The sequence below is a fragment of the Nicotiana tomentosiformis genome, chromosome 1 (assembly GCF_000390325.3).
Source record: "Nicotiana tomentosiformis chromosome 1, ASM39032v3, whole genome shotgun sequence".
NCBI lineage: Eukaryota > Viridiplantae > Streptophyta > Magnoliopsida > Solanales > Solanaceae > Nicotiana > Nicotiana tomentosiformis.
Genome location: NC_090812.1, coordinates 69,473,988 through 69,546,076, shown reverse-complemented (window position 1 = coordinate 69,546,076; position 72,089 = coordinate 69,473,988). Strand labels below are relative to the sequence as shown.

Genomic DNA, 72,089 nt, shown 5'->3' with positions numbered 1-72,089 from the left:
CAGAGAATCAGAGTCTAGTAAGAACTTGTTTAAGTACTTTTATGTTTGTTTTGATGCCTTGGAGAAAGGTTGGCTAGAATGTTGCAGGAAGATCATTAGCTTTGATGGGTGATTTCTAAAAGGACATTGCAAGGGTGAATTATTAGTTGCTGTAGGAAGAAATGGGAACCAATAGATGTTTTCTATTGCATGGGTTGTTGTACACCATGAGACCAAATATTCACGGAGCTGGTTCATTGGACACTTAATGGAAGATCTGCAGCTGGGATATGGTCAAGCTTTAACAGTTATGTCAGACATGCAGAAAGTAAATATTTTGCTATTCTTGCTTATTAAAAGTAATACCTTTCTTTGTTTTAATTCCTAATGTTTTATTCTGCCTATATTTTTATGTAGGGATTTTTGGCAGCTGTGAAGGACTTGCTTCCTGATGCAGAAGTCAGGATGTGTTCAAGGCACATATGATCCAATTGGTTAAAGAAATAGAGGGGTGAAGAAAGAAGAAAGCAATTCTGGAAGGTTTCAAAGGCAAGCTATGTGTTTAAATACAACAAAGAAGTTGAGAACATGAGGAGACTCGGCTCACAGAATATATGTGAAGACATGATGAAGTATCCAAGGGAGGAATGGTGCAGTGCTTTCTTCCAAGAACATTCCAGGCGTGACATAGTATATGAGACTTTTAATTCATGGATATTGGTTGTTAGGCAGAAGAGTATTATTACCATGCTAGAAGAAATTAGGCATAAGATCATGGCTAGAAATGTTGATATGATTAAGTTTGCTGAGACATGGATTTAAGATATATCACTTATGGCTAGGCTAATATTAGAAGAGAGCAAGGAGTTAACTAGACAATGCATAGTTATATGGAATGGTCAGGATGGATTTGAAATCAAACAGAAAGAGTTAAGGTTTGTAGTAAATACTACATTCAAGACTTGCACTTGTAGGTTGTGGAAATTAAGGGGCATCCGATGTGAACATGCATTGTATGCATATTATTACTTACAGCAAGATCCAGATGAACATGTGGAGCACTGGTACAAAAATGATAAATTTCTACATGCTTATGGGCACTTCATTCAGCCAATTCCTAACTTAGAAATGTGGCCATTGAGCAACAATCCTCCAATTGAACCACCAGCACCAAAGCCAATGCCAGGCAGACCCCAAAAGAATAGAAGAAAGGCCAAGAATGAACCAGCAAAAAAAGGGACAAGCTGTCCAAAAAAAGGAGTTAAAATGACTTGTTCACAATGTCATCAACTTGGCCACAACAAAAAAAGATGTTCAATAAGGGTATGAACTTCACTGCATTTTCTTGAAATTTCATTGCATGTTAACTTCACTGCATTTTCTTTAACTTCACTGTATTTTCTGTAACTTCACTACATATTCACTGAATTTTTTTTTTATTTTAGAGTGGCCCTAGAGAGTCTTCAGCTACTGATGGAAGGGGCAGAGGAATGGGCAATGCTATACTAACTGGTGCAACTGCTAGGGAAAGTGAAAATGGTGCCCAAACAAGTGTAGTGACCAGAGGAAGTGGAAATGGTACCCAAACAAGTGAAGTGACTGGAGGAAGTGGCAATGGTACCCAAACAAGTGCAACTACTGTAGGAAGTGGCAATGGTACCCAAACAAGTGCAACTACTTGTCACGACCCAAAATCTCAACCTGTCGTGATGGCGCCTATCTCGATACTAGGCAAACCGATAATCTCAATAAACCAAAACTTCTCTTTAAGGTTGAAAATATAATATTTAAATACAATACAAAATTTCACAAATACTAATACGAACACTCCCCAAACCTAGTGTCACTGAGTACATGAACATCTAATATGATTACAAGTCTGGAAAATATGGTCCACAACAGTCTGAGACCAAATACTGTAAATAAGAAGATAGGGAAGGAGAGACAAGGTCTGCGAAACACGGCAGCTACCTCAAAATCTCCTGAAAATCAATTGCGCAAAATGATCAACACCCGCTATGTCCGGGAACACCTGGATCTACACACGAAGTGCAGGGAATAGTATGAGTACAACCAACTCAGCAAGTAATAATAATAACTAAGGAACTGAAGATAATGACGAGCCACACAGTTATATTTCACTTTCAGTAATTCCAGCAAAGAATAGACATGCTTCCAAATCCGGCAGTTTAAGTCAAGTCAATTTTATACAGTTCAAGTTCATGTAATCCGGATATAAAATCTATCAGAGATTTCACAACAATAACAGATAGCAACTAAGTGCATCAACAAATGAAAAGCAAACTCTCAGGATCACTCACTGGGCTCCCAGCCCTCAACACTCACTGGGCTCCCAGCCCTCAACACTCACACTTAATGGGTACCCGCGCTCACTGGGGGTGTACAGACTCCGGAGGGGCTTCTACAGCCCAAGCGCTATAATCTGCACGGACAAATCATGTGTTGCACAAATAACTCACGTGCCATAATATAAATATCTGGATCCGCACGGCCAACTCACGTGCTGCACGGCCAACTCATGTGCTATAGTATTATACAAGGATCCGCACGGTCAACTCATGTGTTGCATGACCAACTCACGTGCTATAGTATAATATCTCACAATCAGGCCCTCGGCCTCACTCAGTCATAAAGCTCTCCAGTCTCTCGGGCTTAAAAAAATCATAAAAATCAGTCCAAACAACAATGGTATGATACGTCAATAAAGAACAATAGAGACTGAGATAAAATAATCAAGTAAGCTGTGACTGAGTACAAAACAATAATTTAAACAGATAATTCAACATGTACACGACCTATGTGGGTCCCAACAATACCAATATATAGCCTAAACATGGTTTCTATCAAGACTTATAGTCAGGTTTCCATAACACATAGAGATCACATAACTATCAACGAGTTGTTCAGCTTTACAGTTTTCACGGGTCGGACCAAGTCACAATCCCCTCGGTGCACGCCCACACGCCCGTCATCTAGTATGTGCGTCACCTCCAAAGTAATCTCATGATAACAATTTCCGAGGTTTCATACCCTCACGACCAGATTTAAAATTATTACTTACCTCAGAGTATAAAATTCTTTACTCCACTATGCCCTTGCCTCGCAAATCGGCCTTTGAATGCCTCGAATCTAGTCACAATTAATTCGTTTCGGTCAATAAAATTTATTGGAATTAATTCCACAAGAAAATACTAATTTTTCATAAAAATCCGAAATTTAGCTCAAAAATCACCCGTGGGGTCCACGCCTCGGAACCCGACAAAAGTTATAAAATCTGACAACCCATTCAATTATGAGTTCAACCATACTAATTTCACTCAAATCCGACTCTGAATCGGTGTTCAACTCCCAAAAATTTGTTTTATGAAATTTCTACAATTTTCCCAAATTTCCATCTCAAAATACTGATTACATGATGAAAACAATGATATATTCATGTATGTTAACCAAATCTGAGTTAGAATCACTTACCCTGATGGATTTCTTGAAAAACACACGAAATATCGTCTCAAACCGAGCTCCCAAGGTCCAAAAATAAAATAATAATCTAAGCCTCGGTTATATAGCCCATTCTCTGAACTCACCATGTGCGGTCCACGAAATTCCAAGCGCGGCCGCGCCTCTCAGGTCCTGCGGTCGCGAAAAAATGGTGCAGCCGCATTTTTTGGTGGTTGTACTGCCAGACTTTAGTATTTTGGCCATACCTTTCTCTACATATGTCCAAATGATGACTTCTTTACATTTATGGAAACTAGACACGAAGGACTACAACTTTCATTTTTGAATCATCTCAAAATTCCTTGTAGATCAAAAGATATAAGCTCCCAAAGTCGGACCGACGAATCTGCAAAACTTCCTGGAGCGTGGCCACGGACAGAATTGTGCGGTCCGCGGAATTCCAAGCGCGACCATGAAATTCTGCTACGGTCCGTACTCTTATGTGCGGTCCGCGCCCCTCCTTCGCCTCAACATACAAAAATATGCGGTCCGCACCCCCAAATGTGCCAGAACAATATTAGAGTGCCGAAATGCCCGGACTCGCTCAAAACTCACCCCAAAACTCATCCGGAACCTCTTGGACACAAACCATATATGAATTTCACACATAAAACATGCTACGGACCTGCTCGCGCACTCAAAACACTGAAAGAGGTCGTCTTGATCCGATATTTACCATAGCCAAACACCCAAGTTTCTTAACTTTATAAATCTCTCAACCAATGATCCAAAATATACGCAAGCACCTCAGGACCTCAACCAAATATACCAACACGTTCCATAACATAACACGAACCTACTCGAGCCCTCAAATCACATCAAATAATGTTAAAACCACGAATCACACCTCAATTCAAGCCTAATGAACTTTGAACTTTCAAATTCTATCTCTTGTGCCGAAATACATCAAATCAATCCGGAATGACTTTAAAATTTTCACACAAGTCATAAATAACATAACGAAGCTATTCAAATTTCCAGAATCGAATTCCAACCTCAATATCAAAAAGTCAACCCCCGGTCAAACTTTCCAAAATTTAACTTTTGACATTTCAAGCCTAATTCCACTACGGACCTCCAAATAATTTTCCGTACACGCTCCTAAGTTCAAAATTACCATACAGAGTTATTGCAATCATCAGAATTAAATTCTGAGATCGTTAACACATAAGTCAATATCCGATCAACTATTTTAACTTAAGCTTCCAACATGAAAATTCATTCTTCCAAGCTAACTCTGAAATACCTTAAAATCAAAACCAACAATTCACACAAGTCATAATACCTCATAGGAAGTTATTCAAGACTTCAAATAGTTGGAAGAAACGTAAATGCTCAAAATGACCGGTTGGGTCGTTACACTACTGGAGGAAAGGGCAAGGGAATAGGCAGAGGAAAGGCAAGTAGTACGTCAATTAGACGTACCAGGGATGTATTCCGAGATGCTATTCCTCAAACTACTCCCAGAGGAATGGGTATAATACCAAGAGGAAGAGGAACTTCGACTGGTGTGAAAAGGGGTTCTTAAACTGGATCTTCACTTGCTACTGGAGAAAAAAGGCCAAGACATGTTGGATTTGGATGCTACACTAACCCGTAGACTGGAAGAACAGTCCTCAATGTAAGTACAATTTATAAATTTAGTTCTGTTACTCTTTGACTTTTCCCTATCTAATATTACAGACTTTACACATTTTTAGCCGGGTACTACTAGTGAAAGGATTATCAACCATGGGAGTAGGTTGAGTAGTACCACAAATGTGTAGCCAAGTGATGGAATTAGGCTACCAGGACTAAGATGGAATGGAGGAGATGCAATTACTACTTCCCAACTTCAGCAAATGAGTGCAAGTCGAAGAAATAAAGTTGGACAACCCACAAATCAACAACCACCACAAAAAAGTTGCAACATAAGTGATCATGGATAACTTTGCCAAGAAATAGTTTCAGTGACTTGAATTTTATAGTTGACAGTCTTTAGTTTACAACAATTTGTACTGTAATAGAAATATGGATTCTATAGTGACTTGGATTGCAGCAAGTAGTTTTTAGTGACTTGCCGAGAACCTACTGTATTTTGTTGAACCTCATTTTGCCATTATGGTTTGACTACTTGTAATGTGCTGCAGTTTTTCACATTTATAGAACTTATTTGGATTATGTGATTTTATTCCCTTTTATTATTATGTTTGAAGTTATTATCTATGGTTACAAAATGTGTCTTGCAAGTTATTTACAACTTGTACAACACGCTATGAGTAGGTTATATCTTGAATTTTCTATTAAAATTTTGTGATGTTTGGATTACACAATCCCAGTTTGTTACCAATTTCTTACCATTTGGTTGCATTACTAGAATCAATAGGCACAAAACATGCATGGTGTTACCAGCTTCTACAATAGGCACCAAATGAAAATTCCAACAACTATTTCTTAGAACCAATTCGACCAAAATATGATTCAAACATTGTAAATTACATCAACAACTAAATATACTGTAAACATCCTATAACAACTTGTTACACAAATTACACAAACACATCCAAACAACAAAAGACAGAAACCACCAAAAAACTCTCAAACACTAAGAACACTAACAACAATCCTCATTTTTGCACTAACAACCACCTTCAGCCACTTTCGAATTATGTTGGCATCAACAATTGCAAGAACAACAGTACAACCAAATAGTTAGAGCAATTAGTAGTACAATAAACAACAACTTTTTCCTACATTGTCTAGCTCGTTCCCTTTCTTGATCAAAGGCCTTGACTCTCTTCAACAAACCCCAAATAACTTTATTTTCTTGGTCAGGAAATACCTCCTAAAATCATCTAAAGTAGTTACATCCTCCTTTGTCCTTTAAAACATATCCAACTAAATTAATTTTAAAAACTGCAGATTCGTACCAATATTAAGATCAAAGAAATTGAAAAGATTATCGAAATATATACTTACTACGTCATTTTTGCATACACAATACCTTCTGCCTGGGTTTACCAAACTCCATGAGATTTTTAACACAAATGCCTGACCACATCGGCACGAATCAGTCCTCTCTGAATTTTTAGTCATTGGCAAGCAACAGACTGAGAGAGAGAAGATGTGAAGAAAGCTTCAACTGAAATCGAAGAAGGATGACGGTGGTCTTTCAAATTGGAGAAAAAACTTTCAATTTTACTAGAGAAATTCGGATTGAAGAAAAGGAATTAGGGCTTGGAGAAGAAGAAGAAATGAGAAAAGGGGGTAATATAACGCGGGGTTTAGGATTTTTACCGTTGAAATAGTCCAGTCAGACTATATTTTTACATTCATGCGCTCATTATATGTGATTCACACGCGAAGTTCCTTGAGGGATTTTAGTATTTAAGTGGCACATTAAAGGGTTGGTTAAAGTATTTAAATGGAACAGACTAAAGAAGTAGTAGAGTGGAAAGTGGTCTCAACTTTAGGGGGTTGTCGATGTATTTGATCTTCTTTTTCTATTCTATACTCTATGATTATTATTTCGGGACATAAATATTAGTAAACTAGATTATATTAAATATTCAGTTTAGATTGAGATATTGGGATATGTTTGTACCTTTAAAAATATGATACTTAATAGGTAGAATATTAAGATTTAGTTCTAAGTTTGAAAGTTAGGGATATTGAAATTTGACCCCGACTAGTATTGTTGACATCGATAATTAATATTTTTCATAGACTGAGGTCATTGGAGCCCGTTTGGTTGGTGTTATGGGCATAACAATATTGAGAGACTTGTCGTAGCGAGGTAAGAGAGACTTTAAGTTTTGATTCTTGCTTTTTCAAAATCCGTTTTGAAAGTATGTTTTGTCTGCCTGGTCCATGTGTTCGGACGAGCGTGCGCTTGACAGAATCGGTGGTCTTTGACCATCCGCAAATAAATATTATTTTGTAAAAAGCTAAAATTACTTAATAAGTGATTTGTGGTGTGGTGTGATATGGCATAGCCTCGTGCTATGGCGTTGGGGTGTTAGAAATTATTTCCTCACTGTCATAATATATTTGGGGCATTGTGTATGATGCCGTGGTAGATTTGGGGCATTTTGTGTATGTTGTCGTGGACTCGTTAGGGTGTTTGGTTAATTTACTGCACTGTCGTTTATGACAAGTCCTTAGTGTATATTGTGCTGAGATATATAGTGTTGTTGTTGAATAATTATTTGGACGATTTAGAGTAAAGTATATGGTGAAAGAATTTCGGTGCATATTATTTTTGTGCTTATTGTGTGTTTGTATTTTCTAACACTCGTTCCAGAGGTATTCATATTGGCGGGTCGAGGATCTTACTAGATTATATTTATGTATAACTCACACCTTACATGCATGTCTATGAATGTACTATTGGTGAAGACAGAGCTAGTAGCTGACGAGTTCGCTAGAGTTGATTCAGTTATTGAGGCAGGCCGCCGCATTGTTGGTAGAGGCAACCAAAAGAGTCTTTATCCTTTATTTATATGATGTCTTTTATAATTCTCTTAGATGCTCCATGGTCTAGTATGAGATTTGGGCTAGAGTTTTAATTTAATATTTTGAGATATTAATTGTCCTTAATTAGTTATCAGATTATTTGGATACTCATATAATTAATCAAATGCTCAAATTAATGGCTAAGGTATGAAAGTATGGTTCGTCTGGTAGGTGGTGTTAGTTGGGTTCCAATCACGTCGGCGGGGTAGTTTGGAACGTGACAATTATATTATTTTATCTTCTCATTTCAAGATCAGGTCTTAAAGCTCATCGCACCTGAGTTCAAGACGGTTTTGGGGTTGTGGAATCAAGTCATCAAATTAAGACTTGTTATAAAAAACTATTTAAACAAATAGAGGGGGCTCGACGGTGTTGGTGGTCTAAAGCCAAAAATATTAAGAGGCCGGCCTCTTAAACTTATTTAATAAATTTCATACAATAATGAGATAGAAAAGAACCTGTCTTTTAATCTATGGATCAATCAAACATGACAAAATAAAATAGATAATATGAAAAAACTGAGTCAAAATTAGAAAGTCAAGCGTCAGAAAACATAAAAAAAATGAATATACATAGATGAAAAATAAGAATTGAAGATCTAACTGAGTATACATAAATATACCCAGCTAATGAGAGAAAATGTGATATATCATTATTGACTCACCGTCTATACAACTCCAACCAAATTAAACTTTAATAATTATTATTAAATTATATGTTATATATAGTAATAGAGCACGCTAAGTAGTAGTGGTGGCATGGTAGTAGTTGCAGGCTTGTAGCAGTAATAGAAAAGAAGATACGCAGAGAATGCTAAGTAGCAGCAGTTTTGATGGTAGTGATACTAACTCTACTAAAGAAGATATTCAATAATACTAATAACAGTGATGATATTGACAAAAAAATACACTAATGATGATGATCTAACTGGTACTCCGTAGTTAATACTAGTTCATATTTATCGTCCTCCGAATATAATGCAATAAATCACAGAAGAGTGATACAATGAAGAATTGAAGTCTGCTTAGGGAGTTGTACGTAGAGCTTGCGGGATTGTAATTAACGGTTAAGTTGGTTAGAAGTCTGTATAGGTAAAGTTTGAAAGCAATACACTTAAGTCCTCGAAGTATTTTTTTATATTTCCTTTAGTCGTACAGAATTAGGTATGCTATTTTGGCAGTTAGTGTGTAGTGGAGGCATATATATCCGTGTACTTGCCCACTACTGATTATGATTGAAAATCCCTTTTCTATTTTTGCTTAACTTTATCTTTTAGTTGTAATTTTTATTCTTCTTTCGCTGGAACCTTAGCTGCCGCAACAGTGGTATCGGAGCAATTCCTCGGCTTTGCGAATAATGGATACTGAAATGAGTGAGGTCATGAATATGCTACACAAGATAGCAATGGAGGCGACTCAATTTACAGAGAAGCAGAACCATCTTGAAGCAAGTCACGAGCAGTCTTGCCAACATCACGAGTAAGCTATGAGCGAGATGAGAGAAGTACTCAATATGGTAATTCACGCAAGGAAGAGATCTGAACGAGATAAAGAATTAAGCTACAGTGGTGAAGAACAATATTCCCCTAACGACAAGCCTTTCGACCTTGGCGAGTTAGCTACACCTATCACTGTCAGGTTTAATATTTCGATTGCAACTGGAATGGGTAGTGAAAATTTAGGTAATGTTTCACCTCATGTTAGTGGACAAACTCAGATTTCTTTGCCTTTTGCTTCTAGTGTTCCAACTCCAGCTAGTGTACAGACCCAATATTCACCTAATGTATAAATTGGCCCTATATTCCAGCTTTTGTGATGCAGGTTTCCCATATGCTGCATAACACTAACCCACCATTCCAAAGCCACCATTCACGGGTGTCCACAACACAATCAATCCAATCTCATAACTAACACTTCCCACAACCCAGACCTATAGGGTCCCAACCACAACCTTTCTATGTCCAAACTGAGCCTCACAAAAAAAATCAGTTCCAGAACCTAGGAGCCCCTAGCAATGTGCCAACACCTTATAATTCCTACAACCAGAATGCCCTATTCCCATTTGCTTACAACACCACTACAACACATATTCCACCCTCATTGTACCACCAATTTCCCTATTCCATAACACCAACTTCCTATCAGAGCACATTCACAAATAACTACCCTCAGAACAACCCTCAAATACCACACAATAACCATAATGTCCCATTGTACAGGATACCCTTTACCAAATATACTAAGGTGGAATTCTCTAAATTCAATGAGGATGACTTGAGAACCTGGTTGTATAAGGTGGATCAATTTTTTGCTGAAGAGGAATATTACCATACAACAGAGGATGAAACTAGTTTTCCTATATTTTGAAGGAGATGTCTTACGATGGCATTTGGGCTACATATGGAGTAGAGGACAGATGGGTCTTCCTACTTGGGAAGAGTACATATGGGTATTATGTGATAACTTTGGAGCTGAATACTCTGATCCTATGACAGAGATTATGAATATCAAGCATACATAAACAGTGAAGGATTACCAGAAGGCATTTGTTGGGGTGATGACTAGGCTGGATAGTTCAGTTGGGCATGCTATCAGCATCCTCCTGAACAACCTCAAGACAGAGCTTAGTCAGGCAGTGAAGGTTCGCAATCCCTGCACCTTGCCACAAGCCTACTACTTAGCAAGGCTACATGAGGCAAGTTTTGCTGCTCAAAGCAAAGCCATTAAGGGTTCCTCCACAGGTAACTCTGGTAATTGGTAGAAGAATCATACCAACACCTTTAAGAAACCTATCACTTCTAAGTTTGAAAACAACAGAAGAAAAATGCTAAGTCCAACAGAAATGGAGGAGAAGAGGTCTAAAGGACTATGTTTCTTTTGTGATAAGAAATATGTAGTTGGCCACAAGTGCCAAGCTAAAAGGCAATTGTTCTTAATGGAATTGGAGACATAGAGGAAGAAGAAGAAATTGAGATGGAAATAGAGTTGGTAGAAGAAGAACATCAGGGAATAATAGAACTTCTTAAAATTTGTGCTATTTCACTGCATGCCTTAAATAAAACTATGGGTTAGCAGACTTTAAGAATGAAGGGATTCATAGAGAAGAAATCATTAGAGATCTTTATTGATTGTGGTTCCACTCACAACTTCATACATGAAGATGCTGCTAGAAGGTTAGGTTGCAAAATCAATAAGACCAAGCCCCAGTTAGTGCAAGTAGCAGATGGTAGGGAGGTACCAACAGATAGAGTATGTACATGGTTTTAATAGTTGATGCAAGGTGCAGTGTTCCAGGATGACTTCTTAGTGTTTCCCATTGGTAAGAGTGATGTAGTACTGGGAGTATAATGGCTCTAGCCCTTGGAGGACATCAAATTCAATTTCAGAAAGCTTATGATTGAATTTGAATACAAGGGAAAACTACTTACTCTGCAGGGAATACAACCCACCTTTAAAATTGTAAATGCTAAATCTTTGGAGAAAATATCAATAGGAGGTTCAAAAAATTTTATGATCAAAATAAGGACAAAAGAGAAGGAGGCAGAGGTGACAGAAGTCCTTGGGGAAGCTCATCTTGGGGAAGAACCTGTAGAGATCCAAGAAGTCCTTGATAAATATGTTAATGTATTTGGTGAGCCAACTCAACTACCCCCATCTAGAGGGGTATTTGACCATCATATTCCATTAGTAGAGGGTGATTTTTCAGTTATTTCCAGGCCGTACAGATACTCACCACTTCAAAATGATGTTATTGAATCCGTGGTGAGAGAAATGATGAATCAGGGAATCATCCAGTACAGCTTAAGTCACTATGCATCACTTGTGGTGCTAGTAGGAAAAAAGATAGATCTTGGAGATTATGTGTAGATTATAGAGCCTTGAACAATGCAATTGTCAAGGACAAGTTCCCAATTCCTATTATTGAGGAACTATTGGATGAACTTGAGGGGGGGGGAGGAATCTCAATTCTATTCAAAGATAGATTTAAGGGCACGATATTATTTGATAAGAGTGGCCCCAACAGATGTCCCAAAATTGCCTTTAAGACACAGTCAGGGCACTATGAATACTTATATAGTCATGCCATTTGGCTTGACCAATGCACCTTCCAGCTTTCATGGATTAATGAACCGCATCTTTCAAGAACACCTCAAGAAATTCATCCTAGTGTTCTGTGATGACATCCTAATCTACAAAAAAAAGTTTGAAAGAACATCTACATCATCTTGAGTTGGCATTTGAACTGCTGGTGCAACATCAACTCTTATCTAAGAAGAGCAAATATGTATTTTCTGCTAAAAGAGTAGAGTATTTATGACATTACATTTCTGCCGAGGGTGTGTCCACTGATCCTAAGAAAGTGGAAGCAGTAAGGTCATGGCCTGAACCACAATCTGTAACACAATTGAAGAGTTTTCTTGGATTAGCAAGGTATTATAGAAGATTTATCAGAGGGTATGAAATCATTAGTAAACCCCTCACTGATATGTTGAAGAATGATATTTTTTGTTAGAATGAGAATGCTAGTAAAGCTTTCCAGCAATTGAAGGAAGAACTCACCACAACACATGTCTTGATTCTGCCAGACTTCTCGTTGATGTTTGTAGTTGAGACCGATGCTTGTAATATAAGCATTGGAGCTGTTGTAATTCAGAAGGGACAACTAAATGCATTTATCAGTAAGGGATTATCAAAGCAGCATCAGTCTCTATCAGTATATGAAAAAGAACTCTTGGCTCTAGTCTTAATTGTGAGTAAGTTGTCTCAATATTTAACAACCAGACCATTTGCTGTTAAAACAAACCAAAAGGCTCTCAAGTTTCTATTAGAGCGGAAATTACACACAGAGACTCAGTTGAAATGGATTACCAAACTAATGCAGTATGACTTTGAAATTGAGTATAAGAAAGGAAAGGAGAACAAGACAGCAGATGCTCTATCTAGACTACCACTGGTGAAGGTTACTGCCATAATACTCTCCATTATGAAGACTGATCTGTAGGAACTGATTATGAAAAACTAGGATTTGGATGATGAATTGCAGGCACTAATCCAATCCCTAAAGGAGAAAAAAGATGTGGCAAAATAGTACACTTTCATTCATGAGCAACTAAGGAAGAATGAGAGGTTGGTAGTAGGACCTGATGATCAACTGAGAAAAGACATCTTGCAAGTCTGGCACAATACACTAGTATGAGGGCACTCAGGCATAGAAAACACTTACAGAAGGGTGTCTTCCCTCTTTTACTGGAAAGGCGTGAGAGAAGAGGTACATGACTATGTCAAAGCTTGTGAAGTCTCTCAGAGAAACAAGTATGATAATGCTCCATATCCTGGACTTTTGCAACCCCTGAAGATACAAGTAGCTACTTGGAGTAGCATTAATATGAATTTTATAGAGGGACTGCCCAAGTCAAAAAGAAAAATAATTATTTGGGTAGTGGTAGACAGGCTTACCAAATATGCTCACTTCATCAGACTTTCCCACACATACTCTGCCAATGATGTTGCCAAGCTTATTATGGACAATATCTTCAAACTTCATGGAATACTAGAGGATATAATCAGTGACAGAGATCCAATTTTTACCAGTAAAATGTTGCAAGAACTGTTCTCCATGATGGGAGTAACTCTCAACACTTCAACATCCTATCATTCTCTAACAGATGGGCAGACAGAGGTAGTGAACAAGTGCCAAGAGACCTACCTGAGATGTTTCTGCTCAGATTCCCAATCGAATTGGTTCCAATTCTTAGATACAGCAGAATGGTGGTACAATACCACCTTTCATACTTCTATACATAGCACTCCCTATGAAGCACTATATGGTCAACCCCTACCTCTGCATCTTCCCTATGTGGCTGGTGGCTCTGGGGTAGAAGAAGTGGATAGAAGCTTGTCAACTAGAGAATTCAAGGTGCAATTGTTAAAGTATCACTTGAATAGAGATCAACAAAGGATGTTAGCACAAGCTAACAAACACATGTCGGATAGACAATTTAAGGAATAGGATTTGGTTTATCTAAAAATCCAACCTTATGGGCAGATTTCTGTGTCTGGGAAGCACTTTTCCAAACTATCTGCTAAGTATTATGGCTCTTATCAGATCCTACAGAAAATTGGCACTGTGGCTTATAAGTTATCTCTTTCTTCCCATCTTCTCTTACACCCCACCTTTTATGTATCTTAACTCAAACCATGATATGAGCTTCCAACAACCATTACTCACCCTCTTGTCATAGAGTTATCTGGTCCTTACTGTCCTCAATGTACTTGTCCATTACTGATTATGAATGAAAATTCCATTTCTCTTTTTGCTTAACTTTATCTTTTAACTGTAATTTTTATTCTTCTTTCGCTGAAACCTAGTTGCCGCAACAAAGAGATTCATTACGGAAGCGGCTTAAATATTCACACTTACTTCTTTTTTTTTTCCAATGATGACCTTTTCTGGTAAAACTGAAAGATCAGTTGATTGTTTCTTTAATTAATATATATCCACCCAGACAAGGGTTATCTAAAAGGGGAAAAAAGAAAAACTCGAACAGTATTGGATTAATAGGAAACTAGAAGCTGGTAAGTGTCTGACGTGAGAGTCAGAATTTTTAACTTTTGGGTCCGCAATTCTAATCTTTTTAAGTTATTGAGTTCTAAATTAATAATTTGTGCAAATTCAATAATTATTTTAATACAAATATGAATTTTGAATCAAAATTACTGAGTTCGGCCGAACCTTTTCCCAGTAGTCTAGCTCTGCCCCTGTAAGTATCGCCATTTGGTTTTGACGTATTTTCAGATAAATGCACACTTTGAATACTCGAAGTTCAGACTTTGAATTATAGGCCAGAGAAAAGCTCGAAGTTGCATGACAAGGCCTGGTACGAAGGCAACACTGTGAATATCTACTTCCGAACTAAAGAAAATATTACTGTACCATTTTTTACCAAAAAAGGATGCAAATAAGATAGTTTAACCATTGATAGACTACTAAGGCTCAGAGTTTAGTGGTATGAGTGAAAGTCTTTTACACGATAGGTGCAGTTTCAATTCCCATTGCCCCCTTCCCCTTCCCCTTCCCCTCCCCTTATGTAAAAATGTGAAGGAAAAAAAAAACACCTTAATAAAAAAACAGACAGAACATGTCCAACATAGTACGATTGCACAGTATGCTAAATATACGCTGATCCTGATCATAAGAAGCTATTTGCAAGTGAGCTGCGTAATAGATTACTATTATTTATTACGTACTACTTACATTATCATGGAAAAAGCATCGGACGGTTGACCTTACAAAAGCAGTTGGAACTCTTCATTATTATGCTGTCTTTGTATTGTGTTAAGATCATCTAAGTGTTGTCTTTGTATTTGTTATGATCTAATGATGTCTTTGTATTGTGTTATGATCTTAGTGTTGTCTTTGTATTTTGTTTTCCTTGGAAACTATGTCTGGACCCTTGACTGAAGAAAAAGAATATGAATAAAGTGTGTTATTGGTTTGTGGCTAATTAATTATCTTCAATGATGCTTAATAAATGTATGGATAAAGCAAATATATTTCCATAAGCGTTATTTTTAATTAAATCAATTAATTTACAAAAAGCGCTAAAATGTTTGTCACACAAGACATGTGAAGATAAGTATTCAAAGTATGAAAAGAGAACCAAAAATATACTTTGTAAGGTTTAACATTTTGCAGTAAAATAGACTTTAGAATATTTTTATTGGATATGAGTAACGACACAATATATGACTGGAAATAACTTGTCATTAATTAACCCCTTAACAACACATGGGTCCTCCTCCGATGTAGTGGAATTGGTAACTAATCAGTCACACGAGTGAGATAACTTGTACTGATTAACCCCGTGTGATTATATTATTATTGTTATTATAATTCTTCAACAAGATCATGACACATATAGCCTTTTGTTAGTACAAAGGCATCAGATGATGTTTCTTATTTTATGAGCGAAATTTAGCTTTGTAATCACTCCAAAGTTGATCAACCGTATTCCCAATCAAGTCAACAAAGAACTGATTACTATAGCCATTTCTCATCTTTTGGTTAAGTTGTGCCACGAATCCATTTCTTAAGCTGTTGCAGTAATCAAGAAATCGAACAGTCACGTCGTATCCATGGTCCCATCGGTCGCCCCGGCTGGATTCACCCAATGGCTATGTGCGAGACCGGCTTTGAGCCTCACATAATCAGCAATTCCTTCAATTAATCCTCCGGGTGCCCCACCATTCCCATTCCACTGCCAAACGCGGGTGCTATCGTGGAACAATACTCCAGTAATCTCTCTTGACGTCACCGGAGTAGCAAAGATGGATTTAAGATTTAAATATTATAGAGCAAAACTTAATACTCTCCTGTTTTATATGCTTTATATTTTTTTAGTCCATTTAAAAAAGAAATATCACATTTTTTCTGTGACCATAAGATTCAAATGGTTTATTCTTTTATATTAGTTTTCTCATATGTTGGTCAATTGACCAAATCTATTAAATTACTATGCCTAGTTTAGTATATGTTTCTTTTATCATCTCATTTATCATTCAAGGTTTGTATTGATAGCTTCCGCATGACGCCTTGTTATTTTTGATCGCAACAAATGGTATCAGAGTCAGTGGTTCAGAGCTAGATCGAAGACAGGTTCAAGGCGGGTTCGAATCAAGCTATAGCCAATCTAATGATAATGAAGATTTTTATCAAAAGAAAAAAGTCAAGAGTACCACATGTGGAGGCAAATTTCAATCATACTTTCAAAACTCATGTTGCTACATATTTAAAAGGAAAATATTTTTAACCCATAAAAAAAATGTTATACACAACTGTGATGTCCTAAAAATGTCATATTTAATTTAAACATTCATTTCTGTATTTTATGAAGATGTTGGGAGCTTACCTACTATGAGTTACGTATCACCGGAATAGTTGATGTTAATGTCGTTCATTTTCTAGAAATATATTGCTTATGAGGCCACTATTAGTATTGTTTTCATGTTATGTTACATTGATTGGATTATGTATGTATTGTTAGGATTGGTTTCTGGGATTCTCTGCCAGGTGGATAGGCTCAGTTAGAAAGGAAGCTCTGGCGAAATTTTTTGAAATTTTGGGAGTTAGTAAAATTCGGAAAATTGAAATGTGCGAAAGAAGAGATAAGTTATGTTATTTATTTGAGGGCGGACTCTACTTCTCATTCGAGGACTATTAATATGATGGACACCTATTGGATATGATAATAAGTGTACGAGGCATATTATAAGTGATATAAGGTCTAAGGAAAGCCCTAAGTCTAAGCCAAGTTAGAAACTTTCATAATAGACTAAAGTTCCAAATGAGTACGCATAAGATAACACTTTGGACGAGCATATCTACATATATATAAGGAGTTATATGATGGATAGCCTATCAAATGAAAGATCTTCGAGTCTAGTTTCTAACTCTTCAAACCGTTTGTCATTTGAATATATATACAGAAAGTTATGGCCATTTTACTGGACCTGTGTCATATGCACATCCACACATATTTGAGACTTTCTGCCTCATGTGCGCGGCCACTTGCCCAGGTGTGCGGCTGCACACGTAGGAGCTCATTTAATACCCTCAAGGCCGGGTAGGGAGAGGGGTTAAGTCATTTTTGAGCCAAAACCTAATATTTTTAGAGAGAAGTGAGAGTGTTCTAGAGAGAGGAAGAAGCTCAAGTGTCTTGTTCATCAAATCTTGCTCAAGCCTTGAAATCCAACAAGAAATTTCTCAAGTTCTTCATCTAAGAGGTAAGGTTTCATATCCTAGTGTTTCAGTTTCGGATTTGGAGAGAAGATGATTGATTAGGAGTATAATTCTTGGGCGTAAGAATATTATTTATATATGCTTATACCAATAAGGTTTGTGGAAAGATTTTTGAGTTTAAATGGGTAAAGATTGGGTTGAAAATGGTAGAAATCTTCAAAGACTTTAATTTAAGATTTGAAGGTTCATTCGACATCGGAATTTGATAATTTTTATATGGTTGGACTTGTCTCGGAATGGGTGTTCGAATTTCGTAAGTTTTTTTGAGATTCGATACGTGGGCCCTACTAATGATTTTAAAAATAAATTTCGGATTTTAATCTGAAAAATTAGTAAATTCATATGGAATTAATTCCTACGAATTGTATTGAGTATATTGAATTTTTTATGACTAGATTTGAGGATTTCGGACACTAATTTGCGAGGCAAAGGTTTATTGGATTCATGAATTTGGTTGCAGGGCGAGGTAAGTGTCGTGGTTAACCTTGACTTGAGGGAATAGAACCCTTGAATTATTTGCTATGTGAATTTCATGTGTAACGATGTATAGGCAAGGTGACGAGTGCCTATACTTTGTCAAATTAATTATTTGCTTAATTATTTTAACATCTTAAATTATTTAGGACACAAATTAATTGTTATAATAATTATTTCTCTCATATTCCTTGTCAAATATCAATTCTTGAATTCCTGCAATAATTGCTACATGTTTATTTGATTTATTTGACTTAATTTCTACTTGACATTTAGTATATTAAATATTATACTGTCTATTTTCTCCTTGATTTCCACAATTAATTGATATTTGTCATTGTTTGTTTCATAAATGAATTATAATTATTGTATGCCTTGATGCTTAATAGTTTTTCATTGAACATGGTATTTATTGGAGTATTTTTATTACATTTAAGAGTTGTTAAAAAATATGGGGGGATCGGATTGCACGCCGCAACGGAAATGAAAATAAATATATTGGGGGATCGAGTTGCACGCCGTAACAGAGTTGTTTAAAGTTTATATTGGGGGATCGGGTTGCACGCCACAATAGATTTATTTAAAGTTTATATTGTTGGAGCGGGTTGCACGCAGCAACGAAAATTTATTGAGAATTATATTATTGGGGCGGGTTACACGCTGCAACAGAATTGATTGAAATGAATATATTGGAGGAACGAGTTGCACACCGCAACAGAATTAATTGAAATGAATATATTGGAGGATCGGATTGCATGCCGCAACAGAATTGAATATGAATATATTGTGGGATCGGGTTACATGCCGCAACGGAAACTGATTGAAATAATAATTGGTTATGACTGCCGAGTTGGCTTCAATTATTGAAAAGAGATACATATTTTATTTCTATTATTGTTATTATTATTATTATTGCGTACATGTTAATGTATGTGACCTGCCTTAGCCTCGTCACTACTTCGTCGAAGTTAGGCCCGGCAGTTACCAGTACATGGGGTCAGTTGTACTGATACTACACTCTGCACTTCTTGTGCAGATTTTAGAGTAAGTCCCAACCGTATACTGTAGATTTTCCCGGATACAGCTATTAGTGGAGAATTGAGGTATAACTGCACAACGTTCGCAGTTCTGAAGTCCCCTTCTATATTATCTTAGCTGTGTATTATATTTCAAACAGCTTGAATTTTATTCAGACCTTTATTTGTATTATTCTAGAAGCTCGTGCACTTGTGACTCATGTTCTAGGATGGTATTTAGATATCGCGATTATTATGGAATATTCACTTTATTTCAGACTTTATTTCCGCATTTATTTTTTTGTAATTAATTAATATAATTATTTTGTTAAAATGGCTAATTATATTCTAACGTTGGCTTGCATAGCAAGTGAAATGTTAGGCGCCATCCCGGTCCCAAATGTGAGAATTTTGGGTCGTGACAGTTGGTATCAGAGCACTAGGTTACATAGGTCTCACGAGTCACGAGAAAGCTTAGTAGAGTCTGAAGGATCGGTACAGAGACGTTTGTACTTATCTCTAAGAGGCTATGACGTTTAAGAACAATATCACTTCTTTCATTCCTTATCGTGCGGCATTGATTTAGCTTGAAACATATATCTCGTATTCCTTTGTATCCACTCGTGTATGACATTATGCACTCGGTATCAATTGTGCGTCGACGGTTCGTGATGCCGCAGATGGACTACGAGGGAGCCAGAAATGCTCAAACATTACCTCAACATGTGTGTCTGACTAAAGATGCGGACGCATTGAGAGACAACCCAGTGAATCATGTGGGGGGTGCAACGGACCTTGACATCTGGTTGATTTATACAAGCTGTGAAGGTTAGTATTGTGGATCATCGGATGTGGTGAACTATGACTTTGCGCCGAGTGGGGGAAGTCCACTATCAATGGATGGATTGAGGGGTCATGTGTTATATCAGTTTTGGCTTGAAATATATATATGTGATACTGAATGGTTCCCCAAAAATTTACACATGTTTAAGGCCTGAGCTTTTTGTAGAGGACAAGAGTGGGTTGCTCTAGTGGTGAGCACCCTCCACTTCCAACTAAGAGGTTGTGAGTTCAAGTCACCCCAAGAGCAAGGTGGGGAGTTCTTGGAGGGAGGGAGCTGAGGGTCTATCGGAAACAACCTCTCTACCCCTGGGTAGGGGTAAGGTCTGCGTACAAACTACCCTCCCCAGACCCTACTAGTGGGATTATACTGTGTTGTTGTTGTTGTTGATAAGGTTGGGACTTGCGGTATGTCCTCCTACTTAATAATCCTATACTTCAATACCAAAGGAGTTAGAAAAACAACTTTAAATTTACAGAAGGTCTACTTAGCGTGGACGTCATGGTTGCGGATTTGGGGGTGTTTCGGAGAAAGTATGGTAGTTGACGAGATTCTAAACTATGTGGTTCGTGCCAAGATTTGTCTGTATGGAGCTCTACTTTTGTGATTGTTGTGTATAAATAGGGGTAAGGGTTACCCCAAAGAAGATTCGAAGAGTATGCTAAGAAATGGGTCAGCTCAACAGTGTTGAGTCAGCATAACAAAAGAAGAAATTGGCATTGGGAGAGATTATTCTCCGCAGGTGTCTGTGGCAAGCCTATGAAGAGGGCAGACCAGCCAATGCAACACCGCCCACTTGGCTCAGTTCTCAGAAATGCTTTTGAAAGAGTTTATTTCCCGGACTCTCCGTAATGCGTGGCGCATAGGGTTTGAACGGTTGCGTTAGGTCACCATGACAGTGTCATAATATGCCATCAGGTTTAATAAGTTAGCCCGTCATATTTATATTTTGCTTCCTACAGACAGAGAGCGAGCCCACAGACTCTTTAAAGGACTCAATTATGATCGTAAAATTTTGTACGACTCGGGAGCTACATGATGATACTTCATTTCCGCTAGTGATAGAAATTGACAAGATATTAGAACGTGTTCGGGGTGAGGAAAAAGGAAACTAAGGAGACCAAGACATCTCGAGGTCCTGGGGGATTCAATGGATTCTACTCTGCGAGTATAAATCATTATAGCGAGGAGCTCGGGCAGTCGGCCAGCCCAGTCCGTACATCGGATTAATCGGGGTGCTCCAGTAAGTTCTTTTAGTGCACCACTGACATGAGTTTCCTACAATGGTTGTTCAAGTTATCTGGCACAGATTCGGTATGAGCAGCCAAACCCGCAAATGGGTTGTTATGAATGCGGTGATACTAGGCACATCATGAGAAAATTGTCCCAGACTTGGGAGAGACATATTTCATCAAAGCACTCAGGCTACGTGCCGCATTGCAGTTACTACACCACCCACACGACCAGTTAGGGGTGGAGGACAGACAGGTAGAAGGCATCCTAGAGGTGGAGGCCCAGCCGTTGATATATTTGTTTTATGGTATGGCGGAGGTCGCTACATTAGATGGTGTCATTACAGGTACAACCTCGATTTAATATAAAAGAATAATTTCCTTAACTTGATTTGGTTCTGAGTATTGAGACAAGTCCTCCTATTGTGCTCCACTTATGAGTGAGCTTCGTAATTCTATAATCTACTAATGTGTTTACTCCTGTTGGGAGGTTCTATGGAGATAACTACGCCTATCATTCCATGTTGGTCACTAATAAGAGCTGTGAGGCTAAAGGTGGCTTTCTGTCACTCATTTCGGTAAGTTTTGATGTAATTTCCGGATAAATAATTATAAATTGTGAATTATATGCCCTATCGGTGTGGGGTTCATTATGTGTTGTGATTTTGTTTAACATAAATTATTTAAAAGGAGAAAATGGAAATTTTCGATTGGCACAATGTGCATATTACTTGTGATTCAGAACTGAGGACAAGATCCTCGCATTTTAATATAAATTGATATGTTTAAACCGGGATACGAGCTGCGGTGGAAGTTATACAAGGACGAGATCCTTGTGATGAAAATTCTTGTGTTTAAATTCTCCCTTGTGAAATTAAATTTGTACTATAGTACTAATAGGGAGTCATGCCTATTAGGCTTAATTGAAAATTCTTGTATGAAATTCTCTGTGCATACTTGCCAAATTCGTGTTGTAATTATTGAGTTTTAACCTATGAGGTAGGTGCCCGCCCAGGTGGCGTTAAATGTGACTCGTTAATTTGGGTAAATAATTATGAGGTCTTCATGCCTCACATCTCGTTATCAGTATTGTGAAGGTTTGCAACGAGATTTTTGTTAACATAAAGTTAATTGACGATTTTGTAATTAATTATGAACAACTATTAAGACCAGATTGACCCAGAAGAGTGACCCATTTACATGGTCAGACGAGTGTAAGTTGAGCTTTCAGAAGCTTAAGACCGCTTTGACTACAGCGCCAGTGTTGGTATTACCCACAGGTTCAGGATCTTATACGGTGTATTATGATGTATCTCGCATTGGGCTTGGTGCAGTATTGATGCAAGATAGCAAGGTGATTGCATATGCGTCACGGCAGTTGAAAGTTCATGGGAAGAATTATCCCGTTCATGACTTAGAATTTGCAGCCATTGTTCATGCGCTGAATATTTGGAGGCATTACCTTTATGGTGTCTCGTGTGAGGTATTTACTGATCATCGTAGCCTACAGTATCTGTTCAAACAAAAAGATCTTAATTTGAGGCAGAGAAGATGGTTGGAACCTTTGAAAAACTATGATATCACCATTTTATATCATCCCAGAAAGGCCAATGTGGTAGTCGATGCTTTGAGTAGAAAGGCTGTGAGTATGGGCAGCCTTGTGTATATTCCGGTTGGTGATAGGCCGTTAACTTCAGATGTTCAGACTTTGGCCAATCAATTCGAGAGGTTAGATGTTTCAGAACCCAATCGGGTTCTAGCCTGCTCAATCACTCGGTTTTCTTTATATGAGCGCACCAAAGAGCGACAATATGATGATCCTCATCTGCTTGTACTTAAGGACACGGTGCGACACGGTGGTGCCAAGCAGGTTGATGTGGGAGATGATGGAGTTTTGCGGATGCATGGTCGTATTTGTGTTCCTAATGTGGATGGGCTTCATGAATTAATTCTTGAGGAGGCCCCCAATTCCCGGTATTCTATTCATCCGGGTACTGCCAAAATGTATCAAGTTTTGCGGCAACATTATTGGTGGAGGAGAATGAAAAGGGATATAGTTACATATGTAGCTTGGTGTCTGAATTGTCAACAAGTTAAGTACGAGAATCAGAGACTTGGTGGTTTGCTTCAGAAGTTAGAAATTCCTGAGTGGAAGTGGGAGTGTATCACTATGAATTTTGTTGTTGGGCTCCCACGGACTCAGAGAAAGTTCGACGCAGTATGGGTCATTGTGGACAGGTTGACCAAGTCGACACATTTTATTCCAGTAGCAGTTACCTATTCTTCAGAGCGGTTAGCGGAGATTTACATCCGCGAGATTTTTTGCCTTCATGGTGTGCCTGTGTCTATCACTTCTGATCGAGGTACACAGTTCACCTCGCACTTCTGGAGGGCTGTACAGCATGAGTTAGGCACGCGGGTTGAGTTGAGTACAATATTTCATCCACAGACAAACGGACAATCAGAACGCACTATTCAGATATTGGAATATATGCTTCGCGCTTGTGTTATAGACTTTGGAGGTTCTTGGAATTAGTTCTTGCCACTTGCAGAGTTTGCCTATAATAATAGCTAACAGTCGAGCATTCGAATGGCTCCATATGAAGCATTATACGGGAGGCGATGTCGTTCGCCAGTTGGCTGGTTTGAACCAGGAGAGGCTCGGTTGTTGGGTACCGATTTGGTACAGGATGCCTTGGATAAGGTCAAGATTATTCAGGATAGACTTCGCACAGCTCAGTCTAGGCAAAAGAGTTATGCCGACCATAAGGTTCGTGACTTTGCATTCATGGCAGGAGAAAAAGTATTGCTCCGAGTTTCACTTATGAAAGGTGTAATGAGATTCAGAAAGAAGGGCAAGTTGAGCCCTAGGTATATCGGACCCTTTGAAATTCTTGAAAGAGTGGGTGAAGTAGCCTACATGCTTGCGCTACCACCTAGTTTATCAGCAGTTCATATGGTGTTTCATGTATCCATGCTTCAGAAATATCATGATGATCCGTCTCATGTATTAGACTTCAGCTCAGTTCAATTGGACAAAGATTTGACTTATGAGGAGGAGCCGATAGCTATTCTAGCTTGGCAGGTCCGTCAGTTGAGGTGTAAGAGTTATCCTTCAGTTCGGGTACAATGGAGAGGTCAGCCGATTGAGGCAGCTACCTGGGAGTCCGAGTTGGACATATGGAGCAAATATCCACATCTTTTCACCAGCTCAGGTACTTCTCTAATTCCATTCGAGAACGAACGTTTGTTTTAGAGGTGGAGAATGTGATGACCCAAAAATTTCATCTTTAATTTAAACACTCATTTATGTGTTTTATGAAGATGTTGGGAGCTTACCTGCTATTAGATACGTATCACCGGAATAGTTGATGTTAATGTCGTTCATTTTCTAGAAATATATTGCTTATGAGGCCACTGTTAGTATTGTTTTCATGTTATGTTACGTTGATTGGATTATTTATATGTTGTTAGGATTGGTTTCTGGGATTCTCTGGCAGGTGGATAGGCCTAGTTACAAAGGAAACTCTGCCGAAACTTTTGGAAATTTTAGGAGTTAGTAAATTTCGGGAAATTGCAATGTGCGAAAGAAGAGATAAGTTATGTTATGTGTTTGGGGGCGGACTCTACTTCTCATTCGAGGACTATTAACATGATGGACACCTATTGGATATGATAATAAGTGTACGGGGCATATTATAAGTGATATGGGTTCTAAGAAAAGTCCTAAGTCTAAACCAAGTTGGAAAATTTCATAATAGACTAAAGTTCCAAATGAGTACGCACAAGACACAACTTTGGATGAGAATATCTACACACACACACACACACACACACACACACATATATATATATATATATATATATATATATATATATATATATATATAAGGAGTTATGTGATGGATAGCCTATAAAATGAAAGATCTTCGAGTCTAATTTATAACGCTTCAAATCATTTGTCATTTGGATATGTATACAGAAAGTTATGGCCATTTTACTGGACCTGTATCATATGCGCGACCGCACATATTTGAGACTTATTATAACAATTGCGCGACCGGATGCGCGGCCACTTGCCCAGGTGCGCGGCCGCGCACGTAGGAGCTCATTTAATACCCCCAAGGCCGGGTAGGGAGAGGTGTTAAGTCATTTTAGAGCTAAAACCTGATATTTTTAGAGAGAAGTGAGAGTGTTCTAGAGAGATGAAGAAGCTCAAGTGTCTTGTTCATCAAATCTTGCTCAAACCTTGAAATCCAACAAGAAATTTTTTAAGTTCTTCATCTAAGAGGTAAGGTTTCATACCCTAGTTTTTCAATTTCGGATTTGGAGAGAAGATGGTTGATTAGGAGTATGATTCTTGGGTGTAAGAATATTATTTATATATGCATATACCAATAAGGTTTGTGGGAGGATGTTTGAGTTCAAATGGGTAAAGATTGGGTTGAAAATGGTAGAAATCTTCAAAGACTTTAATTTACGATTTGAAGGTTCATTTTTACATCGGAATTTGATAATTTTTGTATGGTTGGACTCGTCTTGGAATGTATGTTCGGATTTCGTATGTTTTTTCGAGATTCGAGACGTGGGCCCCACTTATGATTTTTAAAATGAATTTCGAATTTTAATCCGAAAAATAGTAAATTCATATGGAATTAATTCCTACGAATTGTATTGAGTATGTTAAATTGTTTATGACTAGATTTGAGGATTTCAGACACTAATTCGCGAGGCAAAGGTTTATTGGATTCATGAATTTGGTTGCAGAGCGAGGTAAGTGTCGTGGTTAACCTTGATTTGAGGAAATAGAACCCTTGAATTATTTTCTATATGAATTTCATGTGTAACGATGTATAGGCAAGGTGACGAGTGCCTATACTTTGTCAAATTAATTATTTGCTTAATTATTTTAACATCTTAAATTATTTAGGACACAAATTAATTGTTATAATAATTGTTTTTCTCATATTCCTTGTCAAATATCAATTCTTGAATTCCTGTAATAATTGCTACATGCTTATTTGATTTATGTGACTTAATTGCTATTTGACATTTAGCATATTAAATATTATACTGCCTATTTTCTCCTTGATTTTCACAATTAATTGCTACTTGTTATTGTTTGTTTCATAAATGAATTATAATTATTGTATGTCTTGATTCTTAATAGTTTCTCATTGAACGTGGTATTTATTGAAGTATTTTTATTACATTTAAGAGTTGTTAAAAAATATGGGGGGATAAGGTTGCACGCCGCAACGAAAATAAAAATAAATATATTGGGGGATCGGGTTGTACGCCGTAACAGAGTTGTATAAAGTTTATATTGGGGGATCGGGTTACACGCCACAACAGATTTATTTAAAGTTTATATTATTGGAGCGGGTTGCACGCTGCAACGGAAATTTATTGAGGAACTATATTGTTGGGGTGGGTTGCACGCGGCAACATAATTGATTGAAATGAATATATTGGAGGAACGGGTTGCACGCCATTACAGAATTAATTGAAATGAATATATTGGAGGATCGGATTGCATGCCGCAACAGAATTGAATGTGAATATATTGTGGGATCGGGTTGCTCGCTGCAATGGAAACTGATTGAAATAATAATTGGTTATGACTCTCGAGTTGGCTTCAATTATTGAAAAGAGATACCTGTTTTATTTCTATTATTGTTATTATTATTATTATTGCGTACAGGTTAATGTATGTGACCTGCCTTAGCCTCGTCACTACTTCGTCGAGGTTAGGCTTGACACTTACTAGTACATGTGATCGGTTGTACTGATACTATACTCTACACTTTTTATCCAGATTTCGGAGTAGGTCCCGACGGCATACTGTAGATTTACCCGGATACAACTACCAGTGAAGATTTGAGATATAACTGTACAACGTTCGCACTTCCGAAGTCCCCTTCTATATTGTCTCAGCTGTGTATTATATTTCAAACAGCTTGAATTTTATTCAGACCTTTATTTATATTATTCTAGAAGCTCGTGCACTTGTGACTTCAGTTCTGGGATGGTATTTAGATATCACGATTATTATGGATTATTTACTTTATTTCAGACTTTATTTCCGCATTTGTTTTCTTGTTATTAATTAATTTAAATTTTTTGTTAAAATGGCTAATTATATTCTAACGTTGGCTTGCCTAACAAGTGGAATATTTGACGTCATCACGGTCCCGTAGGTGAGAATTTCGGATCGTGACAACAACTTTATCTAAAATTATAATATTCAAAAATATTTTTTATCTTTTAAATGTCGTATTTGGTCAAATTATAATATATAAAATGAGACAGAGCGAGATATGCATATGTTAGTACTACTACTACTATTTAATCTCTCTCTATATAATAATCTCTCTATATATATACAATTCAATTTTTGAATTTAAAATAGCAGTCATTGCTTAACTATATATTGAGTTCATGTATGTGTACCTGGCATTAACATGGATCTCATCGTTTCTAGTGTAAGCTTAGGTTTGATAAATGGGCGGGTTGGGCTGAATTTGGACGGATCAAGATGGGTTAGGTCAATAAATGGGTCATTGCCCAACTCAGCTCAAAGTTTACTTGGGCTAAGATGGGCTAAACAATAGGTCATAGCACAACCCGCCCAACTTGACCCATATTTTAGAACTATGCTCATTTTGTATAAACAAAGCATTTTACCTTTTATTCTCCTATGTATAAAAGGTAAATAAATACTATTAGCATTTTGAGAATTAAAATATATTCTCTTAAATAACAAATTAGTATTTAAAATGTGTAAGTTGAAAACTATTTTGCGGGGTGGGTGGTGCAGGAAAACCAAAAAACAGAAAATTGAAAATACAAAAAAGTAAAAAAAAAAAATGCGGCCTAGTGGGGGGTTTGGGGTGGGTGGGTGGTGCAGGAAAACGAAAGAAAACAGAAAATTGAAAATACAAAAAAAAAAAAAATTGCGGGGTGGGGGTGGGTGGTAACTAAGTAAATTTCTAGATAAGTTGGGTTGGGATCCCTTTGTTTTGGGGTGAGTTTCATGGGTTGTATTTGGGCTACTTCATGGGTTAGAATGAGTTACAAAAAATAATGGGTTAACATGGGCTCAGCCCAAATTGACCTATGAGCTAAAATGTTGTAGCCCAACCCATTAATCTTTGGGTGAGTTGGTCGGCTTGGATGTGTTTGGGCTCAAATTGCCACATCTGTGTGCAAGCTACTAATCTGTCGATGTCGTCGACGTACATGCTTACCTTTTGCACGTTTTTGCGGTCAGTCGGAGAATTCTGTTGGAAGGTATCCCATATGAACGAAGTAGCAGCTGCCAGTATTTGCTGACTATATTGAGCACCGATATCTCGGTTGAAACAGGCACCGCCGGCGGTATTTGCGACCGTGTTGGTCACAGAGTACTCCACTGCATGGATTTTTTGGGTGAATATTGCCGGGACAAATAGAGAAGAATTGAAGAAAATCTTGTGAGCCATGGCTAATTTGCTAAGCGAGTGATATGGTCTCTAAGAAGATGATCATTTATATAGTACTTCAATATACTTAATAAATAGTGAAGCTTGACTAAGTCAGTTGACTCTGATGTGATTAAAAGCCGCCGAGGTAGAGAAATGAATTGGCCAATCAATGCTTTTGTTGAGAAAAAAAAAAGTTTAAGTCATATATAGTGTAAAGAAATTTTACACTATATATCAAGTCATTTTTATCATTATAGTATCTTATTTTCAAGATTATAAATATTACATTTAAAAAAAAATTAAGTACTTATATATATCCATGACCTGATATTATAAAAAATTATTTACACTAACCTTGCACTACGTAAACTCAAGGAAAAAATGTTTTTTTTTTACGAAAATGTAACTAATACTACTCTATTAAACACCTTCCTAGCAAATGCAAGTTATTCAACTACTTATCATAGCTTTTCATTTCATTTCACCTCGAATTCAACAGTCCTCTCACCAGAAAAAAGAAAGGGGGGAGGAGACGGGGAGTAACGGTCCATCGTCGGCTTATTAGAAATGAATAATCTGGTTTTCCAAAGCAATTATGTCAGTCCATAAGCAAATTAGTGTAAAAATTGATTAATTCATAAAATATTATTAATATTAGTCAAATGCTATCAATATTAATTAATTAGCTATTTGTATCCAAAAAAATGTTAATTTTTTGCTTTCTTTTGAGTGAGTGTTATTAGAATAAATTGGGTATATCTTAAGGAGCTTGAATCACACAGTTTTGGGATGATTCGGTGAGTTTTGAGGTAGTTTGAATTGAAAATTCGAAGTAGAAGACGGACATGAAAAAAGATGATATGTGTATCACACTGCGTATCACATATATATTATATATGTTGTGAGCACCTAATTTTTTGACACACTCGAGTTTTTTACCATTTTTTAGTATTTGATATTTTTTATGCTTAATCTTGATGTTTTATCATTTATGTTATTTTTTAGTAGGATTTATTAAAAAATACATAATAATTTTAACACAATCTACTATATATATAGAGAGAGAGCAAAATTACCTCCTACCTTACTCATTATTTTCTTGTCCCATCACTCCACTCGCTAAACTATTTTCTTGTCCTATCACCTCACTCCCTACACTATTCCCTTGTCCCATCACCACACTCCCTACCCTCTTCCTCTCTTCTTGTTGAAATTGTTGTCCGCTTTGGATCAATGTTCTCTACTGTTTTTAATCTACAATCTAGGTAACCTTTTAATTTCGTTAATATAATTTTAGTTCTACGAATGAAAGACGTGAGTGCTTTGAGCTGATTCCATCTTTCTTTTTACCTGCTATGATTTGATTTACCTATAAAAATGACTGTTTTAAGCCATAAACTGATTTGGATTCATTTTCTGCTATACATGAATGTTTAAGATATTTTACATTGTAGTATTTACCATGACTGAAAAATTGGGGCTGTGATGAATAATATTTAATAGGGAAAAGGTCCAAAAATGATCTTTTGGTATTCGAAATGGATCAATTATAACCCCCGTTTAAATTTGAATCCAAAAATGATCCTGCCGTTATAAAATGGGTCTAATAATGCTCTTGTGTTATTCAAAATTGATCAATAATGCCCTGGAATTTTTTATTTTTTTAAATGCTTTTAAAAATTAAAAAATATATATTATGTAAAAACTAGAAAAAGAAAGGAATTTGCAAAATATATATTTTTAAGCCTTTTCAGTTTTTTTAAAGTATTTGTTTTGTAAAAACTGATTTTTTTAAAAAAAAACTGAAAAAGTTCTCCTAAAGCAGTGGACTACATATGCATTAGTTTTAAAAAAATAAAAATATTTTGCAAAATATTTTTTTTTTCAATTCGACGGTTCAATATTTTTTCGGTTTATTTTTATAAAATAAAAAATCTACCATAATTATCGGTACAGTTATAAATTTATATAAAAACATACGGTTTTATTAAAAAAAACCTAAAAATCGGTTCGGCATGGTACGATTATGTCGGTTTAGTTGGTTTTTAAATATTTATTTACAGTTATATGTCGGATGTTTTTTAATAAATTTCCAGTTTTTAAATTTTTTTTCCAATAAATTTCCAGTTTTTTAATTTTTTTTTTCTTCAGTTTTTACAAAACAAATACTTTAAAAAAACTGAAAAGACTTAAAAATATATATTTTGTAAATTCCTTTCTTTTTCTAGTTTTTACAAAATATATATTTTTCAGTTTTTAAAAGTATTGTTTTTAAAAAAAAATTTCAGGGTATTATTGATCCATTTTGAATAACACAAGGGCATTATTAGACACATTTTATAACGGCAGGGTCATTTTTGAATTCAAATTTAAACGAGGGTTATAATTGATCCATTTCGAATAGCACAAGATCATTTTTGGATCTTTTCCCTATTTAATATAATGGTTCTATCTTCATGTGAGACTCTCAAGAGTACAGTAATTGCTCTTAAGGGATGTTCCGGTAGTATTTTTCTATTCAGCAATATGCATGTTTAAAGTTGATGTTTGAAGTCAAAAGTAACCAAAAGCTAATGTAATAGTAGTAATTTATTAAGAAACCTTTGTGTTCTTTTATAGTTTAGTCATTGACTGTAAATTAAATAATATTCTAGAAAGCACAAATTTCTATTAATATTCTGTCTTATTAAAAGTTTATTGTTAGCACATATTCCATGTTTACATCCAGGTTACATGCATCAATTTTAAAGGGGAAAAATATTTACACCATCAGACTAATTTTACCATTATAGTATTTGTTTTTCAAGATTACATATGTCACATTTATAAAAACTTAAGTACTTATATATATTCTTTAGGTGACCTAATAATAAAAAAATTATTTACACTAACCTTGGACTAATTAATGTCAAGGAAAAAATGTTTTTTTTACGAAAGTGTAACTAATACTATTCTATTAAACACCTTCCTAGCAAATGCAAGTTATTCAACTAATTATCACTTATCATCGCTATTCATTTCATTTCACCTCGAATTCAACACCCATTTACAATTAGGGATCAATTCCACAGCGCGTCGAAAATACAGATTAGACATTATTTAAACAAAATGAAAGTATGACATGAGGAACAGTCCTCAGGCCATCTCCAACGTTGCTGCATTTTGCCATAATGCAGTTCAGTTTTTGGAGAAATTTGGCTCCAATGCTCCCCCAGTATTGGCTGCAAAATGGGGTGAATATTGTGACTCCAAATTTAGAGTGACTTCCCTATTACTTTATTATTATTTTTATTATTTAACTCTTTATATATACTTAATTATGTTTATGTAATATTTTTATAATATTAATTTTACATCTTAACTTTGGCGTATAATTTTGATAAATTAATTTTCGTGCATATATTATTTTTATATAAAATTATAAGTTAATTTTATTATAAGTTATAATTGTACAAAAAATATATAATCATCTCAAAAGATGAATGGTGCAAATATAAAATATTAGATGTTGCTAAAATTGAATGGTGCAAATATAAAACATTAGGTGTTTCGAAAAGATGTTGAACTTGTATTCGGGTTTTGCAAGCTCGTTTTGCAATTGTTGCAGGACCATCATGTTTTTGGAGAAAAGAAGTGCTACATGATATAATAACTACATGTATTATACTGCACAACATGATAATCGAGGATGAACGTGATATTAATGCACCAATTCAAGATGATTGGGTATGTCCACCTCTAACAGTAGAAATGGTAATAGATGAAAATCACCGATTTGAATAATTTTTAGCTCGACATAAAAGAATTAAGGACGAAGGTGCTCATTTTGTACTTCGTAATACATTAATAGATCATTTATGCGAGCATACTAGAGGTGGAAGTTGAATATTTATGTAGTATTTAATCTGACTTTTACCATAATATAATATGTATTTAATTATCGTGTATCTCAACGATTTCACTTTTATTTGAATTATCCGTTAATACATATAATCTATAATATTTGCTTACAAATTATATTTGTAACGACCCGGCCGGTCGCTTCGAGTATTACAGCTCTGTTTTCCCAATTACTGCACAATTTGTGCTTTACAATTGTTATATGATTTGCCGGGGTAATTAGTTCGGGTCCGGTTAGGTCATGGAATGAATTGGAACACTTAGTTCTAAAGTTTAAAACTTAAGTTGAAAAAGGTTGGCTGGATGTCGACCTATGTGTAAACGACCTTGGAATAGAATTTTGATGATTCCAATAGCTCTGTATGGTGATTTTAAATGTAGGAGTGTGTCCGAAAAATTAATTGGAAGTCCGTAGTTAAATTAGGCTTGAAATGACTAAAATAGAAATTTGAGTTTGAAAGTTTGATCGGGGAGTTGACTTTTTGATATCGGGATCGGAATCCGATTCTGAAAATTTGAATAGGTCTCTTATGTCATTTATGACTTGTGTGCAAAATTTGAGGTCAATCGGACTTGATTTGATAGGTTTCGGTATCGAATGTAGAAGTTGAAAATTCTTAAGTTCATTAAACTTGAAATGGGGTATGATACGTGGTTTTAGCATTTTGTTTGATGTGATTTGAGGTTTCGACTAAGTTCGTATGATGTTTTAGGACTTGTTGGTATATTTGGTTGAGGTCCCGGGGGCCTCGGGTGAGTTTCAGGTGGTTAACGGATCAAATTCAGACTTAGAAGAAAAAGCTGAAGTTTCTGCCTTCTGGTGCAATCGCACCTGTGGAATTTGGCTTGCAGGTGCGAGCACGCAGAAGCACAATGAGCATCGCAAGTGCGCAAAGTCCGCAGAAGTGGAGGAAAACTTGCAGAAGCGAGTCCGCAGAAGCGACTCAAAAGTGGTAGAAGCAGAGGTGAGGGGAGATGGGCAAGGTCCGCAGAAGCGTGTCCGCAGATGCGGACAAAGCTCCTTAGAAGCGGCAGCTTGGTCGCAGAAGCGGCTTAATGAGCCGCAGGTGCGAAAGCACTGGGCATTGTACAAAACAGAAGGGTCCGAGGAATTTTGTCATTTTTGACATTTCCAAAAGCGGGTGAGGCGATTTTTGAGCGAGAAATCACGGAAAATCTTCAGGTAAGTCACATGTGATCATTTTTACCCCATAATATTGAATTATTATCGAATAACATGACTAGATGACATGTGTTTTGAGGTGTAAATCGGGAATTTGAACCCAGGGATTTGAAAATAAGATTTGAGGATTTGGAGGTCGAGTTGGGGTCGGATTTTGGTAAAATTAGTATGGTTAGACTCGTGGTTGAATGGACTTTCGGATTTTGTAACTTTTGTCGGGTTCCGAGACGTGGGCCCCACAGACAATTTTTGAGTTAAAATTCGGATTTTAGTTTAAAAATATGTATTTTCATATAAAATTAATTTCTATAATTTGTATTGACTGAATCGAATTAATTATGACTAGATTCGAGCCGATCGGAGTCGGAAAATCGAGGGAAAGGCATACTATTTAACTGATTGAGCGAAATTCGAGGTAAGTGGCTTGTCTAACTCTGTGTGGGGAAAATCCCCATAGGTTTTGGTACTGTTGTAACAGTTTGTGATATGTGAGCGGCGTGTACGCAAGGTGATGAGTGCGTACATGGGCTAATTATGGAAAACTCGAGTTCTTGCTTGTCACGACCCAAAATCCAACTAGTTGTGATGGCATCTAACCCAACCCACTAGGTAAGCCAGTTAACCATTAACCAATTCCAATAACAATCAATAAAATAATTAAGTAAAGAAATTCTCTGAATCTGATACATTCCCCAAGAACTGGTAGTACAAATCATGAGGTTCTAAGAATAGAGTTTACAAAGCGAAAATGAAATAAATACACCGTCTGTTTGTAAAGTACATAAACGGAGTTTTATAGATCTAAGGCTACCATGAACAAGAGGCATCTACAATCGGGACGCAGGTACATCTTCAAATCCAGCTCCCATCGAACACAGCAACATCAGCAGCCAACATCTACACGCAAGGTGCAGAAGTGTAGTATGAGTACAACTGACCCCATGTACTCAATAAGTAACAAACCTAACCTTAGGTTGAAAGAAGTGACGAGCTAACAGCAAGGTCGGGTCCAACACCAATATTCCACAATTGTTCATAACAACATAGTACACGTAACAAAAGAGTATCTCAGAAATAAAAGGCTCAGTCCGTTCACAGTTCCAGAAAAATAGGCATTTCTTTTCAAGTATCTCAGTGAAAATTCAAATCTTTTACCGAAAAAGCCAAAATACGAGTAAGTTTGAAAACTGTGATTTTTCCCAAAACTCCTTTCAACAAATAGTAAGATGTTTCATTTCCAGATAGCATGAGGAAAGTACTTCTCTATGCCTACATGTCAAGATACAGGTAAAATCACAAATGTCCCCAAACTGGGTAGCAGAAGGAAATGCACCTATATGCATGTATTTCAAGTACGCATGTCAAATGCAATGCATATCGATGATGAGCTCATGTACTCACACTCTCAGAGTACTCAATCTCACTGTCTCGCATTCTCTCTCACTATGCTCAGCACACTCAATCACTCAGTGCTGTACCATACCCGCTGCGGCGTGCAGCTCGATCCATATTTATAGTCGGTTGCGCTCACTGGGGGTGTGCAAACTACAGAAGGGGTCCTTTTAGCCCAAGCGCTATAATCCGCACGGACAACTCATGTGCTATTATATCAACATCTGGAATCGCACGGACAACTCACATGCTGCATGGACAACTCACGTACTGTAATATCAACATCTGGAATCGCACGAAAAACTCACGTGCTGCACGGACAACTCACGTGGTATAGTGACAACATCCTCACAAACAGGCCCCCGGCCTCACTCAATCATCAATATCTCCAGTCTCACAATATCATGAGACTAGCCCGACAACACTGATATGATGTATCAATAAATAACTGAGACTGAGATATGATATGAATGCATGAATATGACTGAGTATGAAATATCAATGAAATCAGTGAGATGACAGTAAGAAACGACCACTATGGGTCCAAACAATATCGGCATAATGCCTAAACATGATATCTAGCATGATTGACAGCTTAACTACTTTATCACATGGTGAAAACACGGATATCAACAAAGTAAGATCACTATACAATGCCATGGAAGCAACAGAGTCCCAATTCACATGGTGCATGCCCATACGCCCGTCACCTAGCATGTGTGTCACCTCAATACCAATCACATTACACGTATTTTGGGGTTCATACCCTCAACATTAAGATTATAAGAGTTACTTACCTCGAACAAGCTAATACCAATGCCGAGAAAGCCAAGCGGTGCTCCAAAGATGCCATCCCGCGCGTTCCGACCTCCAAACGGCTCGAAACTAACCAAAACAACTCAAGTACATCAAACAATGCTAAAGGAACCAATCCCGATCGAAAAAGATCAAATCTTGAATCAAAAGCCCAAAATCGGCCAAAAGCCCAACCCAGGACCGCACCTCGAAACCCGACCAAATTCACAAAATCCAACAACCCATTCAATTATGAGTCTAACCATACTAGTTTCACTCAAATTCGACTCGAATTCGATGTTCAAAATTCAAAAATTCATATTATGAAACTTTAGGCCAAAACCCCCAATTTCCTCTTTAAAATTCACAATCCAATTACCAAAAACGAAGGTAGATTCGTGATATAAGATAAAAAATGAGTAGAAAACGCTTACCCCAAGTTGTGTGAAAAATTTCCTCTCTAAAGTCGCCCAATCCGAGCTCCAAAATCCAAAAATGAAGAAAGAAACCAAAGACCTCAAATTATAGGTTCTGCCCAGCGATTTCCGCATTTGCGGACAATCGTCGCATCTGCGACCACCGCTTCTACGGTAAAAGCTTCGCTTCTGTGAAAATAGCCTTGCCCAGCAACCCCCGCACCTGCGGATATCAAATTCTACTTCTGCGAAGATTTTCGCGCATGCGCTTCCAATCTCCCATCTGCGCGCATGTAGGTGCGCTATTAAAATACGCTTCTGCAGTCTTCATCACCTAACCTCTTCTCGCTTCTGCGACATCACCAATGCTTCTGCGACCATTGCACCTGCGCAAACCAGCCACAAGTGCGGTCACACCAGAACCAGGAATAGCAACATTGAAGAAAATGATTCGAAATCAATCCGAAAAATGCCCGAGCCCCTCTGGACCCCGTCCAAACATACCAATAAGTCCCATAACATAATATGGACCTACTCGAGGCCTCAAATCACACATAACAATATCGAAATGATGAATCGCACCTCAAATCGAAATCTATGAACTTTGAAACTTCAAACTTCCACAACTGATGCCGAAACCTATCAAATCACGTCCGATAGACCTCAAATTTTGCGCACAAGTCCCAAATAGCATAACGAAGCTATTCCAATTTCCGAAATCTCAATCCGATATCAAAATAATCCACTCCCGGTCAAAATTTCCAAAAATCCAACTTCCGCCATTTCAAGCCAAATTCCACTATGGGCCTCCAAATCACAATCCAGACACGCTCCTAAGTCCAAAATTATGCAACGGAGCTAACAAAACCATCAAGACTCTGTTCCGGGTTCAAATGCACAAAAAGTTAAACTTGGTCAACTCTTTCAAATTTAAAGCTTCTAGATGAGAATCATTCTTTCAAATCAATTTCAAATAACCTGAAAACCAAAATCGATAATTCACATAAATCATAATACATCATACGGAGATACTCATGCCCGTAAACTACCAAGAGAAGTGCAAATGCTCAAAACGACCGGTCGGGTCGTTACATTACTGATTTGTCATCTTTTAAAATACACTAACTGATTTGCCTCAACAAATGTAGTGATCATGTTTAGCCTAGTATCACATGTCTACGTGCCTTAACTCTTACTTGCAATATGTGCAACATGCTTAGCTGAATTACCTTCTTTCTTGATTTGATTTAAATCATTAACTGTAAGATTTCTTGCTAAAAAATTATTGTTCCTCCGATTATCTGTTGCATATTTATTTTGGGACTACGAGGCGGTTCCTCGGGAGATCCCCCTGTACTGCATATTTACTTTGGGACTATGAGGCGATTCCTCGGGAGATTCCCCTGTACTGCATATTTACTTTGGGACTATGAGGCGGTACCTCGGGACATCCCCATGTATTGCATATTTACTTTTGGGACTACGAGACGGTATCTCGGGAGCGCCCCTATTATTTACCTCTATTTGCTATGTTTTTCACTCTTCAGTCATTTTATTATATTATTATATCATCTGTCATATTTTTCTATTATTTTCAATAGGGCCTGACCTGACCTGACCTTGTCACTACTCTACCGAGGTTAGGCTTGACACTTACTGGGTACCGTTGTGGTGTACTCATACTACGCTTCTGCATATCTTGTTGTGCAGATCCATGTACTTCTTATCAGACTAGATATCAATGAATTAGCTCTACAAGGAGACTTCAAGGTACATCTGCCAGCATCCGCAGACCTCGGAATCCCCCTCTATCCTTATCATGGTGTTTCTTTATTTTAGTAGACTTTGATGTATAAAGACAAGTAGTATTTCTCTTAAAAGCTTGCGACTTGTTTCTATCGGGTTTTGGGAGATTGTAGTTCCTTGACTTGCAGTTTTCATTTATTACAACTATTGAGGTTTGAGTTTCAGACTCTTATTATGTTATTCCGCAATTTGTTAGGCTTACCTAGTCTTAGAGACTAGGTGCCATCACGACATCCTACGGAGGGTGAATTGGGGTCATGACAAGTTGGTATCAGAGCTCTAGATTCATAGGTGTTATGAGTCACAAGCAGGTTTAGTAGAGTCTCGCGGATCGGTACGGAGACTTCTGTACTTATATTCAAGAGGCTATGGAACTGTTAGAAAAATGTTCATTTCTTTGATTCCTTATCGTGCGTATTTGTCGACTTCGAAGCTCTAAACTTTTGTATTTCTATTCTCTCACAGATGGTGAGGACATGCACAACTGGATCCGATGATTAGACACCCACGCCCCCCGTTAGATCCGCAAGAGGTCAAGTCGGTCTAGAGGCCGAAGAAGACCACGTGGTGCAGCCAGCACACCTGTACGAGCTGCTACAGCAGAGCCACCAGTAACTCTAGTTAGAGAACAGGCACCTGAGACGCCTGTTACTACCCCTAAACTTCAGGAGACTCGTGCCCAGTTTTGAGCATGTTTGGCACTCTAACTCAGGCAGGGTTGATTCCACTTGCTCTTGCCACATCTCAGGCCAAGGGAGGATCACAGACTCCCGCCACCAGTACCACATAGCCATGAGCCCAAGTTGAGCATGCCCTAGAGGTTATACCAGTGCAACTAGTAGTCACAGTTCGACCCGAAGTTAGGTTAGTAGTTTCAGAGGGGGAGCAGCTCAGGCTCGAGAGGTACAAGAAGTACCACCCTCCCACTTTCAGCAGTTTAGCTTTAGAGGATAATCATGGCTTTCTTGAGGAATGTCACCGTATCCTCCGAACTATGGGTGTTGTGGATTCCAGTGGGGTTTCTTTCACGACATTCCATCTTAGAGGGGCGGCCTACCAGTGGTGGCGGGCATACGAGTTGGATAGTCTGGCTGAGGTAACTTCACTCAATTGGACTCAGTTTTCAGATATGTTCTTGAGGGAGTATGTTCCTCAGAGTCTTATAGATGCATGGCACGCAGATTTTGAGCAACTGCGTCAGGGTTCTATGACCGTGCCAGAGTATGCGGTCCGATTCATTGATTTGGCTAGGCATGCACCAGCCTTGGTTGCTACTATTCGAGAGCGGGTTCGCCGATTTATTGAGGGGCTCCACCCTAGTATCAGATTCAGTATGGCCTGAGAGTTGGAGATGGACATCGCATACCAGCAAATGGTGTCTATTGCTAGGAGATTGGAGGGTATGCAGATCTGGGAGAGAGAAGAGAGGGAAGCTAAGAGACCCCGAGATTTTGGCACGTATAACAGTTCTCGTGCCCCATCTACAGCTCATCAGGGTAGGGGTTATAGGAGTCGACCTGTTCATTCAGTACTTCTAACCGCCAGCAGTACTCCAGGCCATTCCTAGGACCCAGGATCGCTATTATGCACCGCCAGTGTCTATTGTACCTCCTGTACGGGGTGCTTCTAACGGTCAGTCCAATCGATCAGGCCCGAGCCAGTCACAACAGCCATATCCTCCGAGAGCTTGTTTTGAGTGTGGTGACACTCATCATATTGTTAGGGATTGCCCCAGATTCAGGAGGAATGCACCTCCACAAATTTCGCAGGCCCTACCTATTCCACAGGGCCCTCAGGCTTCTCAGACCATGATTACTGCACCAGTTGCCACTCCACCTGCACAACCAGCTAGATATGGAGGTCGGACAGGTAGAGGTCGCCCTAGAGGGGAGGCCAGGCCAGATATTATGCCCTTCCTGCGAGGACGAAGGCAGTTGTATCCAATTTTGTTATCACAGGTATTGTTCCTGTCTGTCATAAAGATGCATCGGTCTTATTTGATCTAGGCTCCACTTATTCTTATGTGTCATGTTATTTTGCCCTGTATTCGGGCGTATCCTGTGATTCTTTGAGTTTTTCTATTTATGTATCTACACATGTGGGTGATTCTATTATTGTTGACCGCGTGTGTCGGTCGTGTTTGATTGTTATCAGTGGTTTTGAGACCAAAGCTGATTTATTATTTCTCAGTATGGTGGATTTCGATATTATTTTGGGCATGGACTGGTTGTCGCCCTATCACGCTATCCTTGATTGTTACGCCAAGACGGTGACGTTGGCTATGCCAGGTCTACCGCGGCTAGAGTGGAGAGGTACCATGGATCATGTTCCTAGTAGGGTTGTTTCATTTCTTAAGGCTCAACGAATGGTTGAGACGGGGTGCGATATGTATCTGGCCTATGTGAGAGATGTTAGTGTTGATACTCCTACCGTGGAGTCGGTTCCTACCGTGAGCACCTAATTTTTGCCCTAATACAAAATTACTCCTAAAAAATTCAAAAAATAGCTTTAAATTATTTTTTTATATTTTTACTTAGTTTGCTTTGTACATATTCATGTTTGATGCATTTTTAAGTTGCATTTTAAATCCTAAATAAAATACAAAAATATTTTAATTTTTACATTTTTTAGATTTTAATTGCATAATCAATTGCATTTGTAAAACACTAAAATACCCACAAAAAAAAAACAAATACATTAGTAACTCTACATGCATTGGTTAGCTAAATGAATTAGTTAATTATAGAAAAATAGGTCATTAGATTAATTTTATAAATTAGTTGGAATTAGGAGTGTTAAATAAATTGATTAGTCTTGCAAAATACAAAGAAAGAAAAGAGAAGGCTATAGGGTCTCATTACAGCTTTGGGCCAGGTGCTTCTAGTGGCCTATTTTCCTACTATTCGCCCAAGCCCGCAACCCGCCGGCCCAATATCCCCCTTTATCCCTAAAATAGACCCTAATTTCCCTCTCTCTCGCGAACCACAACAGAGAATGGGCGCACTCCCCTCACTGCCTTCATTCCCATGAAGAAGAGATCAGATTTTCCCCTTACACATAAAAAACCCTAGCCGCCAACTTCTTCTTATCTATTCCCTCCGAGCAGCTATCCCCTCTCCCACCTCAGTCTCAGCAAAGGGACCGAAAACACACACACATACACAAACAAAAGCTTCGAACAAGAGGAGTGAAAGGGATCTGGATAGCCGCTTCAATTTTTGCTAGTTTTGCACTACATGTTTTCGAAAGTTTTAAGGCTTAATCGGGCTGGAATCATATTATTTATGCTGTTGTTTTACTCGAATCCGCTGCTGAACTCCTACCCTACTGCTTCCTTCAACTTTTATTTAGCTGCGTTAGCTTTGTTTTCTACTGATCCAGGTACTAATTTCATTCTCAGATTATGTATTGCCATGCGGATGTTTTAGCATTATAAAATTTGCCTCAGTTTGTTCATCTATATGTTCGCTGAATACTCCTTCACTGTTTAACTTTAAATTCGAATTGGACCGAGTACACTGAGAAATAAGGATATGAGGTGAATTCATAAATAACTGTATGTGTTATTTGGACATTGTTCGAATTCCTTGGATTTTGAATTTTGGAAATCTGTTTTTTTTTTGTGCAGAATTAGTATGAAATGAACCTGTAATGACTATATTTTTGGGTTATAGTGATTAGCAAAATTAGTATGTGAGTGACTGTTATTTGTATATATTTCTTAAGAGTCAACTAGCTCATTTATCTAGCATATAACAGAAACATGAAATTAGTTTTAGATTGGGGAATCTTATAGTTCATAAATGCCAATTGCTGAATCTCCGTAATTTTGAGTTGAACAGAGTTCTTAGACCATGAATTGTGTTTGTCTTGGTGACCATGGCTAGCACTCCATACTGGTGGGCTTGTTACAGAAGCCCAAACTCTTTGAAACATTGTAAAGTTTCTTTGAAATCACTGTAGGCGCATATGAGCTTATATAATAAATGACTTCCAAAGCAATTCTAGTAATTCTAATGCTTTTCTCCAAAATAACTTTGTTAATAATTTAAAAGAATGAACTACTCTCCACATATGAAGATCCATGAATTCTAGACTTCACACTTAATCCTGATCATAAAAGAAATACTAATGAATATCGTAGCTTACTTTAGGCGCGATTAATAAATCATCATGATTATGGGTACGGTTCCCGTGGCATGGTCACGATACGTAAATCTCAATTCGAGTGTGCGTTCCACGTGACTCGACCAGAACTTCAAACAATAATAAAAATAAGCATGTCGTAAATCGTGGGTGCATTTCATGTGGCGCGGTTTGCGACGTGTGCCAAAACGATAAGTGTACGACATCGTGACTTGTTCCAGAAATAATTCCATAAATAATTAAAAGCGGTTAAAAAGTAAAAATACACAATAGGCTTTAAATATGTAATAAATCAGATAATTAGGCCAAGTATTAATTGTTAAGCGATCGTGCTAAAACCACGGAACTCGGGAGTGCCTCACACCTTCTCCCGGGTTAACAGAATTCTTTACCCGGTTTTTTATATTCGCGGACCATAAAATAGAGTCAATTTCCTCGATTTGGGATTTAAAATAAACCGGTGACTTGGGACACCATAACAACTATTCCAAGTGGCGACTCTGATAAATAATTAATCCCATTTCGATTAACATCATTTTAATTGGAAAAACTCCATATCCTCTTCGGGAAAAAGGAGGTGTGACAACTCTGGCGACTCTGCTGGGGACAAGAACCCAGAACTTCTAGTTCAGGGTTTAGAATTCGAGCTTAGAATAGCTGTTATGATTGGATTTAATGATTGTCTGATTTTTACGTGTTTGAGTCTAATGTGCTAAATGCCGTTTTTTTTTACCGCTTTGATATTGTGTGAATTGTATATAAACTGCTACGAAACCTTTCTTCTCTCTGAGTCTTCTAAATCTTCTGGGAAGCGTGCGCTTCGCGTGGCTTCTTTTCTGTTAGAGTCATATCCTAATTTTAGAACGAGGTTCGGACAAGTTGCAAAGCCGGTGAAGCATTTGAAAAATTCAAGATGTGGGTTGCATTTGAAAAATTCAAGATGTGGGTTGCCTACCTTTCATCTTCAAAAGTGTCTCTTTCTCAGTTATCCAATTCAAGAGAATAGAGACATGAAACATTTGGAAAATAAGCGTGAGCCAAGTTTACATGGAACAAAAGCAGTCATGCTCATAATAGTTAAGGATCTCTACCTTTTGAATCATTGAGAAGATCGGGCTTAAGGATAATCGGACGGGTTGAAATTTATTTAGCACTAAGAGATAGAAAGTGTTTTTCAAAAGAAGGTGTATCCCAGTCAACTTGAAATGGATTAGTTTATTGGCAAAATGCATCTTCTACATCAAGACAAAATCGAAAAAAATCACCCAAATTGACAAAGGTCATTAACTGCGAGGAAAATATTGCTCATACAGCTTTACACTGAAAAAGACCCAAAAAGCAACATGTTCATCAATGAGGCGATCACGAAAGGATGCTATGTTTGGCGTTCTCGAGGCTGGGAGGCCCTTTTTCTGATACCTAAACACTTTATACCCTTTTCTACCCCTTTTGATCCTGTGTTATTTTCTTTGACCACCCTATTTTGGAATCAAGTTTAGAGTTAAAAGTCCAAAAAATAAAGAAAATAAAATGAAAAAAATGAATGAAAAGAAAAGTTCATGTCCTAAGAGTACAAACTGGGGCAACTTTTAGAAAGTTCAAATAATAAATAAAAAAAAGAAGAAAGAACAGTCAAAAGCTCATGCTCCCAGAAAATAAAAGTTGGGGCAACTTGTTTTGAAAAAAAAAAAAGAAAAAAAAATGGAAAAAAGATAGAGATAAAAAAAAATTATGTTAGAGGTTTGACTACGTTAGACCTGATTCCTTTTAAAAAAAAAAGGATACGTAGGTAGCCTTACACGGTTCGGTCCAACCAAATAAGAATTCAGAAAAGAAAAAAGGAAAAAAAGAAAGAGAAGAAAAAAAATACAAAAATCCCTAGTATCAGAAACTGGGGCAAAAATGTTATTTCACTTTTGAAAGAGTCGATTCCAAGAGTTGTAAAGTGTACAAGCCATCATATTGAGTATACTTAGAGCCTCCACGCCGACCCTTCTTTCCAACCCTATCCAAAAACCTTTCAAATAAAGACCTCCCGATATGCCTTCAAGAATGCAAAGAGACGCATGCAATGAGCAACAGTTGTCACACGCATAGAACACTGTCAATTTGCTCACACTAGAAAGCAAAAGAAAAAGAAAAATAAAGAAGAAGAAATGAGAGAGTCTTACTAGTGAAAACCCTCACGGGCACTGTAAGACGACGGTTAGCAGAGATGAATAAATGAGAGAGAGTTGTTGGTGAAAACCCCTCGGGGCACCATTAGTCGATAGTGAATCGTGAAGCTGATGCAAAGGATTGGCACGAACAAGCCCGACTTCAAAATCATAAGAATGGTAAAAGGAAAGATTTGGTCAGTTTGATAGATCAGACCGTCATGTCCAAAATGCATGTCATGATCATTACGACTAGCTATTGAAAAAAAAAACTCTTCCTTTTGTCCTTTCCGACAGGGGCACTTCTTGTTAATACTGTTTCTTTGCACCAATGTGTCCCTTCACTCTGAGTTAGTCCTTGTCAAAATAAGTAAGAAAAGATTTCAAAATCTGCTACCAGCTTTTTAGTTGCACAAAGTAAATTTGTCCATCACACTCAGTTGTTACTGTCAACATGCCTTGAGGATTCACGCAAAGGCTTTCCCCCAAAAGATGTCAGCATATTCGGGTAAAGAAAGCAAAGATAACCTCAAGGTTAAGCAGAGATTCTCTGTAGTACTGAACAATTACTATAAAGTGTGCACATCGTGCAAAATGCTCTTACCAGTTGTGATTCTCTCTGACAGACAAATTGCTCCAAAAGCAAAGCCATTCAAAATATCAGAAAAGGTTATCCAAGAAAAGAAATATCTTTTTTAAGATAAGATTGATTGAGCCACAAATACAAATGGTACTGAGTGTGAAACAATCAGGGTTGATGCAGAGCAAAAAGTCTCTTGAAACTGACTCAAGCTGATTGAGCAAAAGCCAAGCTGCCCAAGACTCAAGGCCACAAACTGACCACCATTTGTGTTGTTTACCTCTATTTTCTCTATTTTCTGTGTTGTTCACTCTTCAGTCATTTCATTATATTATTATATCCTCTGTCATATTTTTCTATTATTTCCAGTAGGGCCTGACCTGACCTTGTCACTACTCTAACGAGGTTAGGCTTGGCACTTACTGGGTACCGCTGTGGTGCACTCATACTACGCTTCTGTATATTTTTTTGTGCAGATTCAGGTACTTCTTATCAGACCAGGTATCGGTGAATTAGCTGTACACGGAGACTTCAAGGTACATCTGCCAGTGTCTGCAGACCTCGGAGTCCCCCTCTATCCTTATCATGGTGTTTCTTTATTTTAGTAGACTTTGATGTATAGAGACAAGTAGTATTTCTCTTAGAAACTTGTGACTTGTTTCTACCGGGTTTTGGGAGATTGTAGTTCCTTGACTTGCAACTTTCATTTATTACAACTATTGAGGATTGAGTTTAGACTCTTAATATGTTATTCCGCAATTTGTTAGGCTTACCTAGTCTTAGAGACTAGGCGCCATCACGACATCCTACGGAGGGTGAATTGGGGTCGTGACAATATTATTAAAAATTTATGGTTTAAAATAATTTTATTTTAAATAGTTATATAAGAAAGGAATATAAATTATATGTGATGAATATGTAAAAAAGGAAAAAAAGATAGAATTTCTTTAATAGAAATAAGAAAATAAAATTTAAATAAAAGATAGTAATATAATATTGATGAGAGAGAAGAATATAAAATGAAATATTCTTTTTTGGAGTAAAAAATGGAGTAATGGTTGGAGTAACTTTCCATTTTGAAGGAGAAAATGGAGGCAAGGGTTGGAGATGACCTCACCAGAAAAAAGAGGGGGGGGGGGGAGGGGGAGGAGGAGTAACGGTCCATCGTGGGTTTATAATTACAAAAAATATTCTAGTTTTCCAAAGCAATATGAAAAATTACCAGTTATGTCAGCCCATAAGCAAATTAATATAAAAATTAGCTAATGCATCAAATATTTCGTACTAGAGCCAAATGCTACCAATATTAGCCAATTAGCTATTTGCATAAAAAAGGTTAAGTTTTTGCTTTCTTTTGAGTGGGTGTTATTAGAATATATTGAGTATATCTTAAAGAGTTTGAATATCCGTTTTGGGATGATTTGGTGGAGTTTTGAGGTGGTTTGAATTGAAAATACGAAGGAGAAGATGAACATGAAAAAAGATAATGATATGTGTATCACACTGTGTATCATATGTATATCACATATATACTATATGTGTTGTGAGCACCTAAATGTTTTGCCACACTCAGTTTTCTACCTTTTTTGGTATTTGATATTTTTTATGCTTAATCTTGATTATTTAACTTTTTTGTTATTGTTTTAGTAGGATTTATTAGAAAATACATAATAATTTTAACACAATCAACTAAAGTACATAGAAGTCGGAATAATCAATTTTAAATATCGACAAATCTAATAAAATTACTTCTTATCTTCCCACACTATTTACTTGTCTCATCACCCTACTCACTACACTATTTTCTTGTCTCATCACCTTACTTACTACACTATTCCCTTGTCCTATCATCCGTTCTTTACACTTTTCCTCTCTTCTTTTGTGATAGACACAAGCTCACACACCCTACACACAACTTTAGAGAGCAAAAGTCATACGTTGAATACATTAGAGTAGGCTGAAATTAAGAACAAAAACCTTCCAAAAAATACAAAAAAGTTTGCAGTTAGTTTGTAGTTTCTTTCTTCTTTAAAAGTTGTTGAGTTTCAAGGTGTATTCTAGATTGTTTCATTGGTTTTTTTCTGTCACGACCCGAAATTTCTCATCGACGGGACCGTGATGGCGCCTAACTTTTCACTTGCTAGGCAAGCCAATATTAGATAAATATAACTAAGATGAAATATAATAAGTGCTGAATATCATAAAACTGTATTAATTAATATCAAACAGAATGATCACCGGAGCAGTCAATATTCCATGAATCAACAGGAATGGTGAATACAGTAAAGAAAAAATGCACGGCATCACCCTTCATGCTTTTACTCTCAATCTCACCATAAAATTAATAGAAACGGCATGGTATTACCCTTCGTGCTTTTACACTCACAATATGGCACGACATCACCCTTCGTGCATTAACACTCATAATATGGCACGACATCACCCTTCGTGTATTAACACTCACAATATGGCACGACATCACCCTTCGTGCATTAACACTCTCCCTTACCATAATGCAATGCATAAATAACAACAGGAAGATAGAATAACAAGTACAAACCTTACTTCAACATTTGGTTCCACAATATAAATCTCAACTTTTAAATGAATACTCGATTACCAACAGAAAATCCGTAACCATGATAATGACGATCAATTTAACAACACTAGTATAAACATGTAGCAATTAGGCATAGGAAAGAGACAATATAAGAAAACAAAAAAATATGGAATACAGGTAAATTGGCGGCGCATAAGTACTCGTCATCTCACATATACGCCGCTCACATGAATTTCACTTAGCAAATAATCTAAGGTTCCTAATTCCCTCAAGTCAGGGTTAGACACGACACTTACCTCGCTCCGAAGGCCACTTAATTCTCAATGACAGCTTTTTCTTTGAAATTCACCTCCAAACCACTCGTATCTATTCAAAAATGACTCAATAATATCAAATATTGCTAAAGGAATCAATTTTATTGCATAAATTAAGTTTCTGAAATTTTCCTCCAAAAGGTCGAAAAATCGACTCCGGGCCCGCTTGGTCAAAACCCGAGATTCGGACCAAAATCCATTTACCCATTTGCCCCCGAGCCCGAATATATAATTGGTTTTGGAATTTGACCTCAAATTGAGGTCTAAATCCCCAAATTTTCGAAATTCCTAGTTTCTACCCTAACCCCTAATTCTACCATGAAAACTCTAGATTTTAGGTCGATAATTCATAAAATGTAATGGGTAATTGAAAGAAAATGGTTTAGAAGCACTTACCAATACTTTGGGGAAGAAAATGACTCTTAAAAATCGCTTCTACCCGTTTGGTTCTGGAAAAATGTTGAACAAATGGTTTAAACCGGTATTTGATTATGTTTTATGCACTGGGCGACAGTGTTCATCGTGATCGCGTGAACACTGCCGCGTTCGCGAAGAGCAGCCTCCTAAGGACTTACGCGATCGCGGGAGGCTTTACGCGTTCGCGAAGGCATAGCTCGCCTTACCTTCGCGTTCGCGTAAAATGGATCGCATTCGCGTAGAGATTCCCCAGGTCCCTTGCCCAGCATAGCTAGAGCTACGCGTTCGCGTTCGACCTGTCGCGTTCACGTAGAGCAGCTCCCCCCAATGCTCCGCGTTCGCGACCATGGTCTCGCGTTCGCGTAGAGTAAATCCTCCCCCAGCCCAGTTTCCCCTTCGCGATCGCGAAGCACAGTATTGCAGACATTAGATACAGCAAAAATACTAGATTTTTCTAAGTTCAAAACATCCTGTGGCCTGTCCGAAACTCACCCGAGCCCTCGGGGCTCTAAATCAAATATGCACACAAGTCTAAAAACATCATACGAACTTGATCGCGCGATCAAATCGCCAAAATAACACCTAGAACTACGAATTTAGCACCAAATCAAATAAAATTCTCAAGAACACTTTAAAATTCATATCTTCTCAACTGGACGTCCGAATCACGTCAAATCAACTCCGTTTCTCACCAAATTTCACAGACAAGTCTTAAATATCATAATGAACCTTTACCGGACTCCGGAACCAAAATACGGATCTGGTACACACAATGCCAAACATCAATCAATTCTTAGAAACAATTAATTTTCAGACTTCTAACTATCTTAAAAAATTCATAACTCGAGTTAGGTATCTCCGAATTCGATTCCGGGCATACGCCCAGGTCCCATAATTCTATACGGACCCACCGGGACCATCAAAATATAGATTCGGGCCCGTTTACCAGAAATGTTGACCGAAATCAACTAAAATCAATAAGGCATAAATTCTTGTTTTCATCAATTTTCAACATAAAACTTTCCAGAAACATGCCGAGACTGTGCACGCAAATCGAGTAGGGTAAAAATGAAATTTTTAAGGTTTAAGAGCGCAAATTCAAGGTGTAAAATATAAGATGACCTTTTAGGTCATCACATTTTAGGTCATCACATTTTCACTGCTACTGCTGTTGCTGGTGGTCGTGATGTTGAATTGCGTCTATTCTTGTTGAATTGCTGTCCGGTAATATTTCTTCTATTCAGCAACATGCATGTTTAAAGTTGATGTTTGAAGTCAAAAGTTACCAAAAGTTAATGTAATAGTAATTTATTAAGAAACCTTTATTTTTCTTTATAGTTTAGTCATTGACTTCCTGAAAGCACAAACTTCTTTTAATATTCTGTCTTATTAGAAGTTTATTGTTAGCACGTATTCCATATTTACATCCAGGTTACATGCATCAATTTTAAAGGGGAAAAGAACAGTGAATAAAGTCCAGTGTGTTTGGTTTAAATTGCAGCAAGTTTAATAGGTTGCTTTAGAGTTTAAGTTAGAGATATATTTAACAAGGCATTTGCTCTCGTTTTGATTCTGTCACTTAACGCCATGCCCGGGATTTAGTATCCATCTAAGTCTATAACGTTTTGACTTTTGAATAGGGACTTTTTCGTATATATACTAAATTTTAAATTTATTTATCCGATATATCTAGATTTTTTAATTACAGAAATTAACTAAAGTTTTTTTACAAAATATATACAAATTCGGTCAAAATCTATAATTTATCTATAACTTGAATATACTTTTTTGTAGGGAGTCCGATCAAACATTATAAATTACATACAATTTATATACAACCTATATTAAATTATGTTAGTTGCATATATTTTGAATATCATTTGTACACTCGAAATACAAAATATACACAATTAGTTTATGTCTTCTTCTTCGAGTTTCAATCTGAAATTCAAATTAAAACCACCTCGAATCTTCACCAAATTCTCTTAAAATCGGGGTATAAACTCTAAAAGATATTCCCAATCATTTGCAACAACACCCAATCCAAGCAAATAATAAATTCGCAAAATTCAATTTTTGAATTCAAAGTTTCAAAAATGGTTGTCAATGGAGTTTTTAATCTAGTTGAAATTGTTATAAACACGTGAAATGAAATAATTTCTCATCAGAATTCTTACACTTAGTGACTCGGTTTGTGATGGAATTATGAATAATTATGCAAATGAATGAGCTCTGGTCATTCAATTCATATGTGTTTCACGGGTTTTGGATATCTGAACAATATTGTAAGTTGCATATTGGATTCGCCATTAATGTAGTTATGAAGGGTTGTCCTGCTTTGTGGGAAAAACATTGACTAAATATTATTTTATATACAATTGATTAATTGTATATCAACTTGCAATTACATTAAAACTTAAATATTGAGAGTATATAAATTTAAAAAGTAGTATATATATGTAAAAATCTCTTCTGAATATTCTTTACATATTGATTATCTAATACCGGGGTTAAGGGAGGTTATAATGATTGAGTTGATTAATATTTGGCCCGAAGTAGCGGGTGGGCTGGCCCATTAAGTCAAATAATTATAATAATTTGATGACTTAGATCACTTTCAAATAATTTAAACGCTAGGCAACTATAAGGCGCGCTTTATAATCTTTCAATTACAGATTTGTTTGCGTAGCATGATTTTTAACATTCAATAATTAACTTCATAAATAATCTCATATCCTTTTCCAATAACTTTAATTGCTTCTTAATTTTAATTAGTGCATTACCATAACCAGGACTCGCTTGTGTAGCATGGTTATGATATTTGATAAATTTTTAACTTAAATTCACATCAATCGCAATTATAGTAATTTTTTCAAAAGTAAAAACACTAATAATTCGTTTTGATCACGAATTCGTTTACGTGGCGAGGTCATGACATTAAGTAAAAGAGGCAAAGCACAACTTCAACAAACATAGCTTGTTCAAAATTAATTTAAGCCAAATGTAATTAATAAAGCGAGCGTGGTAGAACCACGGAATTTGGGGAGTGCCTCATACCTTCTCCTCGGTAAACCGAATTCCTTACGCAGTCTCATGTTTTCGCACACTAGTAATAAAGAGAATAAATTTCAATTTGATTAGGGATTCAATAGGGTGACTTGGAACACCAAAACTCAATTTCAAGTGGCGACTCTATAAATAAAATAATTATCACGACCATAAATCTCACCTGTCGTGATGGCGCCTATCTTAATACTAGGCAAGCCGACAACCTCAATAAACCACAATTTCTTTTAAGTTTAAAAAAATAATATATAAATTTAAGAGTAAAATCCCACAACTTTTGATACAAAATACTGTCTTTACACAATGCACTCCCAAAACTCGGTGTCACTGAGTACATGAGCATCTAAATGATAATATAGTCTAACTGATAAAAACACTGTATAGAAATATAGAACAGTACAAATAACTGAAAAGGAAAGAGAGTCAAGGTCTGCGGACGCCAAGCAGCTACCTTGATAGTCTCCAACAGATAAAACTCTAAAATCTAGCAACCGCCGTATCCGAAAGTACCTGAATCTGCACACGAAATGCAGAGTGTAGTATGAGTACAACCGACCCCATGTACTCAATAAGTAATAAGACTAACCTTTGGGCTGAAAGTAGTAACGAGCTCAACAGGTACAGTCTGTATCATGTAGATACAGAAATGTAGGCATGCTTTCAAATTCACAGTTAAACTTAGTACAAGAAAAATAGATCAATTATGAATGATACGAGAGATATGACATCTCTATATCTACATGACAATGTACGTGCTGTATGTGATGCACCTCAGTGGAAACTTCTTGTACTCACAATCTCAAAATACTCAATCACTCAGTATTGTATATGGCCAATCCAGCCCAGGGAAGATTCATCCCATATATATATACATCAATTGACGGTCAGTCACTCAGTACTATATAAGGCCAATCCAGCCCAGAAATATAAATGCTTCGGGCAAGATCCATGCCCAGGGAAGATCCATCTCTAAGATAAATAAATAAATAAGGCAACTCCATGCCCTGGAAAGTCCATCCCAAATATAAACATCAATTGCGCTCATTGTGGAGGTGCATACTCTGGAGGGGTTCCTTTAGCCCAAGCGCTATATAAAGCCAATATGGCCTACTGCGGCATGCAGTCCGATCCGATAATAATAAAGCTTATAAGGCCTGCTGCGGCGTGTAACCCCGATCCATATAATAATAAATATAAAGCCAATATGGCCTGCTGCGACGTGCAGCTCGATCCCATAAATTTCTCGCAAATGAATGAACATGCATGAGTATGAAATTTATATATTTAAAATAATTAATTCAACAGCAACACGATCATGTGGTCCCAAAAATATCGACACGTAGCCTAAACATGATCTTTAATACGAGTCTCAGCTCAATTTCTCTAACACGTGGGGAACATGTGAATAATGACATGATTCTTTGATTATGCAACTCTACGGAATTTATTTAAGTCACCATTTCTATGGTGCACGCCCACACGCCTGTCACTTAGCATGTGCGTCACCTCCAAACAATTCATATAATATGTAATTTAGGGATTCATACCCTCAGAACCAACTTTAGAAGTGTTACTTACCTCAAATCATGTAATTCTTTATTCCAATATGCCCTTGCCTCGCGAATCGGCCTCCGAACTCCTCGAATCTAGTCACAATTAATTTGATACAATCAACACAAATTATAGGAATTAATTCCATACGAAAATATTAATTTTCGAACAAAAATCCGAAATTCACCTCAAAATCGTCACTGAAGCCCACGTCTCGGAAACCGACAAAAGTTATAAAATATGAACGCCCATTCAACTACGAGTACAACCATAGCAAATTTACCAAATTCCGACATCAACTCGATCTCCAAATCTTCAAATTTTATTTTCAAATCCTTAGGCCTAATTTCTCAAATTACACCTCAAAAACACGTAATCTAGTTGGAATACTTAATGATAATTCAATATTATTGAATAACAATGATTACAAGTGACTTACCTCAAGTTTTCCCATGAATTCTCGCTCAAATATCACCTCACCCTGTGTTGGAAATGACCAAAAATGGCAAAAGCTCGGAACTCTCTTTTTGTACCTTGTCCAGAGGTTCCGCACCAGCGGACTTTTTAACCGCTTATGTGCAACCGCTTTTGCGGTCATTAAGCCGCTTTTGCGCCTCCTTCGCTTCTGCGGACTCGCTTCTACGAAAAAGTTGTCCACATCTGCGATTTTGCCCAGCTTCTCCCGCCTTCGCTTCTGCGACCTTGGTATCGCTTCTGCGGACTCGCTTCTGCAAGGTTCCGTCCGCTTCTGTGGACCTCATGCTTCTGCGATGCCAAGCTCGCACCTGTGAACAAATTTTCGCAGGTGCGATTGCACCAGAAGACTGAAGTTTCAGATTTCCTCTAAGCTCAAATTTGATTCGTTAACCATCCAAAACTCAACCGAGACCCCCGGGACCTCAACCAATTATACCAACAAGTACTAAAATATCATACGAATTTAGTCGAGACTTCAAATCACATCAAACAACGCTAAAAACAAGAATCATACCATAATTCAAGCTTAATAAAACTAAGGAATTGCAACTTCTACATGCGATGCCAAAATCTATCAAATCAAGTCCGATTGACCTTAAATTTTGCACATAAGTCATAAATGACATAACAGATATATGAAAAATTTCAGAATTGTATTCCGACCCCGATATCAAAAAGTCAACTCCCAGGTCAAACTTTCAAACTTAAAGTTCCCATTTTCACCATTCCAAGCCTAATTTAACTACGAGCTTCCAATTAATTTTTCGGACACACTCATAAGTCCAAAATTACCATACGGAGCTATTGGAATGATCAAAACTCTATACCGGGGTCGTTTACACATAAGTCAATATCCGGTCAACTATTTCAACTTGAGCTTTAAATCCGGTCAACTATTCCAATTCATTCTGAAACCTCCCCGACAAGTCACATAATCATAATTGAACACAGGATAAGCAGTAAATGAGGGAACGGAGTTGTAATACTCAAAATGACCGGTCGAGTCGTTACAATAATCCCTATCTAAAATCGTCGATTTAATTGAAAATACCCTTTAATCCACAACACAATCCATAACATATATTTAGCGAGGTAAAACAAATGGTGTGACATGTGTATCACATGTATATCCATGTTTATTTGTGTGTGAGATGCATGCCTCATACTTGTTTGATACATGTGTCGTAGAAGAATTTTTGAAACTATTTTAACTACGAATTGTGATACAAAACTAGTTCAAATAACCTCCAATCTCGCTCAGATATATTGCCTCTTCTATATGTTTTCAACGAATTTCAACCATGCCCATTGAAAAAAATTCTTTTTTTGCCTAACTGTTTTTAATATTATATATTATTGTTAATGAATTCTAACTCCAAACTAGTCTAACTCATCTTCGAACTTCGTCAAATTTTATATATTGCCTCACCTATGTATTTTCAATGAATCGCAACAATACCCTATGTAAAAAAATCTTTTTTTGCCTATGTTTTCTTAATGTTATATATTATTAGTAATTGTTTTGGCTATTTTTAGTAGCATGATTAAAATGGCTAGTTGTTGGTAAATAGTAATTTTCCTGGGTATGTTCCCGTAAGATTCCCCGCAATAAATCACTTCCGGGACAAAACAAAACCCGTAGAAATTCTTTTGAAGAGATTGTAACAAAGTAATAACTCAATCGAACAGTATGATGAGCTTACCGCTTAAGAAATTAAATCCCGCTAAGCTAATTAATAAGAAATTAATTAGACTAGACTAATGAGAAATTAATTAATTAGACAAATAAGAAAGAGTTTTAAACTAAACTAGATTAACACAAATTAATAATTGAAGAATTTAAAGACAGCTTACTGCTTCTGCACTAAACCAAAATTTTCAGTGTAATTACAAATAAATAATTTCAACATACATCTTGTAAGCACGTAATTTTTGATCCGGCACGTTTTTGAGCTATTTTAGTGTTTAAAATATTTATTTAACTTAGCTTTGATATTTATGGAGTTTTAATCAATTTTTACTTCAAATTACAATTTAAAAACTCAAAAATACTTTCATTTTTAGTTTAAGGTCAGTTAGTATATTTATGTTTATAGTATTCTAACTTTACCATGACTTTAGCCTATTTTCTCTATTTTTACTTTATTATAACATTTAAAAATATAAAAATATAGTTTTCCTTTTAATATTTAATTTTATTTTAGTAGTTTATTAGGAGTGATTTTTATAAATACAGTACATTATTTTAGTCTTCTTAGCCCAAAATTAAAACCCAACAAGACATGGACCCAACCCAATTTCCTAAATCCAAGCCCAAACCTTTTTCTTACCCATCAAACCCCTCCCTTAATCATAGTCATTGATCTCCTTTCATCCAAAGGCCAATACTCACTCCCCACTACTATATAAAAACCAAATTAACACCCAAAAACCCTAAGCTAATTCACAAGAACCTAGCCGCTTTGCCCACACCTCATCTTACCGCATAATTGATTTTTTTTACCAAATGACACTCACTACACGCATACACACAAAAGCTACTTCCATAATCATCACTTTTTCGATTTTAAAGTCTTGGAAACGAAAGCTTTACAAAAGAAAACAGAAGGATTAGAAGGTTTTACTTTAATAATACTTCCAGCTAATTCTTTCTCGTCTCAAAAGTTGATCGAGTATTCCGGTCTAAGCGGAGAGGGTCGATTTATCGCCGGCGCGAGGTTTTGTTGGAGGTTCCGTCGCGTTCGTGTCCCCGTTAGCATCTTTGGTCGCTGCTCAATTTTTCGGCCAGATTCTCGTTTGCTTTTCGACTAAACAGAAATGTAAATTCAGAGTTGCATTAATTAGAGATAAATCCGCTCACTAAGGTCCGTTTTTTTAAAACTCTTAGATTTGAATCTTCATTTTGCTTCATCTTGTACTAGTTCATGCCAAACTTGAATAAAACGTGGCCACATTAATATGGTCTTGTATGTTCTGATTTACTCTCTGATTTAAAATGTTGCCATCTTTTCATTTTATGTTTTGGATATTCTGCATATTTGTTAGAAAATGCTTTAATTGTTCATGATTTGGTTTCTTCTTTTTTATTTGTTAGTTGAAAAATGCAAAAATAATTAGTGGTGGCAGAAGTTTAAATATATAGTTTGTTGATAGTATAAGAGATGGGATTAATTTATTGAAATTATATCATAATAGAGGAGCCGGAGCTTGTTACAAAAATATTGGGACATGGTATTGTTTGAGTTTAATAATAGTAAGATAAGTTCGGCCAGAAGCCCAAATAATTTATAGTGATCAAATTGTATACTTCATCTACAAAGTGATATCTATAACTTGTATGCCCCACAATGCATCTCAAATATTTGAGTAAACTAACAATCGTAGCTTGCTTTAGGCGCGATAAATAAAGCATCGTAACTATGGGTACGGTTCCCGTGGCATAGTCGCGATACGTAAATTCCAATTCGGGTGTGCATTTTATGTGACCCGACTATAACTTCAAACAACAATAAAATTAACATGTTGTGAATCGCGGGTGCGTTTCACGTGGCGCGATTCGTAAAATGTACTAAAACCATAAATCTAAATTCGGATGTGCATTTCATGTGACCTAACCATAACTTCAAACACTAATAAAATAAGCATGTCGTAAATCGCGGGTGCATTTCATGTGGTGCGGTTTGCGACGTGTGCCAAAATGACAAGTGTACGACATCGCGACTTGTTCAAACAAACTCCATAAATAATTAAAAGCGGTCAGAAAGCGGTCAAAAGCACAATAGACTTTAAATATGTAATAAATCAGATAATTAGGCCAAGTATTAATTGTTAAGCGACCGTGCTAAAACCACGGAACTCGGGAGTGCCTCACACCTTCTCCCGGGTTAACAGAATTCCTTACCCGGTCTTCTGTGTTCGCGGACCATAAAATAGAGTCAATTTCCTCGATTTGGGATTTAAAATAAACCGGTGACTTGGGACACCATAACAACTATTCCAAGTGGCGACTCTGATCAAATAAATAATCCCTTTTCGATTAATGTCACTTTAATTGGAAAAACTCCCCTACCCCGCGGGAAAAAGGAGGTGTGACACATCTAATTTAAATTAAGCCAACAAATCATAAATAATTTCAACACATATACTTGAATGTTTGAGCAAAAAACATGAGAAGAGAACCAAAAATATACTTTGTAAAAAGGTTTAACAATATTTTGGCAGTAAAATAGACTTTAGAATATCGTTATTGGATATGAGTAATGAAACAAACTATGACTGGAGTCTGGAAATAACTTGTAATTATCCCCTTAACAACACATGGGTCCACCTCCAATGCAGTGGAATTGGTAACTAATCAGTCACACGAGTGAGATAACTTGTACTGATTAACCCCTTGTGCTTATATTATTGTTGTTACTGTAGCGATGCGCGGTCAAGATTAAAAAATATTAATTACATTAAATTGTGATCGGGCTTGTCTGAACATATTCGATCGTATTGCTTTAATAAATTGCCATCTTATTTGTCAATATGATATACCCAATAATAAAATTTTATTCTATTATTCTCAATAATATTTTCTGAATAAATAAACTTTTTATTTTTAAAAACAAAAACAAAAATTATTTAAAAAAATAAAAAAATTTTGAATTGGCAGTTTTTTATTTTTTGTAATTTTAGTTTTAATTTTAAAATAATTTAAAAACTCTAACTTGGAACTACTCTCCAATTTGAATAAACACAATAATCAATAATTAATTATTAATTACTTATGTCATGTGACATTTTTTAGATTTCCACTTAACTAAAGGAGAGGGTTTTTTCCTCTCCTTTTAATAATATATAGATTCTTCAACAAGACCATGACACAAATAGCCTTTTATTGGTACAATGGCATTAGATGATGTTTCTTATTTTTTTATCTAGTTAGGCTATGCGCGAAATTTAGCTTTGTAATCGCTCCAAAGTTGATCAACCGTCTTCCCCAACAAGTCAACGAAGAACTGATTACTGTAGCCATTTCTCATCTTTTGGTTAAGTTGTGCCACGAACCCATTTCTCAAGCTGTTGCAATAATCAAGAAATCGAGCGGTCACGTCGTAGCCCTGGTCCCATCGGTCGCCCTGACCTGGTTTCACCCAGTGGCTAGGTGCGAGATCGGCTTTGAGCCTCACATAATCAGCAATCCCTTCAATTAATCCTCCAGGAGCCCCACCATTCCCATTCCACTGCCAAACATGGGTGCTCTCGTGGTACAATACTCCAGTAATCTCTCTCCTCACGTCACCAGAGTAACTCTGGATGTACCTGCAAAAACGAATTTAAGATTTAAATATTATAAGGCAAAACTTAATATTCTCCTGTTTTATACGATTATATAGTGTTTTTAGTTTGTTTAGAAAAGAATATTACATTTTGATATTTAATAAGTATCTTATTCCAATATTTCGATTCGATATTAATTAGTGACACTTTCTTATAAGAATGACATGATATGTCTAAGATCATAAGATTCAAACAAAATTATAAACTAACTTTATCTAAAATTATAATAATCAAAAGTTTTTTATCGTGTCTAGTCAAACTATGATACATAAAAGGAAATATGCATATGTTAGTACTATTTAATCTCTCTCTCTATATATATATATACACACACACGTGTGAGAGTAAATATTTATTTTTGAATTTAAAACGTGCATTCCCTGCTTAATTATATGTTGAGTTCATGTATGTGTGTACCTGGCACTAACATGAATCTCATTGTTGCTAGCGTAAGCTACTCCGCCCATGTCGTCAACAAACATGCTTACCTTTTGCACATTTTTGCGGTCAGCCGGAGAATTCTGTTGGAAGGTATTCCATATGAACGAAGTAGCAGCTGCCAGTGTTTGCTGACTATATTGAGCACCGATATCTCGGTTGAAACGGGCACCGCCGGCGGTGTTTGCGGCCGTGTTGGTCACAGAGTAATCAACTGCATGGATTTTTTGGGTGAATATTGCCAGGACAAATAGAGAAGAAATGAAGAAAATCTTGTGAGCCATGACTAATTTGCTAAGCGAGTGATATAGTCTGTAAGAAGACGATCATTTATATAGTATTTCGATATACTTAATAAATAGTGAAGCTTGACTAAGTCAGTTGACTGTGAAGTAATTAAAAGCCGCCGAGTTAGAGAATTTAATGCTTTTCTTGAGAAAAAATTAGGTCGTGTACTTAATTAGTTTACACCAATCAATTAGATCAGCTTTATCATTATAGTATCTTATTTTTAAGATACCGAATGTCACATTATAAGAAGATTAATTATCTGTATATACTCACTCCGTTCTCTTTTACTTGACATATATACTAAAAATAGATTTTTATTTTTACTTGTCACTTTACTCATATCAAGATAAAACAGTTTTTTTTGTTATACCCACAGTATTTATTACTCATTTCAAATCATTTTCTCAAATCCAATAAAATATGCATCAATTAATATGAGTATCATGATAAATTATGCATTTTATTTAATATTTCTTAAGGGGCATAAAAAGTCAAAACGTGTCCAGTAAAAATGAACGGAGGGAGAATCAGTTAAGTGAGCTGATAATATAAAAACTAATTACACTAATCTTATACTACTTAAACTCAAGAAAAAAAAAATGTTCTTCTACGAAAATGCATTATAGCTAATACTACTACTAATCTACAAGTTATTCAACTAGTAATTATAGCTTCTCATTTCATTTGACCTCGAATTCAACGCGCATTATTTACAATTATGGATCAAGTCCAGAACGCGTCCAAATACAGATTAGGAGTTACTATAAAAAATTATTTAAACAAAAAGAAACTAGGACATGAGGAACATTCCTCTGACCAGAAAAAAGAAAAGGGGGGGGGGGGGGGGGGGAGGGGAGACGGGGAGTAACGGTCAATCGTGGGCTTATTAGAAAAGAATAATCTGGTTTTTCCAAAGCAATAATTTACTTCCGGAACAAAACAAGACCCGTAGAAATCCTTTGATAAGAGGTTGTAATAAAGTAATTAATTAAATCGAACAGTAAGATGAGATATTGATTAATTACTTTAATACTTAATTATGCGGTGCTTATAGTAGCAAAAGTTACTACAAATGCGCTTTAGCCGAACGAATGTGTAATTCTTCTTCTTGTCTTTTTTGGATGAAGCAAAGTGCATTTCTCGACTACATTAAAACCCAAATTTTGCTTCACTCTGGATTAAAGGCTCAACACTTTTGAGAAGAGACAATTAAGAAGACTAAAAAATTCTCACTAAAATTAATAAGGCAAGCCAGAGATTTCGTCTAGAAGAACAAGTACTTTTTAATTCATTTGCAAAACTACTCTCGTCTTTATTTCATTGGTAGGGGACTAGGGGAACTTCATAAAGCACACCAAAGAAGAACTTGATTCATAAGTGCCGTCGAGAATTATTATTATATTTGTAGAACAAGTAGCTAAAGTGCATCAAAAGAAGGCCCCGCTAATTGTAACAATTTATGAATTGGTCCAGTTTTGTTTAATATTTGGTAATGTGATAATCCAGATTGGAGTTTAATTTTTTATTTAAAAATGTTGAACAAAGAAAAATGTCGAATTATTTATTATATAGTAATTTAGTATTTCAATTTATGTATGTGTATACAAATTATTGCAATCGTATAATTATATTAGAGTAGAGGCTCAACTTGAGAAGGCACAATAAATCCAAATGGTTGTTTGGGCCGGGGGGGGGGGGGGGGGGGTTGCGCACCGCGTTCCCAGCAGGGGGCTGGTTAATTTTTGGAAGAAAAATTGTTATTAAAGCAAGTTTAATATATTAGCCTAAAGAGATTTTGTTCTACTTTTTTTTTGTTCTTGTGGTAATCAATATATCTTCATCTGCACTTTATACTATTTTAATTTAATTTGTTCGACCACTTTTTTTTTTTTTTTTTGGTTCTTGTGATAAATCACCAGATATACTATGTATATCTTCATCTGCGGTTTAAATCTTTCATCCTTTTGTTTTTTCTGTTTACTTTTCAGTTAGCTCATAACATGCATGACAACGATGATATCTTCCTATGAAATCGATAGACATGAGGGTGGCAAGTGGGCCGGGCCCGGTCCTAAGTGGGTCGGTCCTAAACGATCCGGTCCTAAACGGTCCCGGGCTTCGCGGGCTTATTGCTGGAACCGGCTCGGGACCGAGACCACGAACTAACGGTCCCGGGTTAAGTGGGTCGGTCCCGGGCCTAAACGGGCCCAACAGAAACTTTGTATTTTTAATTTTTTTTTATAGAAGTTAGAGAAAAATAATAATAATAAAGATATATAAGCTATATTCGATTTATATACTATATATACATCTTAAAATATATTATATATGCATCTTAAGATATACTATATATATATAGTATAGTATAGTAGATCTTAAGATATATATACATCTTAAGATATATATACATCTTAAGATATATAAGCTATATATATATATATATATATATATATAGTAAGATGTATATATAGTATATATATATATATATATATATATACATAGTTTATAAGTCATATTCGATAGTATACATCGTAAGATGTATATATAGTAAGATGTATATATAGTATATCTTAAGATGTATACTATCGAATATGACTTATAAACTATGTATATATATATATATATATATATATATATATATATATATATATATATAAGCTTATATATATACTATACTATACTATATATACATCTTAAGATATACTATATATACATAGTATACTAGATATACTAGATATATATATATATATATAGTAAGTTATATATATAGTATATACTATACTATACTATAATATATATACATCTTACTATATATATTATATATATCTTAAGATGTATACTATCGAATATGACTTATATACTATGTATATATAGTATAGTGTGTGTGTATATAAGATGTATATATAGTATAGTGTGTATATATAGTATATCTTAAGATGTATATATAGTATAGTATATATAGTATATCTTAAGATGTATATATAGTATATCGAATATAGTTTATATATCTTAAGTTGTATATATAGTATATATATATACTATACTATAGTATATAAGCTGTATTCGATAGTATATATATAGGTTTATATATATATGTATATCGAATATAGCTTATATATCTTATGAGATGTATATATAGTATAGACTATAGTATAGTATAAATATAAGCTTATATATATATATATATATATATATATATATATATATATATATATATATATATATATATATGTATGTATATCGAATATAGCTTATATATCTTAAGTTGTATATATAGTATATTATATACTATACTATACTATACTATATTATATTATATATATAGCTTAAGATATATAAAAAGACAAAAATATTGTAAATAGATATTCAAATCAATGCGTTATATTTTTATTATAGCATTAAAAATCATGGCAATATCTTTCTTAGTCTTCCTCCCCCTATGGAATGAGCACAACAAGGTGCTAATACCACCATTGAGAAGAAAAAGAAACTAATCAAGATGTGCCAAAATACAAGTTACATATTAATTTACATGGTATCTCTTACAAATTTCATAAATCCTTCAAGGTCCGGAGGAATTTCCGTTGGTGGTGGCGGAAATGAAGCTTGGTCATCACCGCTTCCAGGCGAAGCATCATCCTCCGCAAGTTCAGCTAGCATTTCTTCGTAAGCTTCGTCTACCTCTGGTTGTGATTCAGCAAGTCCAAAATTTTTTCTTTCCGAACGGATCCAATCTCTGAAAAGTACTGATTTTTCCAAGCTCTCCCTCATAGACGCTCTATAATCACCGAGTTGAAGTCTTGCTTGACTGAAAGCGCTCTCTGATGCCACTGTTGAAGCTTGAATAGTTAAAATATCTCGTGCCATCCTTGAAAGAATCGGAAAGTTTTTTTCTTTGTCCTTCCACCATTCCAAAATATTAAAGGAGCCGTCGGGATTCACTTCCTCAATTCCTTGTGACAAATATACTTCAATCTCATTTAGTTGTGAAAAATCACTAGTACTAGAACCTTGAGAACCCCTGAACCCTGCCCAAGCACTAAGTGCTCTTACTCCCGCAGTTCTTTTAGATGATTGAGAACTAGAAGAAGAAGGAGTTGGAACATTTGGTCTAGCATGATCTAATGCAACTTGATAAGCATTATAAATAGTTTGAACATTTATTTTAATTGAGGCTATTGCGTTCGGAAGTTTAGACAACTCCTCATCTTCAAGTGCTAAACCATTATAAACAGTTTCATACTAAAATTGAGGACCTCCTAATTTCACAGTAGGATTTAACAATGCAGCAATACCATAAATAGGGGGAATAGGAAAAAAATATTTTTTAAACTTTTTTCTCATGGAATCAATAGCCAGTTGATAAATTTCTCCACCCTCTGAAAAATGATCAAACAAATTTGCAAGTTCTGCAATATAAACTAAACAGTTAGAAATAGTAGGATAATATTGCCCAGAAAATTCATTTGTAGCAATATAGAATTTTTCTAAAAAATCTACAAGCATTTTAATATTAGCCCAATCCGCATTTGTAAGGTGCTCATCATCATCACTTACATGAGCATTAAACGTTGAGTTTATGGGGTTTCTATATTCATATGCAACAACTAAACTTTCATACATGTAATTCCATCTAGTTGGACAAGGTTTAGGAACCTTTCTTTCTCTTAGGACAAATTCATCGCATCTTTTAAAATATTCTCTAAGTCTACTTCTACGGTTTGAATAAAAAAGTCAATTAAGAGCCATTTTAACCTTTTCAATTTCAACATTTAAAATTCGCATACCATCACTCACAATTAAATGGTAAATATGACAAATACATCTAACATGAAAAATGTTACTAAATACAGGACTTAGTATAGTGGTAAGCAAGGCTACATCATTTGTGTTACTAGTAGCATTATCCATTGAAACTGACATCATTTTATCACTAATGTAAAAATATCTACAAATATACGCAATCGTGCTAGAAATAAACTGTCCTGTGTGACGTGAATCAATTATTCTATAAGCAATAATGCGCTTTTGCATTATCCAATGCTCATCAATCCAATGACTGGTAACAGTAAGGTAATCACAGTCATTATCACTTCTACCAATATCAGTTGTAATAGCAAGACGACAATTTATATGAGTAAATAAATAGCGCAAATATTGCTCATATTCATGTTTATATTTATAAATATCACTCTTTACGGTTGTGCGAGAAAAACCTTTATAAGTAGGATTATAAATTTTTCTAATATACTGCACAAAGTGGGGGTTAGAAGAAAAACTATAGGGTAAGCACATAACAGTGACCATTTTTGCCAATTCTTTCCGATCTTTTTTGGATCATAATATAAAATACCACCGGTAATAGTGTTAATTCCCGGTTAAAATTGATTTGACCCGGTACTAAAGTCAGCCTGACTAGGTGTACTTGTCCCCTCAGCCAAAGCTTTCATACGAAAATATCCAGCTTTATCTTGAGGGTGTAGCAATATATGTCTAGTCAAACTTCCTGTCTAGTCAAACTCCCCCCCCCTCCCCCGACTTCCAACATATTGAAAAACTAACTCTTTGCCACAAGTTTTACACTTAGCCCTATTTTTTTCTCTTAGTTGAGTAAATAATTGCCAAACAAGAGATGTTTCTGCCCGTTTAGAAGGTTGTCTAGAAAAAGTAGGGGCACTAATAGGAGGGTCAGACGGGGATCATCTAGATTATTATTAGTTGGGTTAACTTCAGGAGCAGGACTAGTGGGTGTATCATCATCCGATTGCGTTTCATCAAAATCTATTTCTTCATCATCATTTTCATCAATAGTTGGATTACCATAAAGAGCATTCATATATTCATGGTTTAATTGTTCACCGAGTGCAATATTATGGAAAAATTGACTCTCGGTAAATTGTAATAAACTATTATCGCTATCAAGAATAGGAGGTGTAGGACGGGTAACATGTTTGGGTCGGGGAGCCGGGGGAAGTGGAAGAGGAACATATTGGCCACTAGATTCACCACTCTTAGATTTTCTCTTATTTTTACTAAACATATTTTTTAAGGAATAAACCATCTTAATTAATCAAGCAAAGTAAATAAAACAAACAAAATTATAATATTAAAACTTAAGAGTTGGAACGAGTTTACCGAATTGACGAACAACTTGTTGGAAATTGATTATCGTTGAAGACTTCAATTCACCAACTTTACAATTGTTTCACAAATTGTAACAATAAAGTAAGCAATAGTAGCAATTATAGAAGTAAATTAGAGAGAGATTGTGATAGATTGATGATTTTGTAAGAAAAAATGAAATAATGATGGGGTATTTATAGTTGAAAATAAGGAAAAAGTGTAATTATAAAAAGTTTGGGATCAAAACAAAGTTGGGGGGGAGGGGTTAAATGGCTATTTCATAAATAGCCAACAACTATTTTTGACAGCCCAATGACTATTTTTTTTTATTTAAAAAAATAGCCGTTGGGCCCGCTAGGCCCGCTAAGGGACTGGGCCGGTCCCGGGCCCTGGCGGTCCAAACGGTCCCGGGCCTGACGGGCCCAAATCATAAGACCGACCCACGAGACCGGACCAGGCCTGCTGAAACCGGACCAAACGGTCCTGGCCCGTTTAGCCGTTTGGCCAGTTTGGTCCCGGGCCAGTCCCGGGCCTGGACCGGTCCACTTGCCAGCCTTAGATAGACACAATACGGCAAAATCACGAAAAATGTAAGGTACAAAGAACAAACACAATGAGGTAGACTTATTATAATCTCCTCATGACTTGTAGTTAATCCAAATTAAGTACTTAATATTCACTACTAGAAATTCGCTAAAAACTGACCAACGTTGGTCGATTATGGTAAATTACCGACCAAAACGCGACCATTACAGTGTGGACGGTATTTTGATGGCCGGAATGGCTTACTGACCAAAGTTGGTCGGAAATTACCGACCAACTTTGGTCGGTATATTAAAACGACCATCTGACAACTTTAATTACTTACCGACCAACTTTGATCGGAAACATATTTTTTTAATTTAATTTTACCGACCAAAGTTGGTCGGTTTAACTAAATTATATTTTTTTATTAATTATTAAAATTAAAAAAAACCGACCAACTTTGGTCGGTAATTGAAAATATACATTTTTTAAAACTAATTAAAATTAAACATTACCGACCAACTATGGTCGGTAATCTCAACAATGCAAGCAAAATACCGACCAAAGTTGGACGGTAGTGTTGAATTCTGGGAATTCAATGTTCATTAACCGACCAACTTTGGTCGGTATTTTGGAATAATTTATTTTTTTTATATTAAAAACCGACCAACGTTGGTCGGTTTTTCTGGGATTAATTTTGGCATAAAATATCTGTTTTGGCAGCTAAACCACCTGCCAGCATACCAATACAACAACAACACAACAACAACAACAACAACAACAACAACACAACAACAATAACAACAACAAAAACACAACAACAACAACACAACAACAACAACCAAAACATTCAATAAATACTTTAAAACTAACAAATTAAAGTTCAATTGAACATAAAAATCCAAAACCAAGTTAAAACTAATTACAACTAGTTCAAAACTGGTTCTATTTGTCTAGTTCAAAGTATATAAAAGTCAAGGGGTATTTTGTACAACATCATCATCACCGTCTGATGAACTTTCATCTACAAGACGATATAGAGAACGGTCTTGTGGAGGACGGGAAGCACGATCACGGAGAGGACGGGAGGAACGATCACGAGCAGGGCGGGAGGAACGATCACGTGGAGGTCGACCCTCTGGAGATGACTCACGAGATCGGGGCAACGGAAAAACTCCACTAGATAGGAGAGTTCTGATTTGAGCTTGCATGCCAAGGAATTGAGCATCTCTAAGCCTTTCTCTTTCCTTGTCCGCTTCTAGCTCTGATGTGAGCTTTGTCACTGTCTCCCGCATAGCAGAGAGGCTCTCCCTATTAAGTTGCTCGCCTTGCGAGGAAGTCCCTATTCCTCGCATTCCACACTTATAGCAATGGAAGTTTTTAGTAGGAAGCCCGTATACCTTCCCCTATTTTGGACCGCCAACAGACTCCAACCATATTCTTTCAGCATCCTCGTTCGAAGGTTGGGTTGGCTCACCCGATTCACCAGCTGAATGACTACGGATGAATTCCTCCACGTTACTTTGGTAGCGACCCTATATTATTTTAAATTAAATCAGTATTTCAAGTTGTTTATAAAAGTAAATTATAATACTTAAATAAAATTGAAAGCTTACATATGCAGTCGAGGCCCGGTCCTCGACCCACCTATCTTGATCCCCCTCTTTCTTCTTCTTCACAACATGTGTCTCCTTGAATAGCTCATCATGACTCATTGGACGCCCATACTTCTTTTCCTGAAAACAAATTAATTTAGGTAATAAACAGAATAGATACACTTAGAAAAGTAAAATAATTTAAGCAATTACGTACCAATCTTCTTTTTATTGTCCCTAGGCTGATCGCACCTCCAGTGTGCAAGGAGTCTCCCTTCTCGGATGCACGAGCTTTCTTTCCTTTTTTGCTCCTCTCGAAGAACTCTGCGGTAAGCCATTGCCTTTGCAAATCATTCCATAAATTCTCAAGTAACCAACCAGGCCTCTTGTTCTTCTTTCTAGCATCCGAGAAAGCATCCGCCAATCTCTTACGAGCTTTATGATGAAAATTTGTAGCCACTTCCGCGCTATAGCGGTCTTCCCATACACACTTGCTCTGTATTTCAAAAGTTAAATATTATATGGAAACATCATAAATATAAATTATGAAACTGTTTAAAAGAACATTTATACCTTAAAGTGATTGAAAATTTGCTCCTTCAGTGAGAATGGGCAATTAGTCCAAGTCGCATAAGGGCCATCATAAAGCTTTCTGATGGCATTGGTGATTATCCTCGTAGTCTTATTACCCGGCCTGAACCTGCAATTTAACAATAAAAACACATTAATATCTTAGTAAAAATGTTACAAATCAATAGACGCAAAAATAATGAATAACACTTACCCATCACCCTCAGGGACTATGATGATCCTGCCATATCGATCATAATGCACTACCTCGTCATCACCATCCGAAGCATGTGTATCAGAGGCATGTGAAGACGGTGTAGGCGGTTCAGAGCTAATGCCTCCCAGGCGAAGGCTTGCAATAGATGGAGTCGATGTTGAAGATGGTTGCGATCCCTGTGACTGCGACATAGCTGGATGCGACCCAAGTGGATGTGATACCGATGGCTGTGACCCGAGTGGCTGTGACATGGGTGGATGCGATCCATGTGGCTGTGATATGTAGGGATGTGATCCATGTGGATGTGATGCAGATGGCTGTGAGGCAGCTGGACTGTATGTCGGACGTATAGTCCTATGGCCCTGTGATGGAAGACTGGGTGTCTGAATGAAGGTGTACGGCTTGTGATGCTATGGCAGCTCAGTATAGCCGTGTGGTGGAGGATAAGAAATAGGCATCTCTGAAAAGGGTGGACAAGAGGGAGTATTATTTTCTACCCTCATCTTTCCCTTCCTACCCTTTTCTCGATCCCGAGAACTAGTAGGGTCATTGTTACCTTGACCCTTGCCTGCCATCTGCATAATATAATACACATTTAGATTGAAACATATAAGAAACTAGCTATAAAACGAGAGTGCTTTAAAAAACTAACTTTTTAATCCTCATCGACGATCCTCATCGACGTATTGTTCCTCGTCCGAGAATTCTTCGTCCTCACTTGTTTGAGCTTCATCAGTTGATTCCTCGTCCTCATTTTCTATAATTGTTACTTCATTTATATCAACTTCTTCCAATATGCGTTCAGGATGTTCCAAATCATTTTCTAACTGATCGTCCACTATTTGGTGAATATTGGAGATATCGTTTTGATATGCAACATCTAACACATTCTCGACTTCCACCCTACCTACAGGCTTAGTTTTTATTACAACCCACCAATCGGACTTATTCCACCGCAATGGATAAGGAGCATAATACACTTGCCTAACGTTATGTGCAATTATGAAAGGATCATAGCGATCATACTCCCTTATATGATTAACCTCAATTATGTTGTATTAGTTGTGTACTCTTGTACCTCTTGTTGGATTTGGGTCAAACCACTTGCATCTAAAGAGTATCAATTTCTTATATGGCCAACCTGTATATTCTAGTTGTAATATTTCTTTGACCACACCATAATAATCAATATCTCCAACTTGGTTGCCATCACCACCTTGAACCCACACCCCGCTGTTGTTGCTATTTTTATTTTTAGAGCAATCCTCTGTATGAAACTTATAACCATTCACTACGTACTTAGACATTGTTGTGACCTGAAGCCCAGGTCCCCAAGATATATCTTTCAAAAATTGATTTACACCATTATTTGGATTATTTACCTACATAGAGTTAAAAAAAGTCATAAGTTAGCACAACTTATGAATCAATTTTTATACATTTACTACATATGTATGTGTGTGTATATATATATATATATATATATATATATATATATATATATATATATACACACTTACAAACTATTTGAACCACGTATCAAATCTCGTATATACAGCATCATAGCCAAATTGACCCACGAAGTGACTGTGACATATCAAATATTTTTAGTAGTTGCATCAATATGTAGTCACAGTAAATTTTTACATTTTGATAACTAATAAATCAATACTTACATGAGAAATGGTACAACTTCGGGACAATGTAGCAACACATGAAGTGTAGCTGACTTGTACTCCATATCACTCAAACTTCTCTTTCTAACATCCTTAGAACATCGGCCTGGTTGATTGAATATGGACATTGGTGGATATAATGGATCATTCACACATTCGACCGTGTGCCTATTGGTCCTATTCCTAGAACATGGAACTTTACTCTCAAAATAATAAGAACAAAAATGTGCAGTTTCCTTTGCAAGATAGGCTTCGCATATAGATCCTTCAATCTTATTCCTCTGCTTAACAAATTATTTGCATTTGCCAATTGTCCTACATAATCTCATGTTAGCCAATAACATTCAAATAAAATAGAATATTATATCAAACTTATAATATTACCTCTCAAAGGGATACATCCATCTGCATTGAACAGGCCCTCCAAGTCGTGCCTCGTGTACAAGGTGTATTGGAAGGTGTTCCATCACATCAAAGAAACCACATGGGAATATTTTTTCCATCTTACTAGAAATTACAGGGATGTTCTGGTCCATCCGAAGTAGGTTTTCTTCCCTTAATGTGGTAGAACACAAGTCTTTGAAAAATAAACTAATCTCTGTGATGGGTTTTCAGATTCTTTCAGGCAAACCACAAAATGCAATAGGCACTAAGGTCTCCATGAAAACATGGCAGTCATGACTTTTCAAATGGCTCAACTTCCCTACCTCCATATCTACTTTTTTCCAAGATTCGACGCATAACCCTCAGGCATCTTTAATTTCGTAACCCAATCACAAATTTGTCGTCTTTCCTCCAAAGTGAATGTGTAACTTGCTTTGGGCTTGAACACCTTACCATTGTTTGCTGTCTGCAAGTATAATTCAGGCCGCTTGCAATATTCTTGTAAGTCTATTCTAGCCTTCGGGTTATCTTTTGTCTTACCTTTAACATCCATCACTGTGTTGAACAAATTATCAAAATAATTCTTCTCAATATGCATGACATCAAGGTTGTGTCGGAGAAGATTATCCTTCCAATAAGGCAACTCCCAAAATATACTCTGTTTCGTCCAATTATGATTAACACCATATCCGGGGAATCTATAAGGTGGAGCCTCAGTAACTTTACTGAAGTTCTGGACCCTCTCCCAAATTTCCTCACCTGAAAGTATCGGAGGTGGAGAATCATATTCCACTTTATTCTTTTTGAATGCATTTTTCATCCTTCTAAACTCATGATCATCAGGCAAGAATTGACGGTGACAATCAAACCATGATTGCTTTCGGCCATGTTTCAAAGTGAACGCTTTACTATTTTCCATGCAGTAAGGACAAGCTAGCTTCCCAGCAGTCATCCACCCAGACAACATTCCATACGCAGGAAAATCATTAATAGTCCACATTAAATTAGCACGCAAATTAAAATTCTGCTTGGTTGATATGTCATATGTTTCAACACCATCATACCACAATTGTTTTAGCTCATCAATCAAAGGTTGCAAATATACATCAATCAAACTTTTCGGATTACGTGGACCGGGGAAAATACAATTTAAGAATATATATGGACTAGTCATATACAACTCAGGTGGTAGATTATACGGTGTACGAAAGACAGGCCAACATGAATATGGTGTCGCAGATATAGAAAATGGCGTGAAGCCATCCGCACACAGACCTAACCGAATGTTCCTTGGTTCACTAGAAAAATATGGATATGTCCTATCAAAGTGCTTCCAAGCTTCTCCATCTGAAGGATGACACATAACA

At 36.6% G+C, this 72,089-nt stretch overlaps 1 protein-coding gene across 2 annotated transcripts; it reads right to left on the bottom strand.

Annotated features, from left to right (window-relative positions):
- Positions 1 to 15,843: 15,843 nt before the first annotated feature.
- Positions 15,844 to 59,667, bottom strand: LOC104116070 (uncharacterized). 2 transcript variants are annotated; one of them, XR_011410830.1, is made up of 3 exons: positions 59,321 to 59,667; positions 58,455 to 58,885; positions 15,844 to 15,914 (listed from the first exon to the last, which is right to left on the bottom strand). XR_011410830.1 is itself a non-coding variant. In XM_009626854.4 (2 exons), exons 1-2 carry the CDS (start codon positions 59,623 to 59,625, stop codon positions 58,510 to 58,512), a joined length of 681 nt encoding a protein of 226 aa, XP_009625149.1. In that variant the 5' UTR covers positions 59,626 to 59,666; the 3' UTR covers positions 58,308 to 58,509. The 2 variants fall into 2 exon arrangements, 1 of the variants encoding a protein (XP_009625149.1); XM_009626854.4 differs by lacking the exon at positions 15,844 to 15,914 and having other exon boundaries at positions 58,308 to 58,885; positions 59,321 to 59,666.
- Between the last annotated feature and the right edge of the window lie 12,422 nt (positions 59,668 to 72,089).

Coding starts and splice junctions, on each gene's coding strand:
- LOC104116070 (XM_009626854.4), bottom strand. CDS start 59,625: ATGGCTCACAAGATTTTCTTCATTTCTTCTCTATTTGTCCTGGCAATA. Junction 58,886..59,320: donor GAGATTCATGTTAGTGCCAG/GTACACACATAC, acceptor TCGTTTTTGCAG/GTACATCCAGAGTTACTCTG.